Below are 72089 nucleotides of genomic sequence, written 5' to 3'. Positions count from 1 at the left end.
ACTGCTTTCTGGAAAAAAACTTTCCAGGATCATCTTGTACTTTCTCCACCTGAGAATGGGAAGCAGCCATTTCTCCAAGGAACCCTGGTTCCAAGGTCTGTAGGCAAGGGGTGCTGTTGTTCCCAGGCCTTCTCAGTGGACACACATGCACGTGCACGTACACACACGCACACAGATGCCTTCCTCTCAATTCTCCAGCGCCACCTCCCCATGTGGACATCCTCCCCATCCTGCCTGGAATGTAACGTCCCACACCAGGCCAGGCTGCTCCCCACCACACCCTCTTCACTCGGCACAAGCTCTGATACCCTGCACTGGCCCATTCCTCTGCCAGATGCCCTTGACCTCACTTAGGCTCTGACACCCCAGGCCAAGCCACTTCCCCCAAGCAGCAGCGACCCTACTTCTCCATCTGACTTCTGCTCTCACACTGTGTCAGGTCACCCCCCCGACCTGGGGTGGATGCCCTTTGCGTGCCACTGGTGCTCGGATTCCCCAGGCCAGGCTGTCCTCCATCCCGCGCGCCTCACCCATACGTTCTTCATTCGAAGGCTGATTCCCTACTTCTGGCTGCTTCTTCCCAGGAATGCCTTCCTCACAACTGCTGGGGCTCAGACACCTTTCTCTGAGCCACTGCAATGGGTCTACCTCTAATGGCTTCAGCACTGAAGTGTTCAGGAAGGGAAGGGAAAGAGTAAAAGCCCTTTTGAAGTTTCCAGAATGTTGCTTTGCTGGAGAAATTTCAAGTCCAGAAAAAATAAAGGCTTGTGATTGCTGAAGCCCTAGGCCAATTCTAAATTCCCCGGCCCCACCTCCATCCCTGTCCCGCCGTACAAGTGGCAAATGAGCTTTTAATGTGCACAGACCCCAGGAAGGAAAAGTCCTCTGATGCCCTTCCCAGATGAGGTCAAGGAGCAGAGTTGACAAGGGATAGCTTTCCAGGGGGTGTGACTGGGGGCTTGTTGAGGAATGTACTCCATTCCCCAGGAAGGGATGACGTCACATTCCCGAACTGCAAGGTGGGATATAGTGTATGGACCAGTGACCACAGTGGGGTCACACATCATCAATGAGGATTTTCAGTTGCAGTTATCCGATGACTTTCGGATCATTGTGACACACGAGGCACACAGGGTTGATGACATTTATTATTTAGCTACAGGTTGTGGGACCATGAGGACTCACACCTGGACCTGACCAAAGGGCGCACACATCACTCAGAGAGCCCTGACCTGGGGCTAAACCCAGAAGTAGATGGCTTTGGACCATCTTCCTTTGGGCAGAAGTGAATGAGTTGGTGTCTAGTGGTATAAGGGGGAGCATTTTTCAAATTACTACTTGGGAGGAAAGACGTGTAGAGTGCTGGGTAGACAAATGATGAACTCTAGTGGAATTGTTTTTCCTGCTCAGCATCTGTTTCCCTTTCTTATCATAACAACACCCTGGTTTCCTTTGGGGGAATTCACCCTTCCTCACTTTCTGTCTGTATGGATTGGGTGGGGCGGACCGTGGCTCTGGGGATGGCCATGTAACCCTGGCCTGGCCAGTCAGCATATTCCATTCCTGACCTCATGATTATTCAGGTGTGGACAAGTTACCCAATCAAGCCACTGAGAGACAATTCTGGGTTTTGTGTGTTGTTTTGTTTTTCTGGAATGATGGCAACAGAGAAAAGCAGGGCCAAAATGGGAACATAACCTAAGCCTTAATGATGTCATTTGAGACCTAGAATCTTACCATGACCAAAGACAGAGTTTTCATTTATGAGCCAGTAAATTCCTTATTTAATTTGAGTTCTAAATGGATTTCTGTTACTTTCATTAAGAGTCCTAAGGCAAATTCTTTGGGGAGCAATTTTTACAGTATTTTACAGATGAGGAAACTGACACCCAAAGAAGCTGAGTATTTGCCACAGGTCACATAGATGATGTGATGGTTAGTCTTATGTGTCAACTTGGCTGGGCCACAGTGTCCAGTTAACCTAATGCTAATCTAGGTGTGGCTGTGAAGGTATTTTGTAGATGTGGTTAATATCTATATTCAGTTGGCTTTTAGTAAAGGAGAGTCCCTTCATCTCATCAGTTGAAAGCCCTTTGAGCAAAAACAGAAGTTTCCTGAAGAAGAAAAAATTCTGCCCCAAAATGGCAGCATCCACTTCTACATGAATTTGCAGCCTGCCGGCCTGGACTTGGACTTGCAAACCCCAAGTTGTGTGAATCAATTCCTTAAAGCAATATCTATCTATCTATCTATCTATCTATCTATTATCTCTCATCTATCTATCTAATCTATAATCATATCTATATTTATATCTATATCTATCTCCTATTGGTTCTGTTTCTCTGGAGAGTCCTGATACAGATGGTAAATGGCAGAACTGGAACTTGAATCCAGATCCATCTGACTAATTCCAGTGCTCTTTACTTCTCACAATTAAAGCTGCTTAAGAAAAACAGTCATGTGGGAATGTAGATTGATACAGCCACTATGGAGAACAGTATGGAGGTTCTTTAAAAAACTAAAAATAGAATTACCATATGATCCAGCAATCCCACTACTGGGCATATATCCAGAGAAAACCATAATTCAAAAAGACACATGCACCCCAATGTTCACTGCAGCACTATTTACAAGAGCCAGGGCATGGAAGCAACCTAAATGCCCATCGACAGACGAATGGATAAAGAAGTTGTGGTACATATATACAATGGAATATTACTCAGCCATAAAAAGGAACGAAATGGAGTCATTTGTTGAGATGTGGATGGATCTAGAGACTGTCATACAGAGTGAAGTAAGTCAAAAAGAGAAAAACAGATATCGTATATTAACGCATATATGAAGAATCTAGAAAAATGGTACAGATGAACCAGAATGCAGGGCAGAAATAGAGACACAGATGTAGAGAACAAACATATGGACACCAAGGGGGGACAGTGGTGGGGGCAGGTGGTGTGATGAACTGGGAGATTGGGATTGACATATATACACTAATATGTATAAAATAGATAACTAGTAAGAACCTGCTGTATAAAAAATAAATAAATAAAATAAAATTCAAAAATTCAAAAAAAAAAAAGAAAAGCAGTCATGCATATGTATATGGATACCTACCTGTAACCTATTGATACTGGATGCTGAAAGTATGCTAATAATCTCGCATCTTTATCTCCATCCCAAACTTTTCTTCCAGAGCTCACATGTGAATAGACAACTCTTTTCCCCAGCACCCTGAACTCAGCCCATCAAAGCTCCTTATTATGCCTTCCTTCGTCTCTCCTCCTCCTCCTCTTCCTCTGTTCCCACTTGCAGAGGAGGACACAGTCATCCTCTCGCTTCCCTAAGTTCCGTCATCCCCAAATCCTTCCTCCTCTCCCTTCCTACTTCCAATGAGTCAATGTTTTCTACTGCTTTGCCCTACTAAACATCTCTTGTATGCATTTTCTCCTCTCCATCCATACAACCACAGACCTAGTTAAGCCCTCATCACCTCCCGAATATGCTTTTGCACTTGTACGTACTTCCTTCCCCACAAGCAAAGGCCTGGGGGCTCAGCACCGGCTGCAGGACTAAGTCGGGAGGTGAGAGTTGAGTAAAGGACATGAGTGTGCGTCTACAGAGTCATCTCCACAGGAAAGTGCCCAATCCGAGGCTCTGGATATGCTCTGAGGTAGCAAGGCAGAGAAGGACAGTGAGGGTGTGCAGGCCACGAGGCCCAGAGCCAGCCGGAGGACAGACTCAGGAGGAAGACCCCAGGGCCGAAGAGCCTGGGTCATTTCTCTGCCCACAGCGAGGGAGCCGCACGTTGGTCCGGTCCTTCCTACACAGTAACATCTATCTTTCTCCAGCGCAGAACCTGGGACTGACTTGCTCAGAACATGCCAGTTGTTCCCCTCCACCTACAGGATAAAAGCTAAGTCCTTAGACTGGCTGCATCTGACCTCCCTCTCTGCCTTCACAGAGAACAACCCACCCTTGCACTGCACGCTCCTGCAAGACTGAAGTGCTCGTGGTTTCCGGGTGATGCCACACTCTCACACGTCTGCCCTTCACGCCTGCTCTCCACTCTGCCCACAGTGCCTGGTTCACCTGGCACATTTCTGCTTCTCTTTCCTCCCCTGCGCTTGTGTTGCACGCTATGCAAATCTCCACTGAATCATCCGTCCCACTGCACCTTAACTGCCTACAGGTCTTGGAGGTTTGCACAAAAGACTGCAAGCTCCTGTCCTCTCATCATTGTCTTCACACCCCTGCCCGATCCCCATGCCAGAGAGGCTGTTCAGTGTGCGTTTGTTGAATGGATGAATGAATGGATGGGTGAGCTAGAAACTGGGAGGAGAGACTGGTTTGGGCTAGTTCTATAAATTAGATTTACAGAACAATTGCGAAGATAGTATAGAGAATTCCTGTAAACCAGAATAAGTTTACCAAAACTAGAGAATTAGCATTGGTACGATGTTACTAACTAAACTACAGGCTTCATTTTTGTTTGTTTGTTTTTTGTTTTGTTTTGTTTTGTTGGACAGCAAATTGGTAGTATTTAGTCAAATTATAAATACAGATATCAGTTCCACTCCTGGTTCTTAATCCCAAAGAATTCTCATATAAAGGCCCACAAATGAGGATGTACATTGAAACATTCTTTGTTATGCCAAGACAGAGACAGGCTTCATTTAGATTACACCGGTTTTTCTACCAACATCCTTTTTCAGCACTAGGATCTCATCCAGGGACCGTCTTACATTTAGCCATTATATCTCCTTAGTCTCCTCCAGTCTGGGGCAGTTTCTCAGTCTTTCCTTATTTTTCATAACCTTGACATTTGAAAAGTACCTTTTGGTTATTTTGTAGAATGTCCCTGAATTTGGGTTGTCTGTTGTTTCCTCACGGTTAGACCAGGGTTATGGATTTGGGGAGAAGAATGTCACAGAGGTAAAGTGACTTTCTCATCGCATCAGGAGTGCACAACATCTGACTTATCTACTGGTCGTGCTGACATTGGTCAGTTGGGTAAGGTGGTGTCTACAGGCTTCTCCACTGTGGAGTCACTATTTTCCCTTTCCTGGTGCTGTTCTTCAGAAGTGAATCACTTAGTCCAGTGGATACTCAAGGGGAAAGGAATTGAGTTCTATCCCTGGAGGGGTAGTATTTACATTTATTATTTGGAATTCTTCTATAATGAAGATTTGTAGAACAGGAATTTTAAACTTTATTTTTGCTATGACACCACTGTTAGTGAAGTGAAGCCTACAGACCCCTTCTCAGAATAGACTATCAAAATATTTTGTAAATGAATGTGTGGTATGTCAATAAATGTGTTTGTTTATTAACACATCAAAACACGAGTTCTAGCAGCATGTCTAATAACTAATTTCAAATTGTTGCTGAGCATAAATGATGACACAACTACTGCTAATACCACTGAGATTTGCTGCCTATATTAACAATGAAAGGGGTACTACTTCAGTGACAGATGTGTAAAAATAAAGGTATAATTATTTCCCAAACAAGTTCACAGGCCCCAGAATTCTATCCATGGACCCCGGACCCTAGGTTAAAAACTCCTGGTTTAGGAGGGCCCAAGACTACAGAGATTTCTTGGACTGTGCAAAACGAGGTAGAAAGTACCTGTGCAGGTGGTAAAAAGTAAAAGTGACTTCACCTTCTCTGATAATAATTGTCAGGCAAAACAATCCATTTATCACAGATTTATTTATCAAACCATTTATCATCTTTTAAAAAAATTAATTAATTAATTATTTTTAGCTGTGTTGGGTCTTCGTTTCTGTGCGAGGGCTTTCTCTAGTTGTGGCTAGCGGGGGCCCCTCTTCATCGCGGTGTGTGGGGCTCTCACTATCGCGGCCTCTCTTGTTGCGGAGCACAGGCTCCAGACGCGCAGGCTCAGTAATTGTGGCTCACGGGCCCAGTTGCTCCACGGCATGTGGGATCTTCCCAGACCAGGGCTCGAACCCATGTCCCCTGCATTGGCAGGCAGATTCTCAACCACTGCACCACCAGGGAAGCCCTTATCATCTATTAGATTGGAAAAAATTAACACTCAGTGCTGGTGGGGATGTTGCAAAACTGGCACTCTCCTACATTACCGACGGTAGGGCTAATGTGTACAAATTTGCCCAACCCCACTGAGAAGCAATTTGGAAATACCAACAAACATAAAAAGATTCAAAATCTTGATTGAGAAACCCACTTCTGAGAAGCTACCCTAAGAAATTCATCCTAGCTATGTAAAAAGATGATTTAGAGATGAATGTTGCAGCAAAGTTTACATCAACAAACAATATTAGCAGCAAGTAAAGATCTAAAATGATGGCAAGTAGATAGGCGAAATGCAGTGCATGGATAAGTGGAACGCACTGCAGAGATTAAATGATCGTTACTAAAACAATGCATAACATGAGACAGCCTTATGAGAGGCAAGAGCTATATGGATCCCCTCTGAGCCTCAGTTGTCTTTTCTATTAAAAGGGGGATAATAATACCATCTCTTAAGATTGTTATATGGGTTCATGAGATGACATTTAAAGCCCCTAATAAAGGGCTTAGGACATCATGGGTGATCAGAATGTATCAGCTATTATTATGATGATGATATTGTGTTATATCAATAAAGTGAAATACATAATCATATGCAAGCATGGTTACATCGATGCCAAAAAATGCAGAAAAAAATTAAAAAGGAAATATATCAAAATGTTAATAGTGATGGTGTCAGGATAAAGAGATCATGAATGATTTTCTGTTTTTCTCTGCTTTCTGTTTCTATGGTATGCTTTTAATATGCTATTAAACTGTTAAGACAGAAAGAAGCAAAGATGTTTGCTAGAAATACATATTCGCCTTTCATAACAATCAAGATAGAGTAAGTCACTCTGGAGCCCTATATTTCTCTGCATCCTTTTGTCTCCAAAACCTTGGAGGCAAAGAAAATCGCCCTGCACAAATCGGGTGTATCTATAATTTCTGAGTGGTGCAAATCAGCCCTAGATGAAAGTGCCCCAAATAAATGATGAATAAATGTTAAACATTCACTACAGCCTAAATCGTTGACATCATTTAATTTCCTACCCAGAGAAGGAACCTCCCCACGGCAGGAGCAGTAGCAGCAATAGAAGGAGCCTAGCCAAGTACGTGGCAATATTAGGTGCTCAACAAACATCAGATAAATGCCTGAACAGGGGCTGACTGCTCAGGAGTTCCCCTGCTTCTTCTACCACCGCGTTTGTCCAGGCGCAGCCAGTCTGTCCACACGGTGGCAGTGCCTCTCCACACTAGGTAGAGACGGGCGGACACTCTTTCCACCTGGCACTCAACTCCCCTTCCCTTTTCAGGCAGAGTTGTCCCACGAGCCACAGAAAAGGCTCCAAAGAAGGACACTGTTGGAGTCACCCTCTCTTTCTTAATGGAGTGGGAGACACGGCCCTCTGGCTACAGAAAAAATGCATCCATCACCTGTGGAGGGTTGGACCAGCCTGTGAAGCACCTGGAGCAACCTGTACTGAGGTTTATACATCCATGAGACAGAGCTAGGGCCTGAGGCTTCCGGGATGGTCCTTGATGATACAAGTTTAAAACAGCTCTCCAGGGACTTCCCTGGGGATCCAGTGGTTAGGACTCTGTGCTTCCACTGCTGGGGGTATGGGTTCGGTCCCTGGTCAGGGAACTAAGATCCTGCAAGAAGCATAGCGCCGCCAAAAACAACCCAAAGAAACAGCTCTCCAGGGAAGGCTGATACCTAGGAGGGTAGTGAGACAGGATAGTATGAGCTAGGGGGCCACTCAGACCAGGTTTCACATCTTGGCTCAGACTCTGGCAAACCACACAACCTCCCCGGCTGCATTTCTTGTCTGTGAAATGGAAATAGGAACTGTATGGCTATTGAGAGATTGAAGATCGATAACGCTTACAGAGGATTGAGTGAGATGCCTGGCACATTGCAGCTCAGCGAGTGTTAGTTACTATCGTCACTGTTGTAATTGCTGTTGTCAGTAACTGTGATGTCATTAATTGTGCATAGAAATTCCAAGGAAGACTCTTGCCCCCTATGGGCACACAGACTAAATCTGTGACTAGATCCTGAAATGATTTCTTCATCTATAATAAGGTGGGAAGTGAGAGAGCAAAGGGTGTCCAAGAGGCAAGAATTTTAGCTGTTTTCCAAATAAAGGACATAAGTTTGGGGGGAAAAAAATCAAATGTGATTTTTGAATTCTCTTTAGGGAGGGAAGAGACTACTGAATTCCTCCAGTTTCCCTCCCCTTCAAATCTTTTATTTATGTATGTATGTATGTATGTATGTATGGCTGTGTTGGGTCTTCGTTTCTGTGCGAGGGCTTTCTCTCGGGGGCCACTCTTCATCGCGGTGCGCGGGCCTCTCACTATCACGGCCTCTCTTGTTGCGGAGCACAGGCTCCAGACGCGCAGGCTCAGCAATTGTGGCTCACGGGCCTAGTCGCTCCGCGGCATGTGGGGTCTTCCCAGACCAGGGCTCGAACCCGTGTCCCCTGCATTGGCAGGCAGATTCTCAACCACTGCGCCACCAGGGAAGCCCTCCCCCTCAAATATTGAAGCCAAAGTAACCAAGTGAATTGTAGTCCCAGCACCCATGGTGATGGGGTTGCCCAACAGACATCTTTGTGGTCTGTCTGGCTCCTGGCTCCAGGCTGACCTTGTCTGCAACTTTTCCATCCAGCGGGCAAATGTACGATTCCTTTTATTCCTCACGCAATTGTCCTCAGGAAAAGAAAAAATTTTTTTCTTCCTTATTTCTCCTAAGTTTATAAAGTATGATTGATGAGAAAAGGCAAACAGCTAGAATTATTTACACAAAAGGAGAGCAGAGTAAAAGAGAGGAGAAACAGCTTAAATGATCTCCAAGTCCAGGTTTATTATACTGTGGAAAGTGACCAAATGTTCTCCAACTTTTTACTGAGGACATAAAGAAAAAGTAAAATTTAAGTACCGCACAAGGGATTTAGGTAGGATGAAAATAGCGGGTTCTCTAGGGGGAATATATTTGAAATGTGTCACACCCATTTTAAGTCTGTTTTCCTGAATATTGGCAGACACTGACACTTAAAATATAAGTCACAGTGATCATAATCTATGTACGTTCGTGCACAAGGTCCCTAGATTTTGTCATTGTAGCAAGTGAAGAACAATGGTCTGAGTGGGCATATTAGACATGAAGGACTATGTTATGCTGTGTAACAAGCAGGTCCAAAATGTTTGCTAATCACAAGAAAAGTCTATTGCTCACTTGAGCTGCATGTCCATCAAAGGTAGATGGGCAACTCTGGTCCATGTCCTTTCACTCAGGGACTCAGGCAGACACAGACTCCACCCTCTAGTTGCGGGGCAGGGGGAAGGGCTGGCTATGTATGGTGAGTCAGACTTTGGCCCCTAAAGGCTTCTGCCCATTTCATTTCTTCCCACCACGGCACTGAAAAAAGCAAGTCACCTGGCCAGGGAGGAGAGATCCTACTGTGTGCCCGAAAGGAGGAAAACTGGCATCTTCGTGGACAGTTTATCACCACCCAGGCTTACTAGGACTTCTGAATTTAAAGTGATCAATCTGTCAAGTATGAAATTTACCCTGAGATGTATTTTGTGACTGCCACAATGTTTGTCCTCTGGATGGACTTCTCTGGGAAGCCTGGGGTAGGGAAACTATAATCCACTTGTAATCCTTTTCCACCTAGAATAACTTAGATTTGAACCTTCCTCCATGCAGGGCTAGAGATTAACTCACTTCCACAACACATCTTTTCTTTTAGGCTCCAACTAAGTGCCAGGTGCTGGGGAAATTAAGACAAGATAAAACAAAATCCCTTCTCTCAAGAGATTCATAGTCTATAGTTATCCTGTTGGATTTATCAGGATGGGGCTTAGGGTGAAGTGTGGGCTTGACGGACATCCATGTAGGAGTCATCAGGATGGAAGTGACTTCGAAGATGCCACAAGCGTCTGTGCCTGCTGAGTTCTGTTATTCCAACCTGACCTTAGAGCACACACACCTGCCCTCTCTCTTGTATCCCTCCTGCTCAGGTATCTCACCCTGAGCCTGGGCTCTTCCCTTGTCTCTTCCCTGCTTCACACTCCTCCCGTGGCTTCCCTCCTTGATACCCTGTGGCTTCCCTCCTGGATACCCTGTGCCCTGCCCACATCTCTGGGCTCATCTCTTACCACTCCCGCCTTGAACTTTTCTGTTTTCTCACACACAGCACAATGTTTCCTGACTCTAAACTTCTGCTCAATCTGTTCCCTGTGCCCGGAGCACTCCGCACACTCTCAGCTTCCACATTAACTGTGTCAATTCCTATTTCTAAGGGAACTTGCCTGACACCGTTTCCTCCTCCTTCTTTCTTCCTTAAGCGCTAGACTGTCACTGTCCTTATCACATGGTTCTATAAGAATTTGTTTACGGATAAACAACAAGGTCCTACTGCATATCACAGAGAACTACATTCAATATCCTATGATAAACCATAATGGAAAAGAGTATATAAAAAAAGAATGTATATATGTGTAACTGAATCACTTTGCTGTGCGGCAGAAATTAACACAACATGGTAAATCAACTACACTTCAATTAAAAAAATATTGAAAAAAAAAGAATTTGTTTATGCATCTGTCTTCCTCATTGGGCTGTGTGAGGACTGGGGCTGGGCCCCTGACTTATAGTATGGTATCTTGTTAAAGCAAATACTCCAACAATATTTGTTGATATTACTGTGGCAGAGAATTATGATGAGATGATCAGCGAAAGACATTCAGGCATAAAAATATCCTATATTAGGACAGTATTCTGAGTGTGTGTGTGTGTGTGGGGGGGGGGCTATAAAATGGAAGTATGACTGAAGAGAAAAAAATAACTTCTAACTACAAAGATAACTTCTAACATAAAACATTATTCATGTGCTTTTTAATTGTGTAAACTCAGTGTCAAATTTCTCTGGTGTTTAGAGTCCTTCGGACAAAAGTTATTTACAATAGACATGTTTTTAAAAAAATATCAATATTTCTATTTTTATGCATAACATCATTTGGACTATTTGGAAGGACTTATCACAAAAAAAATTGATATCAACTTTAAAACAGTTAGTTGAATAAATGAATAGCGTCTTCCATATCAGCTAACGTTAGGTTTGGCTGGGAGTGACCGAAAACCCAACATAACAGTGACTCTAACAAGATAGAAGTCTTTAGATTCCCAGAACCTGACGTATTGTTGGGGTTAAACAGCTTTCCTATACAGAAATATGGAGTTAGATAGTCCAAAACCCAGTATGGTAACTCCATGATCATTAGAACACAGGTTCCTTCTACCTGTGGCTTTCCATCCTCAATATACTGCTTCTACATCATGGTCCAAAATGGCTGAGCCAGCTCCAGCCATTGTGTCCACATTCCAACCAACAAGAAGAAAAGGTAAGAAGAAGGGAATCCTTTTTTAGGACACTTCCTAGAAGTAGCACCCACCACTTCTGCTTATATTTAATTGGACTGTCATGTGTAAGGAAATAGTCATATGTAAGGAAAGTTGGGAAATACAGTCTATTCCAGGTGCCTGTGCTTTGCTAAAAATTGGAAAATCTGAAGAAGAGAAGAGTAACTATTAAAGAACAATTAATTTATTCAACATCTCCACTTGAATAACTCACAGGCATCTTGAACTGAATATAAATCTGAACTCATCATCTTTCTCCACACCTGATTCTCCTTGAATATTCTCCATCTCAGCCAACGGAGAGCCCTATTCTTGCTCAAGCCAGAAACCTAATGTCATTGTTAATATTTCCCTGCTGTCAATTCCCCCTCCAAAATACATGGCAAATTCATCTAATCCTCTCTATTCCCTCTACCAATACATGCTGTCGACAACCTCTAACTTGTCTCCCAGTGTCCCTCTGGCCTCGTTCCAGATCATTCTCCACATTGCAGGCAGAATGATTTTCTAAAAAGAAAAATCTGAGCATGTCACTCTCCTAAAACCCCTCAAAAGCTGCCTGTGGCACTTAGGAGAGAGACCCAGAACTTTTCAAAGGCCCTGTGTGATTTGGGCCTGGCTTCATCTTGCACTGCTTACTTTTGCTCTCTAGGCCGCAGCCAAGCTTGGCCTCCTGTTGGTTCCTTGTCCTTGCCAGGCTCCTTCCTGACTGCCCATCCTGCCCCCTCTGCGTCCACCTCCCTCTCCAGCTGGTCAGTGCCCACTCATCCCTTAAGTCTCAGTGTAAACGTCACGTCCTCAGGGAATATCTCCAAGGTTTGAGACTCAGCTTTCATGGTACCCTTTGCTACTTTTGTTTTTCACCCTTTACTTCTTATAGCACTTACCACAGTGAGAATTTAAGTGATTATTTGTTTATTGACCTTTAACCCCCTTACGTGACAAGCTCTTTGGGTCTGGTGACTGGATACTCGTGATGGTTAATTTTATGGATCACTGGCCCAAAGGGTGCTCAGATATTTGTTTAAATATTATTCTGGGTTTGTCTGTGAAGGTGTTTCTGGATGAGATTAACATTTGAATCCGTAGGCTGAGTAAAGCAGATCTCTCTCCCCACTGTGGGTGGGCCTCATCCAATCAGCTGAAGGTCTGAATAGAATTCTTTTTCTCTGCCTGACTGTAGTAGCTGGAACATTGGTCTTCTGCTTTTGCACTCAGACTTGGACTGGACCTTACACCATCGTCAGCTCTCCTGGTCCTCAGGCCCTTGGACTTGCACTGGAACTCACACTATGGGCTCCGTGGGTCTCCAGCTTGCCAGCTGCAGATGGTGCACTTCTCAGCCTCCATAATCATGTGAGCCCACTCCTTACAATAAATCTCTCTCTCTCTCTCTCTCTCTCTGTGAATGTGTCCATTGTCTCATTCTGCTCTAAATTCTATGATTCCCTAGATAATAACCATCACTTATCCCTACTGGCTAGGTGCCTGGCACCTTAACCGTAAATCTTAGGAGAAAGTGCCATTTCTCCATTTTTAAAAAAAAAATTATTTGTACTTTTTTTTTTTTTAAATAAATTTATTTATTTTTGGCTGCGTTGGGTCTTCATTTCTGTGCGAGGGCTTTCTCTAGTTGCGGCAAGCCGTGGCCACTCTTCATCGCGGTGCGCTGGTCTCTCATTGTCACGGCCTCTCGTTGCGGAGCACAGGCTCCAGACGCGCAGGCCCAGCAGCTGTGGCTCACGGGCCCAGTTGCTCCGCAGCATGTGGGATCCTCCCAGAGCAGGGCTCGAACCCGTGTTCCCTGCATTGGCAGGCAGATTCTCAACCACTGCACCACCAGGGAAGCCCCATTTTTTATATAAAGGAGAACTCTGAAGATCAGAGAGGTCACATAACTCTCCTCTCCGAAGGTCTCGCGTATACTAATAAGTAAAATCGGATTCACACCCAAGCCTGCCTCTCCCAAGTACGCTGCAGACCTTCCCTCTTTGGGGCCAGGGATATTAAGCTAACGCAAGTGACACACCCTCCAACCCCAGAAAACAAAGAAGCCAAAACCTGGCGCTGATTTAGGGATCAGCGCAGGTCACTCGGGCTTCTTTTGCTCCCCTCAGCTTCCCCGGTCCCCAGCGGGCTTCCCACACCCCAGCTCGGCCTTGAACTTGGCTGCGCGCTCCGGAACTAAAACGCAGGGCGCGTCAGAGCACGGGGCCACGTCCGCCCCTGGCCCTTTGGCACCGCCCCGCCTCAGCCTAGGTCGGTCACCGCCCGCCCACAGCCACCATTTCCTGTCCAGCTCTGGGCGCGTCAGGTCAGTGCAGCGGGGTGGCCCGGGGTCTGCCCTGGTCCTGGTCCTGCTCTGGCCGTCAGAGCCAAGCAGAGGACACTGGTTTGGGCCCCGGCGGATGGGACGGTATCAGCTGAGGGCCGCCGGAACCTCCACGGCGGGCACTGGGCCGGTGGACGCTCTGGAGCGGTTGCCGGGCAACGATGCCGCCGGCCCCGCCCCTCTGCGCCGGCCGGGGAGGGGCATTTGGGGCGAGCCGATCTCCTGGCTCCAGGCGGGGCGCAGGCTCCTTCCCAGTGAAGTGGATACCGTCGGACGCCTTGGACATCACCGTGCCCTGGCCTTCTCGTCCCGTCGTGGGTTCGCTGCCCAGGCATGGCGCGCCCTTAGACCCTGGCCTGGGCGCAGAGGGCTTGGCGCCTGCCCGCGGGAGTTCGGAGCCTGCCTTCTGCCTCTCCTAACCTTGGGCGAGTCAACTCACTTGACTAGGCCTCAGTTCCACGGGAGCCTGAATTGTTAAGAGCTGGAAAGAAACCTAGCGATCATTTAGTTAAGCCAGAGGTCCCCAGCCCTGTTTTATAGATAAGGATGTCTTGCAGTAACCACTCATTGCCTACCTGGTGCTTTAAATTAATCCCCAGATAGCCCTCTGTTTGTATTATAGTTTCCAGAGAATGAATGAGGCCTCTGAGGGTCAGAGAGGTTGTGACTTTAGCTGAGGTAGCACAGCTTATAACTGGTGGAGTCTCAGATCAAATAACTCACGGCTTGTTCCTGGCAGATTTCAAATTTCCAGTTAAAGATGCCTTATTTGGCTACACTGTTATTAAACCTTGCTGTAAATCAGAATCACCTGGAGAGTGTTTAAAACTACATTCCTGGGTACTCTCTCAGGCTTACTAACTGAGGGGCTCTGGGCTAAGGCTGAACCAGTTTTTGGATGATTCTTATGGTCTGTGGGTGGACCTTTGAGAACCACTGGCTACAGCGTGAGGCCTTTCACTCAAAAACAACTGACAGATGATCCAACTAAAGTACCTGGAGAGGAGAAGAGAGGCTGCCATGCAGGGCTGTCAAGTTCTAATCCCTCCATGCAATTTGTAGCTTCTCTTCACTCCTCAGAAATAAGCCAGAGGCTTACATTTTAAATAGTTGGGACATTTAGATGCAAATTGTCCCATTTTTGGTTACCTGTCACACAGCCAGGTCCAAAGCTTCTGGCTGGGCCAGCCTGTCATGATCAAAGTCAAGCGTTAGAGTGTCCTCCTCCATCTCTGGTGGCCTGTCAACTGCTCTCCACCTGGCCGCCTTCAAGCAAGGTCCCTGAATCACAGCAGCTGATGTTGGCTTTGTAGGGACATTTCGCAGAGCACTTTCCCCATTGGAGGGAGGCTGGCAGCTTTCCAGAAATATCGCCACACGTAATGAGGGTCCCTTGGCCTTAACAGCAGTCAGAGTGAAGTAGATCACCCTGCTTGTTATTCATGACTTTTCTAAACACAAATCCATCTTAAAAATAATTACCTGGCTCTTAGTTTTAGAAGGCTAATCAGCCTGACAAATTCTGTTTAGAGTTTTATTTTTATTAATTTTCATCATTTATGCTGCCTCCCTCAGGGATTCTGGTTCACAATGGCTGACTATCAAGAGGAAGACTTGCAGAAATTTCTTAAAAATGTAGACGAAATCAGTAAGTACCAGTAAATCATATACAAATTAAATTTTACTTTAGGGAGGTGGAGTGATTAAAGAGAGATGATTACTCTAAGTTAGTTCCTGGGTTGCCTGACAGGTTTATGACTCTTAAGGAAAAAAACGTTCTTGAGGTTAAACAGAAGGGGTATTGAGAAGCAAGTAATATTGGAGCCTGGGGGTAATATTTTTTGGCTGTTAATCGGTATCAGAGAAGCTGCTGACATTCTGATTGAATTCAGGCTGACAGCTCTTCCTTGTATTTTCTCCCCTTCTGTGTAGAATCAGGTCAAAAGGAGCTTCTATTTCCCCATCACCAATGAGCCCACTGTTCCCTTGGAGAAGATCACTCAGGAACCTCACTGATGAATCTGAAATCCCTCTTGTTTTAGGGGAGAGCAGTTTCTGGTTTTGAGCTGCACAGGCAAAGTCAAAAGGCTTTCCCTCAGGGTCCATCACATTACATAGATGGCTCCTGGGTCCATCACATTACATAGATGGCTCCTGGGTCCATCACATTACATAGATGGCTCCTTGTCATACTCCTGTCTCTCCTCCTCGAGGCAGGAAGACCCTTCCCCACCTTAGACAGGTGGGATCTCAAAGGACATACTCTGACCACACAGATCACATACAGGAGATTCCAGAGCACTCAGTCCCTGCTCAGACTTCAGGGAGCTTGTTTGAGGATAGAGACAAGAAAACCAACAGTGAAACAAACCTTACATATCAAATAGAAATATATTGAAGTTGCTGCTTCTCACAGGCCGTATGGGTCCAAAGAATAAAATGGTTTTAAAAATAGTTCAGGCAACTTCATAGATGGTACATGCTTAGGGTGTTCTTTGGGTTTGTCATGGGCCTCTTCTCCTCGGCCCATCCCCCAAATGTTGTTCTGGCCTGGCCCACTGCTCACCTTTCTCTTCAGGTGATCTAGCCCAAGCACGTGGTTTTAGCTACCACCCTTGTGATGACCCCACATCTCAGTTGCTACCAGCCACCTTTTTTGAGCCTCAGCATCTATGCCAACTGTCACACCCATTGTATCCCTCAAGCACCATGAACTTAATGTGTCCAAAGTTTAGTTGATCGTCTCTTTCTCTGTCCCCCCCACTGCCAAATAAAACCTGCTTCTCCTACCCTCCCATTCGTTCTAGTCTCACTTGGTGGCACTGCTGTCCCCAGATTTACAAGTCACATTGGCCTCCTCTCACCTCTCAGCCCTTAATTTAATCAGCCCTCAGGTTTGCCTTCTCCCTCCAGCTCCAACCTCTCCAACCTCCCTTTGTTCTCATTCTCTTATCCAGACGATTTCAACAACCCCCTGATTGTTTTTCCCGCCCCCAGGCTTACACTCCCCACAGGGTAATGTATCTAAAATGCAAATCTGACCCAGCCACTTCTCTGCTTGCATTCTCCCCGCAGTCCCAATAAATTTCATGCTCTCATCAGGACCTAAGTCCTCCCGTGACCTTGGCCTTACCTCTCGCCTCCCACTACCTCACACTTGAGCTACAGACTGCTTCCGGTTCCCCTGACTGTTCATCCTCTGCTTGCTGCCTTTGTCCTTCCCTCTGCCTCCCAGTCTTTCTTTACCTGGCTAACATTCATTCGTACCCCAAGTTCATTTCCATATTATTTGTATCAGTGCCGTCCGATAGAACTTTCTGTGATGATAGAAATGTTCTATAATTTGCACTGTCCACTGTGGTAACCAGTGACCACAAGTGGCTATTGAGGGTTTGAAATGTGGCTAGTGCTACTAAAGAAGTGAATTTCTCTATTTCATTTATAAGTAATTTAAATTTATATAGCCACATGTGTATAGATTCTATACATTCATTTCTTGGGCTCTTGCTGTGTACTGAGCATTGCTAGACCCTGGAGAGTACAGTAACAATGAATAAGAATTACTTTCCTTCATGGTACCTACAATCCAGTGGGAAAAACAGATATTAAACAAGTAATTTCAAGGGTGATGTATGCTACAAAGAGAGATTGGTAAAATGCAAGAGACTCTAACTCAGATTAGGGAGTTGTCTGATGGGCTGCTGTAACAAAATATCACAGACTGGGGGGCTTAGGCAACAGAAATTAATTTTTGTCACAGTTCTGGAGATCAGAAGTCCAAGATCAAGGTGTTAGGTTTAGTTTCTCCTGAGCCCTCTCTCCCTGGCTTGCAGACAACCCCCTTCTTATTGTGTCCTCACATGGTCTTTTCTCTGTGTGTGCACATCCCTGGTATCTCTTCCTCCTCTTATACGGACACCAATCCAATTGGTTTAGGGCCCCACCCTTACGACCTTATTTATCCTTCATGACCTCTTTAAAATCCCTGTCTCCAAATACAGTCACACTGAGGGGATTAGGGCTCCAACATATGAATTGGGGCAGAGGGGCACAATTCAGCCCACAAATAAAGGCTTCCCTAAAGGATGAGATTTAAGCACAAATCTGAAGTCTGAGTAGGAGTTGGCCACTGGGGAGAGGGTAGGGGAGTATTCTAAATGGAGAGAAAGTACGTAGGAAAGATGGAAGTTAAGAGCAAGTGTGGTACTTTTGAGAAACTGAAAGATTAAAAAGCTCAGTATAGCTGGAGAGAATAGATCAAGGAGAGAAGGGTCCCATCTGAGTCCAGAAAGGCCAGATCAGGAACGACCTTGGAAGCCACAGAAGGAATTCATGTTTATCCTGAGAGCAATGGGAATCCTTTGGAGGGTATACTCGGAGCAGAAACGTGGTCAGATTTACACCTTAGAAAAGTCACTCTGGCAGTGGTAGGCTGGAGGGGAGAAGCAAACAGGTGCTGAGAGCCAGCTAGGAGGCTGTTACAGTGCTCCAGGGAGAAGAGACTGTGGCTGGAATGGACACAAGTAGACAGATTGGAGAGATAATTCAGAGCTTACTTGACAGGCTTTAGTGTTGATGGCTCTGAAGGTGGAGGGAGAACAAAGGCTTAAGGATGAGCCTGAGAGTCTTGATTGAATGACAAGTGGATGGTTGGACCATCTGCTGAGATAGGGGCATTTGAAGGAGGAACAGTCTGGGGAGAAAGAGGGTAGGCAGATGAGTAAGGCACCCCAGTGAAGATGTTCAGAAGGCAGTTGGCTTTGTGAGTCTGAGCCTAAGAGAGAGAGTAGCTGGGGAGGTCAACTTAGGAGACACTGGCATCTGCATGGTATTTGGAGCCATAGGAGGGAACAGGAATTCCTGGGAAAGGTGTAGAAAAAGAGAAGAGGGCTCGGGCAGAGAGTCTACAGAGAAAAATTCAAAAAAAACTATAAATAAATTATTAAAGTAAAGAAGGAAATCGAGCAAGGTTTTTGAATACAAGGTTAGTGTATAAAATTCAGTTGCATTCTTATATACTTCCTATATACCAGCAACACTTCATTTACAATACCAAAATAAATCCATCAAAATATATGCAAGACTTTTATGGGGAAGGTTATAAAATTTAATTGAAAGAGCTCCCAGTGTTCAAAACTAGAACAATTTGAGCAAGAAAGCAAACACAGTATTGGATTATAGCCCAAAGTATAAAATAAATATCCATGAGTCTATGTGGATATAAATAAACGATGAATAATAAACAAGTAAATAAATATGTAAGGCAAATCTCCCATACAGAAGAATTTCAAACAATTTATGTAGATATTCCCGCCTCTAGAAGGTAGAGCATAACTCTTCACCCCTGAAAGTGAGATAACATTTACTGACTTGCTTCCAAAGAGTACAGTACAGGAAAAGAAGGGAAAAAGTAACTTTAAGATGGAAAAAGCTGGCAAACTCTGCCTTAGGTGGTCAAAGTTAACATCATGATAAATCATATTGATAACATGTACCCTTAGTATGTGCTATGGTCTTCCTCCCAAAATCTTGATAACCTCAGTCTAACTGTGACAATAACATCAGGTAAACCTAAACTGAAAACTATTCTACAAAAAATACCTGACCAGTAGTTCTCAAAACTGTCAAGGAAAACAAGGAAGGTCTGAGAAATTGTCATAGCCCAGAGAATTATAAGGAGACATGATTAAATGTAATGTGATATCCTAGATGGTATCCTGGAATGGAAAAAGGATATTACGCAGAGATTAATGAAATTATAATAAAGTTCAGAGTTTAGTGAATAAAAATTTTAATTAAAAGACATAAAATATCTAAATAAGTGGAGACATATTTTATCATGGATGGGAAGACACATTTGATAAGGAAATCTGTTCTTCTCAAATTATTCTCTACATTCAACACAATTTAGATCAAAATCCCAAAAATGTTTTGTTTAGAATTAAACAAGCTGATTCCAGAGTTCACACAGAAGAGCAAAGGGCCAAGAATTAATCCAGAAAATTTTACAGAAAAATAAGAAGGTGGGATCTCCCTATCAGATGTTCAAGACTCATTATAAAGCTGTAGTAATTATGCACGGAAGTTTTGGTGCTGAAAAAGATGTCATCCAGTAGACTGGAATAAAGAGCCTCGAGCAGGTTCACGCATGTAACAGGGATGGCACAACACATCGGTGGGAAGTCAGGGACTCTTCAACAAATGGTGCTCGTGCCCTATGCAAAGTCAGCTCCAGGGGACTTCCCTGGTGGTCCAGTGGTTAAGACTCTGCACTTCCACTGCAGGGGGCACGGTTGCAATCCCTGGTCTGGGAATTAAGATCCCGCATGCCAAGCGGTGCGGCAAAAAAAAAAAAAAAAAGTCAGCTCCAGGTGGATTAAATACCCTAATGAGAAAAACAGAACGTTAAAACATGTAGAAGACATGCAAGAATATATTTGTAAACCTAATATACACAAAAGGCATAAAGCATAACGGGAAATACTGGTACATTTAACACATAGAAAAATCTCTTCAACAAAAGCTTCCATAAAAACAGATAAAAAGACAAACCATACTCAAGGAGATGTTCACAAACACATATCAGTCTGGAATACATAAAGAAATCATAATAAGAAAAAGACAAACAACCCAATAGAAAATCGGCCAAGGATAGGAGCAGGCAGTTGACAGAAAAGGAAATCCAAATGGCCTACAAACCAATGAAAAGATGCTCGATCCCAATCATGTTCAGGAAAATGCAAATGAAAACACTAAGGAGATAAATGCATTATAGTGGCAACAACTTGAAAGTTTGACAACAAACATTAACTAGGATGTGGAGGCATGGGAACTCTTGTACACAGCTTATAGTAATAAAACTTGATACAGCCGTAACCTGAGGAATATGTCACGTGTGCATGGGGAAATATGTACACAGATATTCGATTCGTCATTTATTCACTAGCAAAAAATTTAAAAACACCTGGGTGTCCATCAATAAGAGAATGGATTACCTATGGTATATACAGTGATTAAAATAAATCAACTGCAACTATTAGTATCAAGAACAAATCTCTAAAGCATATTAGGAGAAAAAACTAGGTTGCAAAAGAATGCACGTTTTGTAAAAACCATTTATTTAAGATGTTTAAATACACACATATACACAAATTCTCTAGTAGGTGAATAGGTTCTGGGGATCTAATATACAGCATGGTGACTATTGTTAACAATACTGTACTATACACTTCAAAGTTGCTGAGAGTAGATCTTAAATGTTCTCACCACACACACAAAAAATGAAATTATATGAGGATATGGGTGTGTTAACTAACCTTGGTGTGGGAGTCATTTCTCAGTGTATACGTGTATCAAATCACCATGTTGTACACCTTAAACTTACACAATGTCATGTGTCAACAATATCTCAATAAAGCTGGAAAAATAAAAGTCCTTCCCCATGGAATTTTCTACACCATCTTTTTAGTGAATGGAGTCTTTCTTTTTGAAGACCTTGCTTGAATGATTCACCTCTGATTTCTCCTCTAGCCAATTTAATTCAGGAGATGAATTCTGATGACCCAGTCATACGAGAGAAAGCTGTCCTTGAGACAGAAAAGAGACTGCAGTTTACAGAGGAAGACCAAGAGGAGGACGAGTGCAGGACCACCGTGGACAAGACCATGATCAGTCCTCCACAAGCTCCCACAAAGGTGCCCTTTCCCTATGGTGGAGTTATCTAAGTAGACAGAGTGAGGAGGTCTGCATAAAGCAGGGGAAGTAGTGGTTTAATCTCAACCGCCTGGTGAGGCTGAAATAGCCTTTTGTTTTGTAGATTCACTAGATTTATTTTCCACAAGGAAGTATAAACTCTGATTTCTTTTCTTGATCTTTCTGGGTCATCCTTAAACAGCCCTTTGGGTTTGTTTTAATGAAAATTTGGCCTCTCTACCCACTGAGCTTGTGACCATTTTTAAGCTGTTTTTTTTTTTTTTTAACATCTTTATTGGAGTATAATTGCTTTACAATGGTGTGTTAGTTTCTGCTTTATAACAAAGTGAATCAGTTATACATATACATATGTTCCCATACCTCTTCCCTCTTGCATCTCCCTCCCTCCCACCCTCCCCATCCCACCCCTCTAGGTGGTCACAAAGCACAGAGCTGATCTCCCTTTGCTATGCGGTTGCTTCCCACTGGCTATCTATTTTACGTTTGGTAGTGTATATATGTCCATGCCATTCTCTCACTTTGTCACATCTTGCCCTTCCCCCTCCCCATATCCTCAACTCCATTCCCTAGTAAGTCTGTGTCTTTATTCCCGTCTTGCCACTAGGTTCTTCATGACCTTTTTTTTTTTCCCTTAGATTCCATATATATGTGTTAGCATACTGTATTTGTTTTTCTCCTTCTGACTTACTTCACTCTGTATGACAGACTCTAACTCCATCCACCTCACTACAAATAACTCCATTTCGTTTCTTTTTATGGCTGAGTAATATTCCATTGTATATATGTGCCACATCTTCTTTATCCATTCATCCGATGATGGACACTTAGGTTGCTTCCATGTCCTGGCTATTGTAAATAGAGCTGCAATGAACATTTTGGTACATGACTCTTTTTGAATTATGGTTTTCTCAGGGTATATGCCAGGTAGTGGGATTGCTGGGTCGTATGGTAGTTCTATTTTTAGTTTTTTAAGGAACCTCCAAGCTGTTAAGGTAATATATTCTACTAACTCATATTTCCAACTCATACAGCCACAGCGGTGGTCCCTTGACCTGCTTGCCCTTGTTTCTGCAGATGTAGCCCCATAATAATTGTGCCCATAACTCGATCTCCTGATTTACAGCAAGCCCCCTGAATTTTGAGCCTTTCAGTATCGATGGTTAAAGGAAATGACCCTACTCCCCACTTGTAATTGATCTGCCTTCTTGCTTTGTATATGTATAAATGAGGGAGTGGTTTTGAAATTTGTGTCTTTGTTTTTATGATAACCTGTGCCCTGCAGAACACAGATGAAATAAACACAGGTAAGGACAGCATCTCTCTTTCCAATGTGTGTTATTCTTTTAGGATCAGTGTTTATTGATTGTAGCTTCCAGACCCTTAAACTATAGCCTCTGGGCTTACAAACAACCCATGAACAAAAACCTACTGATGACTCACTTCTGTTACTAGTAGTCAGAGGGGATGGTACTCAGAGGGTTTTTCCTATGTTCTCCTGGCCAGTCTTTTGTAAACTGAATTCAGTTATTCTGTTTCATCCAATTTACTCTTAGCTGCTTAAAGGGATCCAGAGAGTTTCTCAGTTGCTCAGCTCAGAAGCTCATTATGCTAAGTGGAACAAAAAAGTCTGTCTTCAAAGAAAAACTCTTTTAAAAGGCATAATTCAAATTTGAAGCACAGACATAGTCACCGTGTATAATAATACATCACACAGATTACCATTTAATGTCAAATTAAGAAAATGTCATTTTAGTTGTCTCCGAATCTGTGTGTGTGTGTGTGTGTGTGTGTGTGTGCACGCGTACATGTGCCTACATGTGAATGCATGAAAGGTGTGGCTCTAAAACTCTAAAGTAGCTTTTTTCTGAATTTGAGCTAAAGAACTGATTATAGTATTTGGATTTTTCTTTTTAATATTTGAAATTATGCTGTTGTCAGAGGCCTTCTTGGCATCTATGGAGAAGGATGCAAAAGAACGTGCCAAAAGAAGAAGGGAAAACAAAGTCTTAGCAGATGGTAATTGTCAGTCTTTTCACTTTTCAAGAGCCAGGGTGATTTGTGCTAGAAAGAGCAAGGAAGTCTCTATGCTAATGTCTGAGGATATCAAGATTCCCAGTGGGTGGGTTCATGATGGGCCTGAGGCAGTGGGACCTGGCCAGACAGAAACTAGTCTGTTTCCTGTTCCCACAGCAACAATCAGGGAGTCAAGACACAGCCCTGAGTCAGCCTCCACAGTCAGACCTTTCTAAAGCACATGGATGGATTTAGCAGCACTAAGTGATGCTTGGAAAGTAGGGAGGGATGGGAGTGAGGTACTACTGTCCAGCCTGAGGCACAGATGAAGAAATGAAAAAGAAAAATGAAACAAGCAAACAAAGCTGGGAGAAGGGAGAGGGGAAATAAAGGAAAAGAAAGAACTAGGGTTGTGTGTGTGGTGAGGAAGATACACATGACAGAAGAATGCTTTCAGCACTTATTTTATACCACTCAGTGGTATGTGTGCTGCAGATCTGAACGATTCCATATTTGCTAGAAAATTAGTTGTTTGACTCTCTTTATGAGACGTTTGAATGTGTAGACTTGCTCTTTGTGGCAAGTTTGGGGTGTTCTGAGCCTTAGAGGCAGAAACATTTACTTTTTCTGAGAAGCTGCTTAGAGGACTTGGGGTAGATTGAGAGAACAGAAACCTACCTGGAATTATCTGCAGAGAGAAGTAAGTGACAGGCCCCCTTTGGATGCATGGAAGCTCTGACCTTCAAAGTAGAGTTGGAAAATCAGGGCAATGAAGTCTGAAAGAATTTTCCAGTGTGTGGGGAGAGCTCACCTGTATAACTTCTATTCTCACAGCCCTAAAAGAAAAGGGGAATGAAGCATTTGTCAAAGGTGATTATGAAACAGCCATCCTGTGCTACAGTGAGGGTTTGGAGAAGCTGAAGGACATGAAAGTACTGTACACCAACCGAGCCCAGGTGAGTGATCCAAGGATGTATCCACAGGCTTTCCTCAGGGAACAGTAGCCACTAACCTTGTGAAAGCAGAGAAAGATGAGACCAGATGGCGCCAGTGTTGTGCTCGTAACTGTGTAACAGCTGGCTCTGGTCCGGTTGGGGGTGGGGGCTGATTTGTATGGAGCATTTGCCAATTTCCATGGTGTAAATACTTTCACTGTGGTTCAATTTCAAGCTACCAGCTTGGAATCATTGAAGGAGAACTTGGGAACAGCTACACGTAATCAGTTCTCTCCATAGTAGAAGTCCGCTCCAGCACATCACTGATGGTACCCAGGCACTTTCCCTCGTGTATAGACAAGAAAGCTAGTGGAATGAGACCGTCTATGAGACCTTGGAATTCTGCCACCACTGAAATTGTTCAGCTTCTTTCTTTGATGCCAGTCTACACTCCTAAGGGTTATTCTCCTGTTAATTTCTTACCCATCGTATCAATCCCTCCTTGATTAAGCTTCTGTGACTGGGGTATACTGGAGAGCTAATGGGCCTAGAGCCAATTTCTCAGAAATTTTGTGTTTCTGAAATACCTCGTACCTCCGTTTTATATCACAGACGAGCTCAGATTCCTGGAACACCAGGTAAAAACCATCACCCAGATATTTATTATCTACTACTTAATGAAGGGCAAAATTAATAGTTCTCAGTTGAAACAAAGATGTCACCTGTGACCTTATCTTTGAAAAGTACTTGAGTTTGTGTATGGAAGAGCTCTCTGCTGCTCAGGCCTGAAAAATTGGCAGATTCGTGGACATGATTATCCAATGATCAGGATATGTCAGCAGGACCTGGGTGAGATGAACTTGACGCCATGTCACTTACAAGAGGGAGAGATTCATCATCTCCAATTTCTATAACTCAAGATTAAGAAGGTCCTGCTGTGGTATGTTGAGGAGGAGTGCAAGAAACAGGACGTTAGCAGTCCAGAAAGTCTGGGCAGTGACAGTGATTTAATGATAAATAAATCCAAGCACAACATAAGCTCATTAGTTCAGCAGTTTGGATAAATCAGACTCGAGTTGAGGTGTCATTTACCTAGCCCCATTTGTGGAGAAAGATTGTAATAAAGAAGAGAATCAGTAAATAAAATGGCCAGAGGTTGATTTTGCCATGTACTTCTTATCCCCCTAACAAGATTATAAACTTTTTGAAGGTAAAAACTGCCATATACTTTTCCACCTAATGCTTTACTTACAACAGATGTTCAGTAAATCCTTGTTAAGTTACATAACTCTGGGTGGAGGCATAATAAGTCCATTTAAGGGAATGGCGTTTCTGTTGACACATCAAAAGAAACATTTAAATGCAAACAATTAATAGAATAATCATAGTTCCTTTTTATTTATCACCAAATTTGGTCTCCAGAACATTTACCTACTGATGGTTATTCAGTCTTGTTACTCTGAAGTTATTTGAAAGCTGTAAAATTGAATTGCCTTTAAAATGTTATGTAATTCAGACTTATACTAATTCAGATGGTCTATACCCTGATTCATCTAAATTAGTTACATTTTTACTGTACTCAAGTTTAAGCAGCACTTTGATTAGTTCTGGAGAATCATATTAAGAATGACTGTGGATAAAAATAAGTAAATGCAATGAAAAAGCTTTGAGAAGGCAATTCCTCCCACTTTTCCCAAAGAGAAAGCTTATTCAGAGACAAATAAATGCAAAATGTGCTGCCTGGTGTTAAGAATCATTTGAACCGTTGACTATTTTTAAAATGCCTCCCTGTTTGCTCGCAGTGTTAGAAAACACTTAATAAGGACCCTGTGAATTGAGAGTCGCTGCTTGCTGGAGAGAAAACCTACCCTTTCATCGCCGTGTTTTTCTCCTGGAGCTAATGTTATGATCAATAAATTGCTGACGTAATTTAGATAAATCAGGAGTTTAATTGCCATTTGGAAAAGTCGTTCTTTTTAAAATGTGGAAAAACAAAAGAGAACAGGGAATTTATAGGGTGTTGGGTCCAAGCTTTAAAAGAAGAAAAAGAAAGAAAGTGAAAGGCTGTGTAGAGAAATTGTTGAAGCCCACATAGACTTTTTCAGAGTCTGTATCCTGAATAACAGTGTCGTGAAATTATGACTACAGTTGTCTAGAAGGATGTTAGTTTCTTCCTCACATCCTCTGACTTTCTGATGAAACCCCACACCCGGAGGAAAGGATGGTGCTTTATAAACAGAGGACTCAAAGAGTCGTCGTCTTCAATTAGTACTGAAGCCCTGTTAATGAAAGCACTGCATAGCAGCTTCCTATCTATTGGTGCGAAGAGCTGCCCGGCAGAAATCCCATTAGCTGGCTATTGCCTGCTCACTCCTCACTTTGGTTGAATGCTTAGATTTCTCATGAATTATAACACTAACCTCATATTTGGCCTGTCCATGTAAATATCTCATCAGATTTATTGTTCAGAATGTCACAGTTGCCCTGGTACAGTTTTGATCATGGGCAAACCTCCATGGAGTATTGGGTCTATTATTGGTGACTGATGGGACCTTGGTGCCTGGTTTTCCTTTCTTCCAACAGGGTGATCACTGCTGCTTCTTAGGGAACTTTCCAAAAGAAGAGCCCTTAAAGTCTACTTTGTGCAACTTGATAAGAATTTATTAAGCACCTTTCATGTCCAGTAATTAAATACAGAGGGTATAGTAGCCATGGTGCTTGCTGTTAAATGACTTTCATTTGCTTATATATCACACCTCTTGGAAACTATAAATGAACTAAATTCTTAATTCGGTTTAGTTTGAATGGATCACAGAATTCTGAGTTAATTCTTGATTTTCAAGATTTTCCCCAATTCTAGGAGATCCCAGAAGAGAGCCCCAAGGCATTTGAAATCGAGGGCTCCTGGTGATGGTCTGACCCTTAAATGTCAGCTCATTTCCTGTATCTCTTCCTTCTTGCTGCACTCATGAGGAAAGAAGGGGAACTTTTTCTTAAGCATATTTCCATAACAGCTTTATTGAGATACAATTGATATAACCTACAATCACCCATTGAAAATGTACAATTCAGTGGTTTTTAGCATATTCACAGGGTTGTGCCACCCTCGTCACAGCCAACTTTAGAACAGTTTCATTATCCCCCAAAGAACCCCGTACCCTTTAAGCAGTCACTCCCCAGTCCTCCTCCCCTCCCCCACCCCAGCCCTAGGCCACCACTAATCTACTTTCTGTCTCTATACATCTGCCTATTCAGGACTTTTCATATAAATGACATCATATAATATTTATCCTTATGTGTCTGGCTTCTTCCACTTACCAGTGTTTTCAAGGTCCATCCATGTTGTATGTAGTATGCATCAGTACTTCATTCCTGTTTATTGCCAAATAATATTTCATTGCCTGGATCTACCACATTTTGTCTATCCATTCAAAAATTGCTGGACATTTGAGTCATTTCTGCTTTTTTGGCTCTTATAAATAATTCTGCTATGAACACTGGTGTGCACCTTCTTGCGTGGACACATGTTTATAGTCCTCTTGGCTATATACCCAGGAGTGAAATTGCTGGATCATATGGTACCTCTGGGTTTTACCTTTTCAGGAAATGTCAGACTGTCTTTCAAAATCGCTGCACCATTTTACCTTCCCACCAGCAGTGTATGAGTGTTCTGATTTCCTACCTTCTCACCAACACTTGTTATATTATCTGTCTTTTTGATTCCCTTTCTCATTTGGTTTCCTTCTGGAACATTCACAGCAGGGTAGACTCCAGAAGCTAGCTCTTCCTTTGTAGGGGTGGTCAGTGTGCTGGGTATTTTCTATTTGCCCCTCCAGGTCCTTCTCTGCCCTGCTCTGTGCCCTGGGGGATTGACCTCTGTGGACTGCCCTCTTGGCTTCCCAGCTTTCTAACTTCCATTTGGGTTCAGCCAACGAGATGAGAAGGAAGGAGGAAAGTGAGCTGCGGCTTTATTCTCCCAGCTTCTGCTCTACTAAAGGCCTCAGCTCCCTGTTAAGCAGCGCTCTTCACAAAGAGACCCTCTCCCGTTTTGTTCATTGCTTCTCCTTCTGCCTCTTCAGGTCTGGCAGCGGTGATGGCTGTCCACTGTTGGTCTCCCTCCACCCTGCCCTCACCCTGTAAATAGTCCCTTTATTAAACTCTCCCCGGTTACCCTGTGTGAGTGGCGTCTGCTTCCTGCTGGGACCCTGACTGGTACAGGTAGGGACGAGTTACTTCTCATCACCACTCTCCTGCCCGACTGCTCTTTCTGTGTTGACGGAAGACTGCTGGCTACAGAGCTGTGTGTGAATAGCAGCTGTTTGTGTCCTTACAGGCTTATATCAAACTTGGGGACTACCGGAAGGCACTGGTGGATTGTGAGTGGGCTCTGAAGGTAAGAAGACTGTTTCCTCTTCCACATGCTGGAGCTGGCCTTGCTGGGGCCAGATGTCTCAGTCCTGAAGTGAATAGAGGGGAGCTGCCAGTGTATCATGGCAGGAAAGGGTGTAGGCTCTGCAGTCAGAGTCTCAGTTTCCTCATCTGTAAAATGGGAACGAATAGAATTGTCGTGAGGGTTATGATAATGCACGCGGTGCCTTGCCCGTGGGAAGTACTCTGAAGGAGCTGCTGTTAGTATTGGTTTTTCAGGGTTTTATCGCAATGGCTCACCCTTCACTGTTGTGTTATCAGGTGCTTTGCTCCACGTGGTGGAAACGCCGCCTTCTCTTTCCAGAGCTGACCTCGGGGGCTTGTTTCCACAGTGTTGCCATTCTTCCTCATCAGTTCGTGCTTTTCCTCTCCGGCTCTGATAATTTGGAAGTGTATCATAGCACCCCCTCTTTGTAGAGGAATAATCAGAGGAAAGAATTCCTGTCGTTCAGCTTGGATACTAGTCAGGCCTCAGGCTGATAGCCTAATACTGTGCATGGTATTTCCTCTGAAACCTGACAGAATAGATAATCAAAGGTGGAGAGAAGGAAGGACTGTTGGTAGAAATATTAGAAGGGTTTTAAAAGAGAAATGTCATGATCACTTCATAGGAACATTATTTCAGATGACTAAATATTTAAATAACCCTTAATCCACATTCCCCCAAGTTACTCTGTCACAGGGGCTTAACTAAATAACCAAAACCAGCGCTTCTCAGCCTTCCTTGCTGAAGTGCTAACAGAACAAACATGAGCCCCTGGAGGGTCTAGAAGCAGAGAACATGAAATTTCTTTTTAGACACGTGTTTTATCTTAAAAATCCTTGCAAATTTTGCATTGCATGCCATAAAATGTATCTATTTGTCCTAATATAGCCATGTTATTTTAAATAATTTATAATCAAGTAAAATTGAAGTGCCAGGAGAACGTGCCAGGTTTATCCTATGGCATAGATTCCCCTGGTCCAGCACTGCCTACCCCAGCTTAATGAGCGTGGCCACCAGACAAGAGCACATCTCAACAGGAGCACATTGGCCACACCTACTTCCTTACTTTTTATTGAAAGGGTGAGCAAGAAAACAGGTGAATTTGAAACTTACCTTTACTAACAACGGTTTATAAAACACAAGCATCCCACCAAAATGGGTATCTGGAGTGCCTGCTTTCTTTACCCCCTAGAAGATACGATGTGGGGGACACCTTGTCCCATTGCATCGTGACGGTCTTTAAGTGATGAGAACTGCCCCAAACTGGTGCCATTAGGTTCTTCACAGCTCCGGTGGAGATCCATTAGCCTGCTTTGTCACCTTATATGATCATGACTTTTTTCTTCTATCATCTGTAAGAGAAGAAAGAGGCAAGGGCGTTTTCCTCTGGTGTTTCAACAATAACAGCAAAAGCTGCCGTTTGCTGCACGCTGGCCGTGAGCTGTCTCATTGGAGCCTCACAGCCTTCTTTTCTGGTCAATACCACAGTTATCCTCATCTTTCTGACAAGGAAACAGAGCCTCAGAGATTAACTAAGTAAACTGTGTGGGATCACATAGCTAACATTGGCCTAACTGTAGGCTGGTGCCCTGAACTGTTGACTATAAACAGCTTCTCCACAGAATCCAGGAAACCCCATCCTCCCTGGGTGTGGCTTTCATTCCTTCTGTGGCAGAAACAAGATCTCCTTGTGGGGCTTCCAGGAGCATCTTTTCCGATATGAAAAGGACCAAAGAGGTAGTCACAGCCTCGTGCTGATTCAGGACGACACACTGGCCCATTCCCAAATGTTCACTGAAGCACCATGTTATTAATGGTGAAACTGAGGCAAAGCAGGCCCAGCACAGCTGACATTAAAAAATGCTGACCCCCAGCAGCCAGCCTTGTTAAATGCCCAGCGAGGCTCCCATTGAAGACGATTGCGTAAACACTTGGAAGGATGGGAAAAAAATGTATAAGGAATTCTAAAAACTAACAATCATTGGCTCTACGTGGAAGCTGTGAATTAAAAAGCTTCACTCTTTTTAAATATCAGCAGTGAATGTCAGCGGCACTCCATTATTCGTAGTATTAGTACTTTCATGCCAGTTTAATATTTTTGACACTTGTGAATTGGCAGAGACAAGCCCATGTGATGACATTTCAAAACTGATGTTCCTGGTCAGGGAAGATAAGGCAGCGAAGCTGGTTTTAATTAGGATCAGAATCATTTCTTTCTTGGCATAACTCTTCCTGCACAATAAACTGCATCTTCCTCTGAAGGCAGGATTCCTTTTGAGGGGACCTGGGATTCAACTGAGAGAATCCTGGTGAGGGTTGATACCTCATCAAAGGAGAAAGGGCCTATTAGTGAGAAAATCCATTAGTGGCCCTTTGTGTTAGTGTCTGAGGAAGTGTGGTCACGATGCACCCCTCGCGATGGCACAGTGGGACGTGGACGCGATCTGGGGCTCCTTTTCCCCTGTTGCAACCCTGACGCCCTGCCGGTGAAGGTGCTGTGAACAGGTGGCTTCTGTGAGCTGCAGTGCCGGAGTTTCCGTTCCCTTTGACGGTTCCCTTCCCGCTTCCTCAGTTCCATCCTCTGTGAGTTCTCCAGGGTTCACTCCACAGCTCCCTGCCTGTCTTCCTCCTACAGTTTCTCCCTCCAAGCTCTCGTCTCCTCTGGTGGGTTCAACTGTCACTCTTGCCAATGGCTCTCACATCTGTATTTCAGCTGCCCCCCACCCCGCAGGTTTCCGTGTGATTGTCTTTGCATCCTCTGAAACACAGTATGTCTTTGTTAGACTATATGTCTTTGGAGTGGATTTCCTTCTACTCAACTGCTATAGCACTTTTCTGAAGGAGATCTGGTGTAATTTTTAAGCCTTTGGGTCCTGGAGCAAATGGCTAGATTTTAATCCCAGCTCTTCCACTTAGTATCTATGTGACCTTGAACCTCTCCAACCCCTAGCTTCCTCATATGTGAAATGGGGTTAATAATTATCTCTACTTCGTAGAGTTGTTATAAGGTTTACATGAGATAATTCATATGAACCATATGGTCAGGACTGAACAATAATGCACTAATATTATTACTGTCATTCACTTAGCAACGAATCAGGAAACGATATTCATGAAAATGCATCTATAAAGCCCTCTCCAAATATAACAATTATTGTTACCCCTTCTATTATTCTTTAGCTTTTCTTTAAATTTTCCTTTTTGCCCTGAAATGGAGTGCTTTTGCTGTAACTGCAACAACAGCAGCTAATCCTCTATTACCTGGTACCACAGTGTTTTACACACGTTCCCTCCTCACAATAGCCCAAGAGAGACACTATTATGATCTCCACTTTGCAGATGAGGAAAATGAGCCTCAGAAAAGCTGGGTGGCCTGGCCAGCGTGCCACTTCTGGTGAGAGGCAGACAGGGCTTCACCCAGGACTTTCTAGACGCCTGAGCTTGGACCCTTAACCTCTTTACATCTGCACCCCTGATGGCATCCAACCAGGCACAATGCCTGGCACATAAAAGGGATTCAATGAATTAACTGGATGCTTTAAATTATAGTTTATGTCTTTGTACCACATCATTCCCTCCGGAGTTATAATAATTAGAAGCAGGCAGGGGCAGGACCTCCCGTGCAAGTGGTATCGTTTCAGCTATAAGTTTCATAAATTTTGAAGGGGGCATCCCTCCTGATCGTAAGTGATAGGAACGCAAGTTCTTAGTATATATGTTGTGGTTTATTTCAAGGAAGGCACTTAAATATATAATAGTAACCTCAGCTGTTTACCCAGAGTAAATTTTCCTACCTTTTAATATACCAGTGGTTCTCAAACTTGGTTGCACATTTGTATCACCTGGAGAGTTTAAAAAATTATTGATGCCTCGGTCCTACCCACTAGTATAATTTAATTGGTGTGAGTTTCAGCTGGGCCATCAGGATTTTTACAAGCACCCTGGGTGATTCTAATGTTCAGCCAAGGTCAAGAGCTCTTCTAAACTAAGGGTTTCTGGTTTGTTTCCTGGTTGTCTCATTAAATGGAAATGAAAACTGGCAAGTATCATGAATTAATTTAATAGAGAGCTTACTTGTGCATCCAGGCTCCTTGCAGGCGTCAATTAGTTTGGTTACAGATGCACAGAAAAGTCTTAATTGTCAACTCTGGTGGCTGTCCTGAGAATCAAAGCACTGCCCTAACCCTATTAGCTGGGCAGTTGGGAGAGGGGCTGGTGACTTCAAATCTTCCGGAACATCTGATCAGTGATTCTCTTTTATGCAGTGTGATGAAAAATGCACAAAAGCATATTTCCACATGGGAAAAGCCCACCTGGCCCTAAAGAACTACAGTGTGGTAAGTGCTAGAAGAACCTTAAGTGGCATGTTTGATCTCGGAGCAGTGCTTCAGATTGTCTCAGAGGAGAACCACATTCCTCCAAGTTGATGAGAAATTAATCCACTTCTTAGTATTTTCCAGGGTAAATCTTAAGATCTTAGAGCTGGGAAGGATGTTGAGTGTCATCTGATAACAGCCCCACCTACTGTAGGAATCTCTTCTACAGTATCTTCTACCAGTGTCCGTTCAGTCCTGGGAGGAGCATCTCTGGAGAGAAAAGACATAAGCAAAAAGATGAAAAAACAAAATTCACTTGTAATCTCATCACCTGAAAGTAACCATGCAGATAGATATACACACTAAGATATTGTATATTGTTAATAGCAGCTTTATTGAGATATAGTTGACGTATCAAACAATTCCCCTATGGAAAGTATACAATTCCGTGGTTTTTAGCGTATTCACAGAGTTGCACAACCATCACCACAATCAACTTTAGAACATTTTTGTCACTTCCTCAAAAACACCTATACCTGTTCGCAGTCACTCCCCTCCCCTCCACCCCCCCCAACCCTAGACAACTACTGATCTACTTCTGTCTCTATACATTCACCTATTCTATACCATTCATATAAATAGAATTATACAATATGTGGTCTTTAGTGACTGGCTTCATTCACTTAGCATAGTGTTTGCAAGTTTCATCCATGTTGTAATATGTACATTACTTCATTTTTTTTTTTATTGCTGAACAATATTCTATTGTATGGATATACCACATTTTATTTATCCACTTGTCAGTTGATGAATTCAAGTTGTTTCCACTTTTGGTTATTATGAACATCCACGTACAAGTTTTTGTGTGGACACATGTTTACAGTCCACTGGGCTATACACCTAGGAGTGGAACTGCTGAGTCGTGATAACTCTATGTTTAACCTTTGGAAGAACTGCCATCTTGTTTTCCAAAGTGGCTGCTCCATTTGACATTCCTGCCAGTAGTGTATGGTTCCAATTTCTCCACATCGTGAACAATACTGGTTATTTATTTTTCTTTTCTATTATACCCATCCTGATGAGTATAAAGTGGTATTTCATAATTTTGACTTGCATTTCTCTGATGGCTAATAATGTTGAGCATCTTTTCATGTGCTTATTGGCCATTTGTGTATCTTCTTTGGAGAAATGTCTCTTCAGATCCTTTGTCCATTTGTTCATTAGGTTATTTGTCTTTTTATATTGAGTATAAATATATTCAATATAATATAAATTGAATATTTATATAAATATTCAATATAAAGTAATATAAATATTATATATAGTCATATAATATTCAATATAAATTCTGGATACAAGTCCCTTATCAAATAAATGATTTGAAAATATTTTCTCCCATTCTCTGTTGTCTTTTCACATCATAGCACAAAAGTTTTTAATTTTGATGAAGTCTAAATTACCTATTTTTTTCTTTGGTCGCTTATGCTTTTGATATCAAATCTAAGAAACCATTGCCTAATCCAAGATTTAAGAGTTTTATGGCTTTAGCTCTTTGATTTAGATCTCTGATCCACTTTGAGTTAATTTTTGTATATAGTGTGAGGAAGGGATCCAGCTTCATTCTTTTGCATGTAGATATCCAGTTGTCCCAGCACCATTTGTTGAGAAGACTGTCTTGTCTCCCATTGAATGATTTTGGCACCCTTGTCAAAGATCAATTGATCATAAATGCATAGGTTTATTTCTGGACTCTCAATTTTATTCCATTTGTTTATGTCTACTCTTATACCTATGCCACGTTGTCTTGATTCTTACAGCTTTGTAGTAAATTTTGAAATTGGGAAGTGTGAGTCTTCTTACTTTGTTCTGCTTTTTCAGGATTGTTTTGGCTATTCAGGGTTACTGGAATTACCATACAGATTTCAGGATCTGCTTTGTCAATTTCTGCAAAGAAGCCAGATGGAATTTTTTTTAATTGAAGTCTAGTCGATTTACAATGTTGTGTTAGTTTCAGGTGTACAGCTAAGTGATTCAGTTATACATATATATACCTATTTTTTCAGATTCTTTTCCCTTATAGGTTGTTACAAAATATTGAGTAGTTCCCTGTGCTATACAGTAGGTCCTTGTTGGTTATCCATTTTATATATAGTAGTGAGTATATGTTAATCCCAAACTCCTAATGTATCCCTCTTCCCCGTTTCCCCTTTGGTAACCATAAGTTTGTTTTCTGTGTCTTTGGATCTATTTCTGTTTTGTATATAAGTTCATTTGTATCATTTTTTTAAGATTCTACATATAAGCAACATCATATGATATTTGTCTTTCTCTGTCTGGCTTACTTCACTTAGTATGATAATCTCTAGGTCCATCCATGTTGCTGCAAATGGAATTATTTCATTCTTTTTTATGGCTGAGTAATATAAATAATAAATGCTGGAGAGGGTGTGGAGAAAAAAGGAACCATTCTACACTGTTGGATGTAAATTGGACAACAGTATGGAGGCTCCTTAAAAAAACTAAAAATAGAGCTACCATATAATCCTGCAATCCCACTGCTGGGTATATATCCAGAGAAAACTCTAATTCAAAAAGATACATGCACCCCAATGTTCATTGCAGCACTATTTACCATAGCCAAGACATGGAAGCAACCTAAATGTCCACTGACAGATGAATGGATAAAGAAGATGTGGTATATTTATACAATGGAATATTACTCAGCCAGATGGAATCTTGATGGAGATTGCATTGAATCTGTAGATCAACCTGGGGATTATTGCCATCTTAACAATATTAAGGTTTACGGCCCATGAACATGAGATATCTTTCCATTTACAAGATATATTATTTTTAAAAAGAAATTGCCCCCATTGTACATTTTTAAAAATTATTCTTTGTTGGATTTTAATTCTAAAAGTAATACAGACTTACTGTAATAAGGTCAAATAATAGAGAAGTAAAAAGGAAAATATTAATCTCCCCCCCTCCACCAAGTTCCATTTACTTATTCATTCATTCAGTTAATTAATTCACTCAGCACATATTTAATGCATGCTCTCTATGTTCCAAGCACTGTCCTAGGCAACAGGAATACAGCAGCAAACAAGACAAAATCCTTGACTTAAGGGAACTCACATTCTTGTGGTAGGGGCGACTTGTCCCAAGATAGAAACCAAATAAGTAGATGTGTAGTATGTTAGGTAGCAATAAGTGTTACTAAGAAAACTAAATCAGGAAGTGGTGAAGGTGAGATTGGTTTTACAGAGAGTGGTCAGGGAGGGCTTCTCTGGAAGAAGGGAAGGAGGGAAGTGAGCAAGCCATGTGGATATATTATACAGTGGAGGAGTGGTCCAGAGAGAGGGATAGCTAGAATGGAGCAAGCAAGGAGGGGAGTGAGAGGAGATGAGGTGAGCAGGTTGGGGGGGGATACGTGGGGGACTGATCCCCTAGGGCCCTACAGGTTTTTGGAAGGACCTTGGCTTTTATTTTGAGTGAGCTGGGAGCCATCAGAGGGTTTTGAGTAAAGGAGAGAAATGATCTGACTCATGTTTTAAAGGATCACTCTGCTGTATTGAGAATATATCTTGACATGTAAGAAAAGAAGAGAGAACCAGTCAGAAGGCTATTGCAGCAAATTATCCAAGTGAGGGATGATGATGGCTTGGACCAGGTTGGTCATGATGAAGGTGGTGAGAAGTGCTGGGGTTCTGCTTATATACTGACAGTGAAGCCAACAAGAATTGCTGATAGATTAGAGCTAGGGTTAAAAAGAAGTTGGATACAGGGTTACTGTCTTAGACCTTTTGGGCTGCTATAACATAATACCGTAGATCGGGTGGTTTATACAACAAAGGTTTATTTCTCCCAGTTCTGGAGGCTAGGAAATCCAAGATCAAGATGCCGGCAAATTCAGTGTCTGGTGAGGACCTGCTTCCTAGTTCATAGACAGCCAGCAGGGGTGAGGGAGCTCTCTGGGGTCTCTTTAATAGGGCACGAATCAACTCATGAGGGCTCTACCCTCATGACTTCATCACCTCCCAAAGGCCCCACCTCCAGATACATCACATTGGGGGTTAGCTTTCAACATCTGAATTTTGGGGGGACGCAAACATTCAGTCTATTACAGTTACCATGTTTGATATCCTGCAACACTATTCTCTGTTTTAATGTGATGCTTTTTCTTCAGTTCATTTCTTAATCCTAATCTTCTAGATGAGCCTTGAGCTTTTAAGATATCTTAGAACGTTTCTTTGTTTTTTGTTTTCTGCTTTTTTTTTTTTTTAACATCTTTATTGGAGTACAATTGCTTTACAATGGTGTGTTAGTTTCTGCTTTATACAAAGTGAATCAGCTATACATATACATATATCCCGATATCTCTTCCCTCTTGCATCTCCCTCCCTCCCACCCTCCCCATCCCACCCCTCTAGGTGGTCACAAAGCACCAAGCTGATCTCCCTGTGCTATGCAGCTGCTTCCCACTAGCTATTGGTTTTACATTTGGTAGTGTATATATGTACATGCCACTCTCTCACTTTGTCCCAGTTTACCCTTCCCCCTCCCCGTTATCTCAAGTCCATTCTCTAGTAGGTCTGCATCTTTATTTCCGTCCTGCCCCTAGGTTCTTCATGACCTTTTTTTAGATTCCATATATATGTGTTAGCATACAGTATTTGTTTTTCTCTTTCTGACTTACTTCACTCTGTATGACAGACTCTAGGTCCCTCCACCTCACTACAAATAACTCAATTCCGTTCTTTTTTATGGCTGAGTAATATTCCATTGTATGTATGTGCCACATCTTCTTTATCCATTCATCTGTCTTTGGGTTTTTTTTCTGAGCTTTTTCTTTCAGTGACTGGTCGCATTGACTGCCCTGAGGACTGTACTGCCCTAAACCCATCATCATGCCCCATTAACAAGAATCTTTCTTTTCCAGAAACTTTCTATCTAACAGTGTCGTCAGTGAGCCTCTCGCTCTCAAGTGTTCTAGTTGACTCTTCTGTGGCCAGTGAACAGACCCCTTACCAGCTCTTTGCATCCTGTACGTTTAAATAGGCAGTTCTCGCTTCCTGTTCCCAAGTCTCTGTCAACAGTGTTTCTAGCTTCATTTATTTCCTTATTCCCTGTGAGCATATCTGACAGGTATCCTCCTGTTCTTTCTCAGTGCAAATATCATATCTGAATTTTGCATTTACCTTATGATTATTCCTATCCCAGCCAGACCTGAGCCACGAGAATTTAGGACTGGATATTTTCCATCACAGGCTGTATCTGACAACACTATTTTTTAAAATAAAATTTGAAATAATACCTGTTGCCCCACAGAACCAAAGAAGCCTAAACAAAATGTCAAATGCATGCTGCGTTCCCCATGCCCGCCTCCGACGCGGGTAGCGGGGGAGACTGGGAGGAGATAATGATACCCTGTGCATTTCTTGTAATCACCGTTCCCCCCTAACCACTCTTCAAGGCCTTGTTTCTTTCTTCCAGTCTAGAGAGTGTTATCAGAAGATCTTAGAAATAAACCCCCAGCTGCAGACACAGGTGAAAGGTGAGACTTCCTGCTGACGTCCTTGTTCAAGTTGCACCTCCCCTCTGTGCTCCGGTCCTGGGGTGCCCTCCATGCCTTCTCTGCACTTGGCCACAAGCACAGCCATGCCCAGCCCTGCACAATCAAATCCTCTCATTAACAGCCCTGCCTTGCTCCTCTTCCTCTGTTCTGGGCCTTCCTCCTTTTCTCCACCATCCTCCCTCCAAGCCTTCTAGACAAGGAACAATGTTGTCCTTGAATAATTCCCAAGATGTTTTAAGATTCCTGGTAGAAACTATACACGCCTCCTAAAATTTTCCTTGCTGAAGATGAGTCTGAATTATTTTCATGCTTTCTGCCTTTCAGCCTCCCATCCTCAAAAAAAGGTTGCTCCATGTGTGGACATGTTGATTGTTAGGGTTTTGTTGTGTTTTCCTTCTTGTTTTGCTAGGTTACCTGAATCAGGTAGATCTTCGGGAGAAAGCAGACCTTCAAGAGAAGGAAGCCCAGGAAGCACTGGATTCAGGAACGAACACAGCCGTGACGACCAAGAATCTTCTGGAGATTCTTTCCAAGCCTGATCAGATCCCCTCATTCTATGCAGGGGGGATTGAAATCCTGACTGACATGATGAAGGATTGTAAGCCGGTGATGTGTGTGATCTCATGAATATTGTCAGTATAAAGGGACAGAGTTTAGAGGTCTGTCCTCACGAGGCAAAGAATCCGTTCCTCCCTTCCTTCCACCGATATTGATTGAAGGTCTACTATAATGTAGGTGCTAGAGGGGGTGCTTAAGAAACATACCCCATCCCAGCTCCATCCTCTCCTCTGAGCATGCTGACACATGGCACACATGCTGTAAACACCACACACACAATATGACACAAAACACACAGACGGCATGCACTGCATATATACTCACAAGACACACACACACACACACACACACACCACGCATGTGGGACAAATATACCATGTATGCTTATATCACGTACAAGCACACCACACACATTCACCCCTTGTGGGTGTTCCCCACGTGCTGCACATACCCACACACCCTTTGCATACCCCACACAGACCCCATATACACCCCCAACACCCTGTACCAACCCCACAAATTTCCCCCCAACTGTAGAGGAATGGAAGACAGAATTTTGTAGGGTAAACTGTAACGTTCATCCCAGTTACACTTAATGGCTGCTTAGGATGTGGAAATAGTTTCAGAGCAAACATCAGCTGCTGTCCTCCTGCTGATGAGAGCCACAGCGCTCTGTTTTAGGAGTTTCTGTAATTACTGATCCCAGGGCTGAAACCGGTGTTGTTACTCAGTGACAGAATGATGTTTGTACAAATGGACGGAGTCTGATTTCCTTTAGTGTATGGTGGAGGGTGCTCAAACACCCCTGCAGTAGTTTCTTGGAGATTATAGGTTCCTCTCTAGAGCCTGGAAACAGCTTTGAAATAAACATTTATTAAGAACAGATGGATATGCCAGTTCTTCTAGGAGGTTAAGCGGCTCCTGGAGACTCTCTAAAGATTACAGAATGATGAGTTGTCAGATCACTCGTGGGACGCCCTGGGCTCAGCTCTCCTTCTCTGAACAGGGCGTCCCTCTCACGGTGGCACCAAGTGGCTGATGACAGCCTTAGGTTTCAGAATCGGAGTTATTTGTTTCTGCCTAAACTGTGGATTTGGTGATCTAGACATTCCATATTGGGTTTCTGTTATCATCTGGCTCTGTGACAGCTAGACATCAGCCAGACAGTTCAGGAGTCTGACGACACGGTTTTCTCTGAACTTGTTTCAGGCACGGAACGAACTTTATTCAGAACACACAATGGATTCAGTATCATCAGTGAGAATGAGGTCATAAGAAGGTAGGGATGTTTGTAAAGACAGCCTGGCATCAAAGCAAGGAAAGACAACCATTTCTCATGAAATCAGACACTCATCACACAGGCAGCGTGATCCCTGGATGGTACTACCTTCAGTCAATACTGGGTTAGGAAAACTTCCCAGGGTTCCTCCGAGCACTTCAAAGTCAGAGAAATGGCCACTCTTGCTGGTTTCCCACCAGTTTTTGCAAGATGGCTCTTTCTTTTTGTCCTCTTTTGGAATTTGCTGATCGTAGCAGGAAATGAGATCAGCTGGTTCCTGGCTGATCTCATTTATCATCGTATCTGAAGAAAGACCCATATGGCAGGAGGTAGTTTGCTGAATTTATTTTATTTTGTATTTCAATTGTTCTGGTGCAGTTTCCATGGCTTAGGACACTGGTGTGGGTTGGAGTCACCAGCACACGTTTGTGTGTGGGATGAGACTCACGAACCCTAAGTGGTCTGCTGGCCCACCGCAGTTCATTGGTCCTGCTGCAGCCGACACCCTGGCCCCTGGCTCACCGCCCTCCCTCTGCGCAGACCCAGCTTCCTCAGCTGCATCCTTGTCCTGGAGCTCTCAGTTGAGGTCCTAGCAGTCCCTTGGTCCTGGTGACCTGCAGCTCTGGATTAAGAAGTGACTTTCTTAAACCCACATTTGAGGAGTCTGGAGGTGAAATAAAACCAACTGAAAGGAAGATCAAGACTGATTAGCAGTTTTAATATTGCTCTCCCTTGCCCATCGTAGGTGCTTTTCCACAGCAGGAAAAGATGCAGTGGAAGAGACAGTATGCATGTCTGTTCTCAGGCTCTGGCAAGCGGTGTGCAGTGAGAACGGTAAGCCAGGGAATAACCATCGATCATCGTTAATGCTCTGGTAATGGGAGGGCTACGGGGCGGGGGTGTGGGCAGGCAGGATTGTTCCTCTAGGACAGGCCCTGGAGATGGCGGTCTAGACCCTCCCCGGGAAAAACATGTGGGTCAGAAGCAAGAGCTGCGCTGCAGTCGTGTCTCCGGCACCCTCGCAGCCGCCTCCACGGTGGGCAAGGTCACGGTCAGCATCATGCGTGGTCTCATCACCTGGGCACTCGCCCTGGCTCTTTGCAGACTAGTGATTTCAGCTCGTGCACTGGCAGTGAGGCGGGCAGAGTTTTTCCTTTACTGTCTGCTGAAAAATAGTGCTCCTTTTTTGCTGACCACAGTACCGGTTTCAGCATCATGAGATTTACAACCATCCCTGCCGGCCTCTTGTGACACTGATTAATTAGTGCATAATATTGGGACAGTAACATGCTATGGGGAGTTATTTACCGTAACTCTTCCCTTTTTGCATATTAGCCTCTTCTGGGGTTCACTAAGTTTTTGTACAGTCTTATCACTTTAGTGACCTCAATAAAATTTTAGGTATTTCCCTCATTTTTTTAAAACAATTGTGTTTTTTTTTTTTAATGAGGGGGAAATGTTTGACTTTGGACACAAAACAGTGAAAATGGGAATAGTGATAGCTGTGTATGCCGTGCACAGGCTTCTGTGGGGAGCTGTCGAGAGAGCTTGTAAATGCAGCTTGTAAACGATTAAATGCTGAATATGAGGTAATATGATTTTTTTTCCTGATTTAGTAGGGTGGAGGAATCATGTTAAATTCTAGAGTTCTTTTTTTTTTCTTAACATCTTTATTGGAGTATAATTGCTTTACAATGGTGTGTTAGTTTCTGCTTTATAACAAAGTGAATCAGTTATACATATACATATATCCCCATATCTCTTCCCTCTTGCGTCTCCCTCCCTCCCACCCTCCCTAACCCACCCCTCTAGGTGGTCACAAAGCACTGAGCTGATCTCCCTGTGCTATGCGGCTGCTTCCCACTAGCTATCTAGTTTACGTTTGGTAGTGTATATATGTACATGCCACTCTCTCACTTTGTCCCAGCTTACCTTTCCCCCTCCCCATATCCTCAAGTCCATTCTCTAGTAGGTCTGTGTCTTTATTCCCATCTTACCACTAGGTTCTTCATGACTTTTTTTTTTTTTTCCTTAGAGTCCGTATATATGTGTTAGCATACTGTATTTGTTTTTCTCTTTCTGACTTACTTCACTCTGTATGACAGACTCTAACTCCATCCACCTCACTACAAATAACTCCATTTCGTATCTTTTCATGGCTGAGTAATATTCCATTGTATATATGTGCCACATCTTCTTTATCCATTCATCCGATGATGGACACTTAGGTTGCTAAGCTCTAGAGAATCAGGGGGACTCTTCCCTGCAGGGAATTACGTTCAGACTAATATCCTTATCAAGGTGCCCTGCTACTTGTAGAACACTGCACTGGCTCTGAGCAGTGTTTTTGCAAATCGCCCTGCCCAAGGGTTAGGGAGGCAGGCTTGGTGACTGGCTGTTTCCTCAGTATGAATTGGACATGATTCCCTCCCTGCAGCCCAACTTCCTCACCCTGCAGCCCACTTTGGTTTCTGTGAACCTTGGGGTCACATCTTTCTTTAATATCTGGAAAAATACTGTCGGACACAGCCTGTGACGTACATGCTGTGTCTCAGATCAATGAAATCTTGGTATATCCAATTCAATAAATACAGAGCAGTTTTTAAAAAGGACAAAGGAATGCTTAAAAGTAAAGACGTGGAAAATGTCTGTGATATAGTGCTGACTGAGAGAGAAAAGCCAGTTTCAGGGTAGGATGTATCATATTTTAACATTGTTCATAAGAAGGGTGAATACTAGCCCCCTTAGGGAAATGGCTTACCGGGAGGGGATATGGACGAAAGAAGGGGACTTTCATTTTCAGCTGTATACATGTTGTGTTATTTGAATTGTTTACACTGAGCTACTTTTCATTTTTATGTAAACTAAACAAACTCTGCTCTGTTTCATAGCTTAGCCTCATACCCCAGCCTGTACCTCTGCCTGCTCTCAAATTCACGTACCTCGTTAGAAAACGCACCAGGCGAAAGCGGGCTGCGGGCACATCTGATGTCACCACGCTGGAAATAGCTCATGGTCTAGGAAGGGGAGCATGCTTTATTCATTAACGTTCTCATGTGATCGTTCTAGTTTTCTAGAAAAAACTCAAATAGTTGCTCTGGCCATTGTATGAAACTAGATGGTCTAAAGCTCTTCCACCTTAGGCTGATTTCTTTTCCTTTCGTCACGTTTCTGAATCCCGGACACCGAGAGGCCTCCGGCCAGAATAGTGATAATTGCTAATGTACGTGTGCCGGCCCCTGTTCTCCGCACCATCACGTATTGACTCATTTGATCCTCACGACAACTCTGGTATGTTGGTTGCCTTCCTCGTTCCACTGATGAGGAAGCTGAGGAGCTCAGGGGTTGACAACTCGGCTGAGGTCGTTTCTTGGTCATTCAGACCCAGCAGTCTGGTTCTAGAATCCATGCTCGTACCCTTCATTATCCTGCCTCTCAAATGCGTGGGGAAGAGCTGGGTTTCCCGTTGAGATGTGGGGAGACAGAACTGGTGTGACTGCTGTCATGGTCTGCACCAGACAGACGTGCCCTGTGTCTTGCAGAGGAGAACCAACGCCTACTTGTGCTGCGCCCCGACACGGGCCAGCTGCTGCCCTCCCTCTTGGCCTCCAGGGTCCCGAACATCCGGCAGCAGACCCTGGCCCTGCTGCTGCAGCTCGCCCAGACGGAGAATGGACGGAGCCTCATCATGGGGCACCTTGACCTGACTGGGTAAGGCTCTGCGCTGTGGGTGGGAGCTTCCCGGCAGCATCTCAGACCTTACCTGCCACATTAACACCTGCTTGGCCCCTGTCTCACATCTCTGACGTGAGAGGTGCCAGCCTACCAGATTAAGGATCAAAAACAGAAAGAGCCTTTGAGAAGAACACTCCCTCATGAGGACCTTCAGGACACTCCTGTCGGAACTTAGTACCACGGACAGTGTCACTTCTCCTGAGCCTGTTTCCATCTCACAGACATTGCAGACCTTGTAAATATGGCAGCACTTCCAAAACCAGCAATTGGGAACCCAACTGTAAAATAGGCCATTTGTTTCTGCCCTTTTAGCCTCAGTCCTGGCTTTACCCTGTTCCTGTCCTTACTTTTCTTCATTTATTCCTGTTTCAGGTAATACTATCTGATTTTGCATATCCTTAAACCCTTTCTGGAGCAAGGTAGGGTACAAGTAAATAAAACACATTTCAAATACTGTTACATGTAGGTCTTTCCTAGGCTTAAGGTGATAGGAATGGAATGCTCCTCTTTCCTAAGTAAACTTTTTTAAAAAATGACTGAAGCAGAGTGATTCTGCCCAGTGCTTTTCCTTCTAAAGATTATTAGATTGAATATGTGAAATTGCCACTTTTTATGTCAAAAAAGGCTGCATGTTGGCAGTTTCATGTGGTTCAACCTAAAAGAAATAGTAGCAATGATTTTACCTTTGCTTTATAAATGCTTCCTATGTAATCTGAAAACAGAAGTTGGCTTCCGATTCTGTTCACTATCATCTCATTGGGAGGGAGGCAAGATAAGTGTCATTACCCCATTTCACAGATGGGGCAGGAGAAAGTGCAGCTAGTGACTCGGGGCATCTCAGCCAGCTGTCTCCCAGGCCTTGGAGCCTCTCTCCTAGTCTCTGTTCCCCAAAAGGAAAGCAGTCAAATCTGAAGCTGTGTCAGACCTTCTTGGACCACAGCGAGACCTCTGGGGCTGGTCCCATGTCAGTGAGGAAGTCCATGTGTGCTGAGGACAGGATAAGCCTTGGCTGTGACTCTCCCCTTCTCAGCCCAGCTCAGCGGCCCCATGGCTCACAGAAAAGGCCTTGGCAGCCCCCGAAGCTCAACCTACACAGGCAAACGGATCGTTAGCAGAGTTAAATCCTCAAAAGCGCATTTCACATTTCAAATGACTCTGCAGTCATTTCCTCAATACCTTCATCATATGTTTTTTCATTTGGTTTTGGTCTCTTTGAGTAAATGTAACTATAGTTATCATAAGCTTTCTCCCCAGCTATCTTTGAATTGCTTGAGTTTCATTTGAATTTTTCCAGTGTCTTGGCATTTGTGATCACCTTGTGCAGTCCTGCCTACTTTCCTTAGACAGTCAAAGAAACCTCAGTTTGTTACCTGTGTGCCCACTCTTCTCATTAATGTCCATCTCCAGTTAAACCGGAAAGAGATGGAACATGTTCTCTGGAATGAAGTGAGATAGTCTGAAACAGGACAGGGCTGCACGCAGGTTCCATGACCCTCACATTCCTCCCCAAATGAGAAAGTGAAGGGACAAATGTGCATGGACAGGAGCCGAGCGAGGGCCAGTATCCCTTTGTGAAAAGCTCTGGGGTTTTAGATTCAAGCAGTCAGGAGCCCAAATCCTCTGCTTGTCTCTTTCTACTTGTGTGACCCAGGAAAGCTGCTTAGCCTTGATGTGCCTGGTATCTCATCTGTATCACAGACTTATGGTGAAGCTTCAGAGACATGATACCCGTATGCTAGGTAAAATTTTTTCTGCTGCATTTGACAGATGACTTGGCCAAGAGAACTGGTCTCGTTTTTCTCACATAACAAAAAGACTAAAGATGGTAACAGCTGGTTTGGTGGTTTAACGATGGCAGGGTCAAGGTCTCTGTCCTTCCCTTGACCTTTCCCTCATGGTCACATAGGCTGCTGCAACTCCAAGCATCACATCCCTCTTTAAGACAGGTTAGCACCAACTAGGTCTGTCCCTTTTATCAAGAGGAGCTACTGCTTTTGTTTCTCTTTGGTCAGAATTGTGTCACATGCCACCCTGGTGGGGGGAAGATGGTTCCAGCTTCTGTGGTAGAGGCAGGCAGGATAGAATGCAACTCTCCCGCATCCCAGTGTTTGACGTGTCTGAAGACATTGGTGTTTTCCAGGTCAAGCATCCTAGTTTCCTCAACCACTCCTCAGGTGGTTCGACTTCCAGACCCATCCCAGAACAAGCTGCTGAATAAACGTAGTACCATAAATATGGGTGACTGGAGGCCGTACTCCTGAATATAAGAGCCCAGTTTGATGGGCTCTTTTCAGTCTTTATCTCCTGTTACAGCCTGATGGCATCTGGTCCTACTGACATCATTCTTCCTGGCCCTCCTCCTACTCCCTGCTATTCCTTCTCGGCTCCCTTTGCAAGCCCCCTGCATTCCGTCATCTTTCCAAGTCAGGGACCGCAAGATCCTACCCTTGGCCCTCTTCTTGTCCATGGCCCTAATTATCATGTCTAAGTCTCTCTCTCAGATGTTACAAGGAAACATCCTTCTGCAACTGGGCACCTTCATCGCAATGTCACAAGTATCATAAACTTAGTACTTCAAAAGAGCGGTTCTTCAAACCAGACCCTCTAGCTGAATTTTCTGTCTTCATAGATAGCGTTTCCATCCGCCCCGTTGCCGAGGCCAGAATCCTGAGGGCTTCCTGGTTGGCTCCTCCCCACATCCCTGAGAAACTGGTACTTGTCAGTCCTATCTCCTCCGCATCTCCTGGATTCATTTCCTCTGGCTCTCCTGCAACGTCTCCCATCATCACTTCTAGGTCATTGTGAGGCCTCTTTCTTCTCAACTGTACGTCTTACTCTGCCCCGTCTCAGCTCAGTCCCTTAACCTTTATTGTCTGGAAAATCCCAGTTCTCCCCCTGTTGGGTTCCCTGGCTCCTGTACTACTTGCCCTGATCCACCTGCAGCACACCACCAAAGGGATTTGTCCCAAATGCACATCTGTCCTGTTACTTTCCTGCTTAAAATGCCGAAATTACTCTACTGCCTCTAAGACTAGTTCTTGAATTTCTGAGAAATACCGTGCTTAGGAATCACCTGGGGGCTTTATTACAATACAGCTTCCTGGAGCCTTCTCTAGCTCAGAGACTGAGAGGAGCTCAAGAGCCTGCAGCCCTCCCCATACACCCCCACCAAGCAAGTCATCCACTGCCCACACTCAGGACACAGGCTAACAGGGGAAAGTACAGACATTCCAGAAGGCCCACGCGACCCAGGCTGGCTCTGCCCAGCTCCCCAGCCTCGCTGCTCCCTGCCCTCCCCACACCCTAAGCACTAGCTGTGAGGAACCGCCAGCAGTCCCCAAGTGTGCCTCTGCGATTTTATGCCTCATCACCTTTGTGACTGCTGTGTGCTCTGCCTCCGATGCTCTGCTCCTGTCCCCACGTGCCTGACACTGGCCTACAAGCTCCTTGGAGCTGGGGCCTTGTCTTGTTTCATCCCTGTGGCTCCAGAACCTACCGCATCACCTGGCACGTAGTGCCAGTAAGTGCTATTGACTGAACGGACAAAGGTCCAAGTAGCCAACGCTCCACTTTCAAGTGATGCGGAAATGTCATCCTCATCTCCATCCTCCCACAGCTCTTGCCAGGTGGGCTCTGTGCCCACTTGACATGTGTCTGTTTCTCACCTATCATCTGACATGCGTCCCTGTACGAGACAGGAGCTCAGTACTGGTTCCCAGCACTGAGCATGACACTCAGCACGCTGTAGGTGCTTGGTGTGGGTTTGCTGGATGGACAAATGACTTCTACTCTCATTGTCCTGGTGCCGGTCAGTCTGTTAAGGCAGCCTGAGACTGCATTAGCTTTTCGGCAGCTGCACCAGACTGTTTGCTCATATACCAGGTTTGCCACTGGCTAAAAATTTGTAAGTTTTTTTCACATGAGTCAGGTATAAACCAGGTCTCCCAATTCTGTTACTTAAACAGAATTTCCAGCTCTAAGTGAAAGACTTTGAGTTTAACTCTCTGAAATTTCATCTGATATATTCAGCAACCTGTCAAAATCTTGTTAAATCTTGATTCCATCCCCCACTTCATTAGGGGGCCTTCCCACTTAGTCATCAGCAGATTAGTAAGCGTGCCATTTAGATGTCATTTGTGTGATTCAACTTGGCCAAGCCAGAGTCCCAGGGCAGAGGCACCAGAGATTCCTTCCAAGTCAGCATCTGATAATCAGTGAACTTTGGTTAAAACTGTTAATTCCCCTGGGCCCTCACGTTAAGTGGTAGAGGCATTCCCACGGGAGAGTGTCTGCCTCATTGGGGCGGGCAGGGGCTGGGCTTCCTGGTGAGCATGGCAAGGCCCTTTCAGCTTATTTCACTCAGGTGCTGACTCCTTCCTGGCCTCCACGCGAAGCCTCCTTGTTGGGGACGCTGTCAGCTGGAGGTCAGCCCACCCTGAGGGTGTTATGGATTTTTGCAGGTTGTTGGAAGCCCTCGTGTCGTTTCTTGATTTCTCAGATAAAAAGGCCAACTCAGCCATGGGACTGCTCACAGACTTGGCTCTGGAAGAAAGGTAATTTTTATTTCCAGAAACTGACATTTCTTCTGCAACCTTTGTTGAACTGTCTGATCTTCTAAAGCGTGCGGCACACGGGAGGCTGGACCAACTGAGCATCGCAAGATTCACTGCGTAGGAGAGCTGATGTCTTCAGGGGCTGTGGTCAGCCACTCCCGTTCCAGTCCCTCTAGGTGCGGGGGGCGACCTGGCCCTCAGTGAGCTTGGAAGCAGTAACATACTTAGAAGAGTAACTCTCCCAGCAAGCAAATCTGCTATGCAGTGAGGCTTCTTCCCCTAATCAGTGCCTAATAGGAACTGCCTGGCAGACATGTGTTGATTAAATGAGAGAGAAAGAGAGGGAGAGAAGGAGGGGGAGGGAGGAGAAACACGGTGACAAAGTAGAGCCCTCCCGGGCCGCCAGTGGCAGTATGGGTAACCATCCCCCCTGCGCTTTTTTTTCTTTGTTTAGCTGCTGCTGGGGAAGACGGTAAAGGTCTTAGATTTTCATAACTTTTCAGTTTTTTAAAAACTGCATCTTGTTTTTAATTTCCTCATGAACTTTAGGGCGTCTTACTTAGGAACGGTCATATGATGCGAGAGAGCTGCTTGTGCTGGAAGCCGGCCATCAGCACGCGCTGGGAGGGTGCACTCGCCTCCCTAGCTGGTGGACGTGTGTGTGCCTCGGGGCCCTCCTCACGGCTGTGACACGTGAACATGCTTACACCGTGTCTCCTGTTTGCACGGCACACAGCGTGTAGACTCAAAGCAAGGGGAGGGCAGGGGTGGTGCTAAGTCAGTTCGGCAGAAACCTAGGGATTCCAGCAGCTTCTGCATAAGAGAGCTGCCCTCTGAGATCTGTTGTTTAACATCAAAGGCAAGTCTCCAGGCTTAGAAAAAGTAAAGCCACATTACCTGCCCAGTGATGACCATTTTTGGTTCCGAATGAATCATCCATGCAGGGGCAAGTCACACGGGCCCAGGGCTGGACGGTCTGCTGCATCACCCAAGATGCTCTATTTATGTTTTAGTTTGCACGGGGTAGAAATAAATCATGGCTGATGTTCTCTCGACAGATTCCAAGTCTGGTTCCAGGCCAGCCTTCCGGATGTTCTCCTGGCACTGACGGGCGTGCTGGTGAGTAAGCCCTCATTTTATCACCTGTGACAGACCCTTTTGGGAGCATGAGCAGGACTGTTTCAACACAGTTTACCCCCCAGAACTCCTGTTGCCTCTCAGGTTGATTAATCATTTATTCACAGCTGGAATTTATGCAAGTCTTGGTTGTTGAAACAGCTGCAGTGGGGGCAGGTGGAGATGGCATACGGGCAGAGCTGGTTACAGGGGAGGAAAGCCTGCCTGGGGGCCGCAGTAGGTGAAGGCGGAGAGTCTGTCGGTCTCCATCAGTCTTCTTCTGAGCCAAGTCCCGTCATAAGTACCACCTGCAACCCTGTCCCCTGAATGGCAGTCATCTCGGTCAGGAGGGCAGGTGTGGTGGTTGGAGCTGATGAGGGAGAAAATTGCCAGGCGGGGAGTCCTCCAGGAGAGCATGCTGTGACTAGACCTGTCCCCAGGGAACCATAGAAGTTTCAGGGGACCTTAGAGGGCATACTGACACCCCAGTATTTCACAGATGTGGAAATGGAAGGTCTGAGAAGGGACAGGACTTGTCCCAGTGCCCCCAGCTGGTTGATGGAGTGACTGGGATTAAGCCCTAGGCCTCCCTATTCCAGGCCAAGGTGATTTGGGGTCTCCCCCTCTGTGTGCCTTCTTCCTTTCTGCCAGCGTGACCCCACCGATGTCCCCACGTGGCATAATGCTATCTGGTTCCCAGACATTTTGGTGAGTGAGGGATGCCCCTAGAGATTATTTTGGCATCATTTGCCTGCTCTCTGCAGATTCGCTTTCTCTTCATCCCCTTTTAGAAGAGAGATCCCAAGGTCACCAACACCTCAGCTCTCTGCCAGTGTATTGCCATTATGGGAAACCTCAGCGCTGAGGCTGCCACCCGAAGACAGATGTCTGCCTCTGAAGAATTCAGGGATGCCTGCTTGGCCCTCATGGTATTTCAGCTTTTCTAGTCAAAGTTGGTCTTTTACCTGCTTTGAGGGCATTGGCTTCTTCTTCGTTATCTGGCTTTGCCAAAAATTCTGTTTGAGGGTGCTGGGGCCAGTGGCTTACCCCTTCTGTAACAGTAGGTTTGATGGGCAGCTGGCCTTACAGAGTCCTCCAGATCAAGTCTCTTCCACCCCGGAGATGTTTGAAGGGTTTTCTGTGGAGCTGCCTTGAGCACCCATTTCAGCAGCTCCATCTGCAGTTTGAACCCAGGGCATACAACGTATGACATACGACATGAGGCGCCACACACTCTGTGCTGTAAACCGGTCTCAGATCTTCCCACATCACTTAGGTTCATGACACTGACAATTTTAGGGAGTGTGAGTGATACCGAGACCATCACCAGGGGGAACAGATGACCATGACAAGCTGCAGGAAGATCATTGATCACCTTGTTTTGTTTCCAAAGGCCAAGTGTGAGGAGGATGTGGACCTGTTCAGAGAGGTCATGTATACCCTCCTGGGACTCATGATGAACTTGTGTCTTCAGTCCCCCTTTGTCTCTGAGGTACCACATTCTTTTCTCCCTACCTTAACCCATTCTGTTGCATAGAACTGTTCTCATTTCTGCAAAGAGGATAGAAGCACTATCCTGCAGTGCTCCTACACTGGCAGTGGGAATGGGGAAAGCTGGGCGGACACTCTGTCCCTGCGCTGCCAAGGGATGGATGAGTCGCTCTGTCAGGTATTGATTCTGAAAACCAGTTGAGTATCCAGGGCACTGAGCACGGTGCTAGGTTCTGCATTTACAAAGTCAAATACGACGTGGTTCCTGCTCTCAAGGTGTCACCCTGTAGTCAGGGGAGTTGGATGTGGGAAGAAATGAGAGCAATAGAAGAAGATGTTGTGAAGGAAACATGGACAGACATGGTGGTGGCGAGAGGGAGGGAGTGGAGAGTGTTCGGTTCTACTTGAGCGCTCAGAAGGAAGAGGCAGAGGACCATGACCAGGACAGGCAAACTCCTTCTCCCGCTCCCTGTTGTTGTAGGTTTGGGCCATGGAGGTGAGCAGGAAGTGCCTGTCTCTACTGAACAGCCAGGATGGAGGAATCCTCACAGTAAGCTTCTCCCAGGGAAATCCAGAAACAGCTTCCTTTGTTGTTCTCCTTTTGTTTTGTTTTGTTTTGAAGTCACCACACCTTTCAGATTCTACTGATTCTCTGAGATATGGGGCAGATTATATACTCCTCAAAATGATGCCCATAGCACATAAATACCGAATTTGCCTATGGTTTCAGGGGATTTGGTGACACCCCCCACCAGTGCCCATCTGTGGAGGCCCTAGAGTCCAGGAACCCCAGTTAAGAATCCCTTTTCTGTAAACTGTGGCACTTAACAACTTATCCAAGGTAATCTATCTGATTTGTCCTATATCAAGCCATCTCTGTGCAAATTGGACAGGCCAAATGATTTTATTTGGAATCTTTCTTCCATAGTCAAAAAAGCCAGACACATAATTTGAAGCCACTGATTCTGGAGGCTGTTTATGCATAATGGTTTTAGCCCCCTTAGAGATATATGCTGGAATGGCTTTCTTCTGTTTCTGACATTTGGCTAAGAAAATTAAGAAGGCCTATGGTTAGCATAGTGTATCAGGAGGAGAATGTTGATATGATTCAAGAGGCTGTTTGCCGTTATCATGGGATGTGTTCTTCACTCACATTAGGAATCACCCCAACTTTTATGCCTATTAGGTCAGGGCCCTAAACCTAGAGAAACAATTGGCGTCACATCCAGGGCAGGTCTGGGAAACCAGCCCTTCAAGGATCACAGCCTGGGCACAAGCCTCTTAGATAGCCTCATCCACCAGAGGGCAGACAGCAGAAGCAAGAAGACCTATGATTCTGCAGCCTGTGGAATGAAAACCACATTCACAGAAAGGTAGACAAAATGAAAAGGCAGAGGACTATGTACCAGATGAAGGAACGAGATGAAACCCCAGAAAAACAACTAAATGAAGTGGAGATAGGCAACCTTCCAGGAAATGAAATCAGAATAATGATAGTGAGGATGATCCAGGACCTTGCAAAAAGAATGGAGGCAAAGATCAAGAAGATGCAAGAAATGTTTAACAAAGACCTAGAAGAATTAAGGAAGAAACACTAGAAGAATTAAAGAACAAACAGAGATGAACAATACAATAACTGAAATGAAAAATACACTAGAAGGAATCAATAGCAGAATAACTGAGGCAGAAGAACGGTTAAGTGACCTGGAAGACAGAATGGTGGAATTCACTGCCACGGAACAAAATAAAGAAAAAGAATGAAAAAAAATGAAGACATCCTAAGAGACCTCTGGGACAACATTCGACGCACCAACATTCGCATTATAGGGGTCCCAGAAGGAGAAGAGAGGACCTGAGAAAATATTTGAAGGGATTATAGTCGAAAACTTCCCTAACGTGGGAAAGGAAATAGCCACCCAAGTCCAGGAAACGCAGAGAGTCCCAGGTAGGATAAACCCAAGGAGAAACACGTCAAGACACATAGTAATCAAATTGACAAAAATTAAAGACAAAGAAAAACTATTGAAAGCAACAAGGGAAAAACGACAAATAACATACAAGGGAACTCCCATAAGATTAACAGCTGATTTCTCAGCAGAAACTCTACAAGCCAGAAGGGAGTGGCATGATATATTTAAAGTGATGAAAGGGAAGAACCTACAACCAAGATTACTCTACCCAGCCAGGATCTCATTCAGATTTGATGGAGAAATCAAAAGCTTTACAGACAAGCAAAAGCTAAGAGAATTCAGCACCACCAAACCAGCTCTACAACAAATGCTAAAGGAACTTCTCTAAGTGGGAAACACAAGAGAAGAAAAGGACCTACGAAAAAACCCCATAACAATTAAAAAAATGGTAATAGGAACATACATATCGATAATTACCTTAGACGTGAATGGATTAAATGCTCCAACCAAGAGACACAAGCTCGCTGAATGGATACAAAAAGACCCATATATATGCTGTCTACAGGAGACCCACTTCAGACCTAGGGACACATACAGACTGAAAGTGAGGGGATAGAAAAAGATATTCCATGCAAATGGAAATCAAAAGAAAGCTGCAGTAACAATACTCATATCAGATAAAATAGACTTTAAAATAAAGAATGTTACAAGAGACAAGGAAGGACACTACATAATGATCAAGGGATCAATCCAAGAAGAAGATGTAACAATTATAAATATATATGCACCCAACATAGGAGCACCTCAATACATAAGGCAACTGCTAACAGCTATAAAAGAGGAAATCGACAGTAACACAGTAATAGTGGGGGACATTAACACCCTACTTAAACCAATGGACAGATCATCCAGACAGAAAATTAATAAGGAAACACAAGTTTTAAATGACACAATAGACCAGATACATTTAATTAATATTTATAGGACATTCCATCCAAAAACAGTAGATTACAGTTTCTTCTCAAGTGCACACAGAAAATTCTTCAGGATAAATCACATCTTGGGTCACAAATCAAGCCTCGGTAAATTTAAGAAAATTGAAATTGTATCAAGTATCTTCTCTGACCACAATGCTATGAAACTAGATATCAATTACAGGAAAAAATCTGTAAAAAATACAAACACATGGAGGCTAAACAATACACTACTAAATAACCAAGAGGTCACTGAAGAAATCAAGGAGGAAATCAAAAAATACCTAGAGACAAATTACAATGAAAACACAACACTCCAAAACCTATGCAATGTAGCAAAAGCAGTTCTAAGAGGGAATTTTATAGCAATACAATCCTACCTCAAGAAACATCTCAAATAAACAATCTAACCTTACACCTAAAGGAACTAGAGAAAGACAAACAAACAAAACCCAAAGTTAGCAGAAGGAAAGAAATCATAAAGATCAGAGCAGAAATAAATGAAATAGAAACAAAACAATAGCAAAGATCAATAAAACTAAAAGCTGGTTCTTTGAGAAGATAAACAAAATTGATAAACCATTAGCCAGACTCATCAAGAAAAAGAGGGAGAGGACTCAAATCAATAAAATTAGAAATGAAAAAGGAGAAGTTACAACAGACACTGCAGAAATACAAAGCATCCTAAGAGACTACTACGAGCAAGTCTATGCCAATAAAATGGACAACCACGAAGAAATGGACAAATTCTTAGAAAGGTATAACCTTCCAAGACTGAACCAGGAAGAAATAGAAAATATGAAGAGACCAATCACAAGTAATGAAATTGAAACTGTGATTAAAAATCTTCCAACAAAGAAAAGTCCAGGACCAGATGGCTTCACAGGTGAATTCTATCAAACATTTCGAGAAGAGCTAACACCCATCCTTCTCAAACTCTTCCGAAAAATTGTAGAGGAAGGAACACTCCCAAACTCATTTATGAGGCCACCATCACCCTGATACCAAAACCAGACAGAGATACTACAAAAAAAAGTTACAGACCAATATCAGTGATGAATATAGATGCAAAAATCCTCAACAAAATGCTAGCAAACAGAATCCAACAACACATTAAAAGGATCATACACCATGATCAAGAGGGATTTATCCCAGGGATGCAAGGTTTCTTCAGTATACGCAAATCAATCAATGTGATACACCATATTAACAAACTGAAGAATAAAAACCATATGATCATCTCAATAGATACAGAAAAAGCTTTTGACAAAATTCAACACCCATTTATGATAGAGACTCTCCAGAAAGTGGGCATAGAGGGAATCTACCTCAACATAATAAAGGCCATATATGTCAAACCCACAGCAGACATCATTCTCAATGGTGAAAAAGTGAAAGCATTTCCTCTAAGATCACGAACAAGACAAGGATGTCCACTCTTGCCACTATTATTCAACATAGTTTTGGAAGTCTTAGCGACAGCAATCAGAGAAGAAAAAGAAAAGGAATACAAATTGGAAAACAAGAAGAAAAACTGTCACTGTTTGCAGATGACATGATACTATACATAAAGAATCCTAAATATGCCACCACAAAACTACTAGAGCTAATCAATGAATTTGGTAAAGTTGCAGGATACAAAATTAATGCACAGAAATCTCTTGCATTCCTATACACTGACATGAAAGATCAGAAAGAGAAATTAAGGAAACAATCCCATTCACCATTGCAACAAAAAGAATAAAATACCTAGCAATAAACCTACCTAAGGAGGTAAAAGACCTGTACTGAGAACACTATAAAACACTGATGAAATAAATCAAAGATGACACAAACAGATGGAGAGATATACCATGTTCTTGGATTGGAAGACTCAATATATTGAAAATGACTATACTATGCAAAGCAGTCTAGAGATTCAATGCAATCCCTATCAAATTACCAGTGGCATTTTTTACAGAACTAGAACAAAAAATCTTAAAATTTGTATGGAGACACAAAAGACCCTGAATAGCCAAAGCAGTGTTGGGGGGAAAAACGGAGCTGGAGGAATCAGACTCCCTGACTTCAGATTATACTACAGAGCTACAGTAGTCAAGACAATATGGTACCGGTACAGAAACAGAAATATAGATCAATGGAACAGGATAGAAAGTCCAGAGATAAACCCATGTACCTATGGTCACCTAATTTATGACGAAGGAGGCAAGAATATACAGTGGAAAAAAGACAGTCTCTTCAGTAAGTGGTGCTGGCAAAACTGGACAGCTACATGTAAAAGAAGGAAATTAGAACACTCCCTAACACCCTACACAAAAATAAACTCAAAATGGATTAAATACCTAAATGTAAGACCGGACACTATAAAACTCTTAGAGGAAAACATAGGAAGAACACTCTTTGACATAAATCACAGCAAGATCTTTTTTGACCCACCTCCTAGAGTAATAGAAATAAAAACAAAAATAAATTGGACCTAATAGGACCTAATAAAATCTTTTGCACATCAAAGGAAACTATAAACAAAACGAAAAGACAACCCTCTGAATGGGAGAAAATATTTGCAAACGAATCAACGGACAAAGGATTAATCTCAAAAAAAAATATCAACAGCTCATGCAGCTCAATATGAAAAAAACAAACAACCCAATCAATAAATGGGCAGAAGACCTGAATAGACATCTCTCCAAAGAAGACGTACAGATGGCCAAGAGGCACATGAAAAGCTGCTCAACATCACTAATTATTAGAAAAATGCAAATCAAAACTACAATGAGGCATCACCTCACACCAGTTAGAATGGGCATCATCAGAAAATCTACAAACAACAAATGCTGGAGAGGGTGTGGAGAAAAGGGAACCCTCTTGCACTGTTGGTGGGAATGTAAATTGATACAGCTACTATGGAGAACAGTATGGAGGTTCCTTAAAAAACTAAAAATAGAATTACCGTATGACCCAGCAATCCCACTACTGGGCATATACCCTTAGAAAACCATAATTCAAAAAGACACATGCACCCCAAAGTTCATTGCAGCATTATTTACAATAGTCAGGTCATGGAAGCAACCTAAATGCCCATCGACAGATGAATGGATAAAGAAGATGTGGTACATATATACAATGGAACATTACTCAGCCATAAAAAGGAACGAAATTGGGTCATTTGTAGAGACGTGGATGGATCTAGAGACTGTCATGCAGATTGAAGTAAGTCAGAAAGAGAAAAACAAATATCGTGTATTGACACATATATGTGGAATCTAGAAAAATGGTACAGGAGAACCGGTTTGCAAGGCAGAAATAGAGACACAGATGTAGAGAACAAATGTATGGACACCAAGGGGGGGACGTGAAGGGGGGATGGTGGTGGGTTGAATTGGGAGATTGGGATTGACGTATATACACTAATATGTATAAAATAGATAACTAATGAGAACCTGCTGTATTAAAAAAAGTTTTTTTGAAAAAAAAAAAAAGGATCACAGCGGGGGGACTGGTTTCAGGGTTGTAAAAACCTTCCAAGTAGATCCAGCATATCCTGTTTGTGGCCAGCAAGCCCACAGCTTCCCTGAAGTCAATCCAGACTTACAGGGCAAAGCTGCTTAACCTGAGCTCCAGGAAGATGTGGTAGGTCTTCAGGTTCCCTGGAACCCCCAGCAATTGTACAGAAAATTCTGAGTGTATGTGCATTTTCATGGGACTGGAGGCCACCACAGCTTTCATCAGATCCTCAAAAATGATACACGACCCCAAAAGTGGTAAGCACCACTGTTCTTGGGTACTTGGGGTTTTCTGGCTGGTGGGTCTAAAGCTGGGCCTGCACTAGTTCCACACTGGCCCTTCAAGGACTCTGGGCCAGATGTCCCCAGGACTCTGCTTGGCTACAGCTAGGTGGGTGCTGACCAGCTTGTTGAGCAGGGCAGTAGCCTTAGCAGGGAACCCGGTCCTTTAATACGGTGCTCTCTCTACCGCCTTGGGCCTGAAAAGAGAGCTGTACTGTCAACTGTAGTCACATCCTAGCCCCTGCAGGAAGCAGATTAGGGAAACAAGATAGGTAATATGATAATACACAAGCTTGTCCATTCTTGCTCTGGAGACTTCATTAAAATGAGACTAAAGACATTAGGGGGAAAAAAAGGCAGAAACCCACACTGACAAAGTGAACAGGCAAGAGGTCGCCAAAGGGTAAGTTATTGTAGCTAGTTTCTGGAAGATGGAGAACAGCTGCCAGATTGGTAATTAATGAGGCAGGGCTAAAGAAGCCTTCGTGTAGAGGACAGATGAGGGGAGCCCAGCTGGGAGGTAGCAGGTCTGTCTTGCAGTTCCATGGAGAAGATCGAGAATTCAGACTGCCAGCTACAGCAGAGGACAGAAGTAAGAGATGGGGGGACTGCATTTGGCAGCCAGGCATCTATTCCTCAGGCATAAAATGAGCCTTTTTTTCCTAAAGGAATTGAAAGACCAGAGAAAAAATTTTTGCTTTCTGGTATTTGAGAGTGCCACCTCTCCACCTGTCAGTGGACAAACTTCCCATAAACATAGTGTACCCAAACATACTGCTTTTTTCATAAATGTGACTGGAGAGCTAAGGGTAGCTCTCACCAGGCATATCAGGAAAGCCATGCAAATAAATAGACAAAGCAAGGTAAGCAGAAAATTTGACTCTCAAAAAATAGAGATGAAGTAGAAAACAGAAGAAAAAATTAATAACTATCACTCGTATCTTCAGAAAGATTCAAGATAGTGTTATGGCCATAAAATAGTAACAGAACTATGTTTTTAAAAATCAGAACTGACAAATAAAATCAATGAAGTCTCCCAGAAAATAGAATAAAAAGACAAAGATTTAGAAAAGAGAAAGGAAAAGCTGAAAGTCCCAGAGGATCCATCCAGGAAGTCCACCATCTAATAAGGGCCCTGTTGGTATCAGAGCCCCACGGGTGATACAGGGCAGGACTTTCTTGCCAAGGGTTGAACGCTGGTCCTGTGTGAAGCTGGAATAAGCTGGGCCTCTGTGCACCCGGGGGCAATGTTGGCAGCCCTTAGAATTGCCTACCCAGCAGCTTTATTACAAAGAACAGTACTTGACTTGCTATCAATTCCTTGGCCACTGTATTTTTAAAGTCAAGGTATTATTTTGCATCTAATACTAATGATTGTTTTTGCCTCATCAAACTGCTTGTTGACTTTAAAAGGTCATCAACATTTTAAGAAAAAAATTTCTATTGAGGTATAGTGGGTGTACAATATTATATGTTTCAGGTGTACAACACAGTGATTCACAATTTTTAAAGGTTCTGCTCCATTTATAATTATGATAAAATATTGGCTATATTCCCTGTGCTGTACGATATACCCTTGTGGCTTATTTATTTTATGCATCGTAGTTTGTAGCCTTAACCCCCTACCCCTTTCTTGCCCCTCCCCACTTAGGAACGTTTAATCAGCCTTTCTTTCTGCTTCACTCAGAGAGCTGCTGGCATTCTTAGCCGCACCCTTTCTTCCTCTCTGAAAATTGTTGAGGAGGCCCTCAGAGCAGGAGTGGTGAAGAAAATGATTAAATTCCTGAAGGTAAAATAACTTCATTGGTTACAACCTCCTGAATTTCCGGGAGTGTCATATTTTATTTGGGGAACAGAATTAAGGAGGGCTTTGTTCAGTTAAGGTTCTTCTATTTCCCCCCCTGCTAGCTTCTAACCTTCTCGAATGGAGATTCCCTTCTGCCTGTCCCCCCAGACTCTGCTCTGACCAGCAATGTAAGATTGTTGAACAAATAATTGTTCATTAGATAACATCCATAAAAACTGCTTACCACTTAAACCTAACTTTAAAAATGTATGGCCTCTGTCCTCGAAAAAGATGGTCTGAGTGGCTTCAACAAGGTTTCTCGGGTCCTGGTTTTGTTCATGGTTTCCTGCTCGTGACGCTTTATCCAGTTACCTGGAGAAGGTTGGAGATAACTCCATTTATGAGATATGTAGGCTGCAGAGTAACCGTGTGGCTTTTAAAAGGATGTTCAGATTTTCCCCGCAATATGAGTGCAGTGAATCTGTGTGAGTCAGTACAAGAGTTAACTAGATTCTCCTGAAGTGGGAGGTGAGTTACTAGGTTGCATCTCTGGGTCCCGCCAGCGATGCATGTACCCAGTGAGGGTCACGCCCCCATGTTACTGTGGTGACCCCATGGGAGACTTACTCATAAAACCCAGGCTGAGTGGCACCAGGAAGCGTGCTCTGTCGGGGGGCTGCTTCTGGGGCAGGGGCGATATTGAGGGGGCAGGGTGGTGGGTCTGAGTTTAGGCAGCCACGCGGATGATGACCGTCATTCACTCTGTATAACTCTTGCACACCCACCGGAGCCTGCTGGTTGCATGTACACGCATGTGCATTATGCATGCCTTCATACACACATGCATTTTAAAGACCCCACATAGGGTGATTTTAAGGGTTATGATTCGACAGTTGTCACCTCTTAAAATGATCTAGGTTCGTAATGTTCTCCATGCAGGCCTGTCAGCCTGACAGCCTTCTCAAGTCAACCCTCATTCTCAAATGGCGAAATGACATGGGAGGGCCTTTTCCTCCCTTTTTTGGTAGATCTGCCAGTCGACAACACCATTCTCTTCTCAGCCACTCACTCCTAAGCCTTCCACAGGTAATTACTCAGGTGTACATGACAGGCCTACATTCATAGCGGGGGTGAGGGCCACGTTAGGGAGGATGTGAGTGACACTGCATCCCAGCAGGGACCAGGCCCACTCGCCAGGAAGCACACGCTATTGTCAGCAGAGCTCTGTCTCAGAAGTCTAGGAAGCCACGAGCACAATCACAGCTGCTGACTGTAGTTTCTGGCCGAGAACAACCATGGCATTGATTTTCTTTTCCTAATTTCACTCTGAAATCTAGGCAGGAGGCCAGACTGCGTCACGTTATGCGGTAAAGATACTCGCCATCTGCACTAATAGTTATCACGAAGCGCGAGAAGAGCTGATAAGGCTGGATAAAAGTAAGTGACAGTTTCTTTAAGTGGAGCCCACATTAACCCAGAGGTTAATCAAGCCGGGAAGCTGCAAAGGGAACTGCCGGTGACGAGGGAGGAAAGACTGAGGATGATGGCGTCACCCGCTCCCCGGACTCAGGCAGTGTGTATGAAGATGACGTCACCTCACCTCCAGCTCTGAAAGCTCTTAATTAGCATTCGGCCCGCGCACAGGTACCACATCCTTGCTGGAAGACTCAGCTGGGAAGCAGCTCAAAGATAACAGAATCAAAGCTGGGAGCTACCTCCCCACTCCAAGTGAATTGAGCTTGTTTGTAAAGCATTCTGCTTAGACTGACCTAACACGGGTCCTCTTCCTTCCCACGAGAAACACCTTAGTGACCAAGGAGAATGAGAGAGGCTGAGCCTGGCTTTAGTCCAGTCACTGCCCTGTCATGCGGGGCAGGGGTCCTGCTAACGCTCTCTTTCCCACCTCCTCTGGGGCCGCACAGGCGTGAACTGAGGGGATCCCCACTGAGTGGGGAGCAGGAACCTTTCCTGTGGAACCTGTTCCTGGCCCCACAGGTACAGGGTGCCAGCCCATGGCCTGCCACTCAGGCGGGGGCTGTCAGGTAGAGCTGAGAGGTTCAGATTGGGGATGTAGAGAGAATGGACCTGTCCAATGCATAGCCTGCATTCCCGGGACAACTGAGTCCTGCCAGGCTCTGCCCTGGGCTCCTGAAGTCCCTCAGAGACACAGCCAGGAGCCAGAGAGCTTCAGAGCACTCAATAGGGATTTGCCGAGCAGGTGACATGTCCATCCGCTGCCACCTCCCTGTGCCCCCCGTGTTCCACTGCCAGCCTCCCGCTTGTTCTCCACCCTGTAGAGCTCGGCGTCCTGATGCAGCTGCTGGGCTCGGAGGATGAGATTCTGGTGGGCAACGCCACCCTCTGCCTGGGGAACTGCGTGGAGGTGCCACACGTGGCCTCGTCCCTGCTGACCACGGACATCGTGCCGGTTTTGCTGAAGCTCGCGGGCGGCGACGCGCAGAAGACGGCCGTGCAGCTGAACGCGGGCATCGCCCTGGGGAAGCTGTGCACGGCCGAGCCCAGGTGCACGGCGCGGCAGGGAGCCCAGCTGCTTCTCTGGAGGAAGCCCCCCCACCCCCAGGGCACTGGGGAGAGCTCAGGCTGCAGCCGGAGAGGGAACACGGTTATGGGACAGGGATCTTTCTGGGCACCGACGGCCGTCGTCTTCTCTCTGTTCCATTCCCGCAGTCTCCTCCAGCCTCTCCTCTTTCTACCCCTCCTCCCTCTCCCTCTCACACCCTCTCCCCTTCTCTCTGTCTCCTTTCTCTCTCCTCTGCTTTTCCAGAAACAGACCTCCCCCGCTTCATTTTTTTTTTTTTTTTCTGCTTGGGACCTAAGCGTATGGGAGAATGTCCCGTAGGGTAAGCTCTTGCGCTGGAGAAAACAGGCGAGGTTGGGGAGCGGCATGATTAAGGCCACCCAACAAGCTCAGACAGGAGCCTGCACTTGACCTGGGTATCGTGCCTCTCTCAGCTCAGGCTTCCACCCCGCTCTGCCCCGATCTGAGGCGCTGGAACGCCTGGCCCTCGTGTTCCTGGAAGGTGCCCACCTGTGGCTGAGCGTGGTGCCCTGGCACAGGAGGGGGTGCCTTCCATGGTGGGGAGGGCCTGTGGCCTGCCTGCTTCCTTCTCGCACAGCCTCCCCCTCCCACCCCTCCTCTGGAGAATGAGAGGGTGGGCCTGGATGACGTCTACGGCCTTTTCGAGTTCTGTCTGATTGTTCAAATGGAAAGAATGGATAAAATCTTTCTTCTACAGAAAGCAAAGCACATCAGCTAGGATGGGCTCGCTGTGGCAACCTGCTGGGGAGCTCCCGAGAGCAGGTCCCGCAGGTCCCTGTCACATCTGCCACTCACACGGCGAGTGTTGCCGTGTTTTGTGGGCCTCCTGAGGGTCTCCCCGCTTTGATCTTTAGGGCTCCCCAGGGCAGCAGCAGCTGCCCTGTCCTGCCTTCCCAGCCGGCTTCTGCCTGAGGTGGGGGGATGCCTCTGGGGGCCAGGTGTCTGCACCCTGGCATTTATGTCCCGGAGTTTGTGTTCTGATTATGACAGGTTTGCTGCTCTACTGAGAGAGCTTCACGGGATGGAGATTCTCAACTCTACCATGAAGTACATGGACAATTCTTGAGAGACGTGGCGTCCGTGTGAGCTCTGGCTCGTTCCTGTGCCAATAAAGACTTTCTGAATATCCACTCCAGACCTGAATACTGATCTTCAGAGTGTTCGCCTGTTGGTTTTCACTGGTCACAAGACTTTCCCAGACTCTCTGGTAAGCAGCGGTTCTAGATAGGAACTGGATTCCGCCTAACACCCCACCTGCCCCTCTTGCTGTTTTCTGCGGGCAACACGCTAGAACCATCAGGTTTTTCAGGAGTGGCGTTTTGGCCTCTGTTTTCCAGCTCTGAAGTGCCAAGACACAGCTGCAGCGGCGTCTGCATGGTCTCAGACCTGGCTGTGGCGCACGGTCTTGAATTCAGTGGGTTGAGTGGTGGGTGTGGCTCCCCAGCAGGGAGTTCTGTAAGGTCCAGGGGAGTCAGTCCTGGAAACACCACCCACTGCCTTCCTCCGCCCCATGCAAGGATGCTGTGACACCCCCTTCCCTTAAATTGTCTTCTGCTCCCAGTGCCAGAGCAGGGGGGGGGGGGGATCTGTTTCTCTCCTGAACTCTCACAAAGCCAGACATAATCTATTTCTCTAACCCACCTTGCTCTCCCACCCCATCCCCAAAAGGCGCTGCTCCCTTACAGTTGCCCTCAGTCCACTCTGAAACTGACAGGGTTACCTTTGGACCCCAAGTCCCTAAGCAAAAAGTCCAATAAGTGCCACCACTCTTCCACTTCTCAGTACCATCACTTGACTGTTTTAGGGTAGGAGGCGGGACCTGCACGGTAGAGTGAATGCCAAGTGTCCCAGACCAAAGTTCCAAAGGCCTGTGGTCCTACTTACCCTGCTGCCTGGCAGCTGTGTGACTTTGGGCAAGACACTCAACCTCTCTGAGCTTTGGTTGCCGCTTTTGGAAAAGCTAGAGTAATACCTGTCCAACCTATCTCCAACATTACTGTGAAGATTGAATGAAGTTTTGGAGGCAAAGCCACGAGGAATTGCAAAATGCTACACAAATATAAGCGATTTCTAGGCTCCATCTTGAGATTGAGGGGGTTGACTTTGATGTCATCTGAGTTAAATTTAAGGGGGCTGGGCAAAGGTAAGCACACGTCCTTTAAGGAATCAGAACTGAATGTTTTTGGACCACGTAAGAAAGGAAACCCTCCTCCTGAGAGATTTTTTTCAACACACCCGAACAAATGGGTCTTTGCAAGTGAGATAGCCCTTGGAAACCAAGAGAGATCATTGTCACTTTGGGGGGCTGGAAGGAAATCAATAGCCCTGAGAGTCTCACTCTGGGATCAAGCTCACTGGAGTTCTCTGTGTTGGTGCCCTACTGTCCCTGGGTGGCAGGCAAGTGACAGGCCACATTAGAGAGGCTGGGACTTGCCCACTCAGTCCCATCATGCAAACAAACACACTTCAAGAGGCTACTGAATTGCAGAGGGAGATGGCTTGGTGCTAAATAGAGCACAGAGAAGAAAATTAGAGGCTGCAAAATTTGCTGGTTTTGGAGAGAATTCAGTGGAGCTTTAGAAATGGAAAAGCCTGCCTGTGTACGTAACCAGCAGGCTTGTCTCCTCCGATTTGAAGTTCAGACCCCCTCCTACTCCCTCTCTTTGGCTGCACTCCTCCTCCCCGGCTCATGAAAATGGCTATTATACGTGTAATCTCTTCCCCGAAGAGTGCGGAAAGTCAAATTATATTATTATCTTTGCCTCGGAGAGCCTGCCAAGCGCAGCCATCCCTCTGCTTTGGAGGAGGGTCTGGCCGCACCTGAGGATCGCCCTCCTCTCGCAGGTGGAGAGAGATGTTTTACACACCGGTGTCTCCGTCTCCCTGCGGAGCCAACCCGCCCTAGCCTCGTCACCTCTAACACGTGCTACCATACCGGGCTCCCAGGAAGCCCGGAAGAAACTACCTACGTGTTGAAGAAGGGGCTCCTCTCCTCGTGACTGGAGCCCCTGGCACCGTCCTAACCACCCTCAGGATGGTGGCTTATTCCGAGAAGGCAGTCTGTTGGTTCCACGGGCAGTGGGATTGTCCATCCTAAAGAGATGTGACCGAGATGGAACTTAATAACCATCCTGAAGCCACAGCAGAGGTGTCAGGTCACAGATGGTGAACACCTGTCCTAGATTAGGTGACACCGGCTCTTCTACAGGGCAGCAAGGCAGGATTGAGGTTAGATACTGGGAGGAAATGATAGGAAAGGGTAGGACATGCTACTGTAGGCACTTTCCTGAGGATCTGTTGGGACAAGACCTTCCTGGCTTGGAGACCCGAAGGAAGAGAGTACCACCTGAAGTATCCTGAGGCCAGGTGACGTTTACTCCTCCATGACTTTTTTCAGCAAAAGTTCTCATTTTCTAAATGCCTTGAAAATACGGGCTCTTCAGAGGGCCCAGTAAGCGGAGAGAGTATTTGGAGGTGAGGAAAACATTTACAAGTCACTCCCTTTCCCAAGGCGAGAGGCTCTTGGTCCTCCTGGGCGGCGACCGGCCAGCCTGCTCTGCACCAGGCACCGTAACAAGTGCCTGAAGATCCAGCCCATATAAGCCTCACAAAGACCCAGTGAGGTGGGCATTAGCTCCACTTTGTGGGTAAAGAAAGTAAAATGTGAAGACAGTAAGTACTTCTTACCCAGGATCACCTAGCAGGTAGGTTAGGGAGTCAGAATTTGACCCCAGCCTGGATTTTAACACCTTCTACGTTAAAAATACACCTCCACTTACTCAACGTGGTTTGAAGGAAAATGATCTAGTTTCTCCAAACCTCAGTTTCCTCTCTGTAAAATGGGAGGAACGGTCCCTACTTACAGCGTTCTTGGGTTTGGATATAACATATATGCAGTGCCTGGCACAGGTGACTGGAAAAGAGAAGGCATTTCCTTAAGAGTGACTATTATTTTGAAGCCGGAAACTACCGTGATCACATTATCTGCCCCCTTCCACCCTCACCAACCTGCTCGTCCTCCTAGGTACTCATCTCAAGGCAGGCAAGCAGCTGTGTGGCCCTTATGTTTGCTTTTCTCTCCCTCCTACGCCTGACGGCAAACATGAGGATCCCTCAAGACTCGGCTGCCGACCTGCCTTCTTATACTACCTCGGAGGCAGGGAGGTCTGAAAGCCCCAGGCCTGGGCAGGGTGGGGTTCTGAGTAGAGATCACCGCAGCTCAACAGTGCTCCTTGCCAGCAGCAGTGTGACTGGGGCCTTCCAAGACCTGGGGCCTTCCAAGACCTAGGGCCGGGCTGCATTTACACCAGCAGGACCCAGTGTGCAGTGGGCTGGGAGCCCTATGCAGGAAGGGCCATAGGTGCTGGGATCAGTGCCCCCAAAGTCCCCTCCCCAAACAGATGCTCCCTGTCACTTGCTATTTGACCTCAGTTTAGAATCAAGAAAACCTATTGATTCCAAGGACTGTGCCTCCAGCAGCCACTCATCAGGATATTGATAGTTCTTTTTCCCTCAAGCCCAAGCCCTGAGTGCCCTGGAAAGGAGGTGTGGGTCACAGAAGGACCCACAGGGGACAGCTCCCACTCCTGTTGCTGCTGCCATGTGCCAGTGAAGAGCTGGGCTTCTGTGATCTGAAGCCTGCTGGATGACCTTCTATTTTAACAAGACCTCAAATTTGATCTCCATTTCAAAAAGGCAAAATGAAGAATGGATTCTCCCTGGAGCCAGTCTGCCCCTTGGTCTGATTTGGCCCTGAGGCCAGGATCCCATTTCTCTGGCAGCTCTCTGGTCTCAGCTCTGGCAGGGGGTGGGGAGAGGGCCTTGGGCGCCAGCTGAGTGTGGGAGCGGTGACTGCTGATGCGCCCTGACGGCCACCCCAGCCTCAGGTCGGCCCGGTTCCGGAGATGGACTCCCATCCCCGCGTGAGCGGGGCCGTCTGCCAGCTGTGCCTGATTGCGCTCGGCCTGAATGTCCCTCCCCCGTCACATGTCGGTCTCCAGCTTCACATTTGCACTTTTAATCTTCAGCAGCTCTATCTGCTCATTTAGATCCCTCACGTCCCCTCAAGCCACAAGTCCACCCAGACACACGCACGCACAGGCAGACTTCATCTCTCTGCAGCCGAGAGATGAATTTCCATGTAAAAATGGATGAGTTCACATGCAATGGGGATTTAGGCTAGATCAAAGGCACGGCAAGAGAGTGAGAAATGTTGGAATGAGTGATGAGGACAAAGGCTCCTAGAATGTCCAAGCTGAAAATAATTCAGGGACCATCTACTCCACTATCAGCTTTATTGGAAGCCATCTGATTTCAATTGGTAAATACAATTCCCTGCTCAAAAATGTGTCACCCACGCCACGCTCCCCCATTTTACAAATAAGGAAATCAAGATTCCAAAAGGCCACGTGAGCCGTCCTCCATGTATGAGAAGCCTCTGAATCAAGGTGCAGAAAAGGGCAGGGACCCAAGGGGGCCGCTGGGAAGCAGTAAATGCAGTGGCTGGAGTGCAAGTGCCCCGCATCCTGATGCCTGGGTTCAAAGCCCAGCTTCACCTCTTACAATTTCATACCTTCAATTGCCTTGTCTGTAAAAATGGGGGAGGTATGACAGCTATTTCATGGGTTTATGGTAAGGATTAAATGAGATGATTTCTGTAAAGTTCTCAGCATCATGCTGGGCACACAGTAAGCCCTTGGGAAATGGTAGCTACTACTGTTGTCATTATACTGGAGTCAGCTGCCTCTGTAGATGCCCCCTGTCTGTGCATGTGTGTATATGAATAAAGGGGGAAGAAGAATGCTTTTTCAATTTTCTGAAATTTTGCTGATAAAGCACTCACATTATTTCACTTAAACTACTGTAAGATTTGTATATATTCCTTATACTGGATATGAGTAAGAGCCATGATTCATAAGTTTTAGGTACAATTTAAAATAAGCATATCTATTATTACCCCTTAAATATTACCAAAATTACACATGGCCTTAGCACATGACCCATCCAGTGTGATCTCACTGAGTCTTGGAGTTGGCTTAGTTTTAGGGTCATATTCTGGTATTGTTACCAAACCAAACTTGGGTCCACTTGCCTGCGCACAGTAAAGCCAATCTACTGACACTGGGTTGTGGTGAAGGAAAGTGTAGCATTTACTGCGGGTGTCAAGCAAGGAGTCCAGGCTGCTCATGCTCAAAAGACCCAAACTCCCCAGTGGTTTTCAGGGAAAGGTTTTTAAAGACAGGGTGGGGGGGGGTGGGTTGTGAGGTTCATGATCAGCTCATGGACATTCTTCTGATTGGTTAGTGGTGAGGTAATCGGAATCAACATCATCAACCTTCTGGTTCCAACCAGTCTGGGGTCTACCTGCTTGTGGTCAGCATGCAGTTAACTTCTTCCACCCGGAAGGGATTTCAGTCTCTGTAAAACAGCTCAAAGGATATGGCTCAGAATATGCCTCAGAGGAGGAACTAAAGGTCCTTGACTTTGTTTAATGGCTAAACTATTATTATTTTGTCTTGCTTGACTGTTTCCTTTTCTGCATTTTCTCACTTTTCTGATTAAATTTATTCTTTGGAAATCAGGGAAGGCCTAGGAGGCTAAAGTTTTTCTGCAGACAAGAGGCAGGTAGAGGACATGGGTGGGGGGAGGTCTTTCCCAGGAAGGTCCCATAGGGTCCTGCTGGGTTACAGTACTGACCCTGGCTCCCACATCTTTGTGGTTCATCGTGGTGCTCCAGCACCTCAAGGAAGCCTGAGGAAGATTTGCTGAGTGGCAGTGCCCCACCATGCCCTCTTTTCTCTTAGGCCAGCTCCGCAATGTGTTTTGTCTGCATATATTCTGCTTATTCCCATCCTCTTGATTCTGCTTCTACTGTTCCCCCAACTCAAAAGACCTTCTTCCCTTTCCTTAAATCTTACACATCCTCAAAGCCCTGACGTAATAAAAATGGCAGGTACCTTTCATTAAATACTTACTAGGTTTCAGATCCTGACTAATGAGGTGGGTACTATAATTATTCTCTCTTTACAGGGAGGAAACTAAGGCATGGAGGGATGAAGCAACTTGTGGAAGATCGGTCCCTGAAACTGAGTGCCCCTAAATCTGAGTTCCTCTGCTGAGTTTATGATTAACCTTTCTATCCAGAACTTTACTCCCTTTCTTTTCCTGAATCTGTTCCCCTCAAGATTGAGGAGTGTCAAAGAAAAGGGGGGATTGAAACCTATACAAACCCCTGTGTCCCTGTCCTTTGAAGTTAAAGGCTTTTGCTTTAGTCTGCCAGGCCTCCCTTGAGTCTCAAAAGGCTGGCTCAAGAGTTAATGATTAGGAAATGTGAAGATGTAGAAACAAAGGGCAGCTGTTGGGCTGGGAAAGTGGTAACAATTTAGACTATAAATCCACCACACAGTAGAACCACTGAACTCCCAGTTCCCTGAAAGATGCAGACAAAGGCCTGACACACGTTCCTAAGTTGTTTTTACAGGAAGCAGACCCCACCAGCTGGAAACTGCTGACTGCAAGCACATAGACACCAGACTGGTTGAAACCAGAAGGTTGATGATGCTTGAAACTTCACCTTGATGCCAACCAATCCGGGAATTGTGCACAAGCTGATCGCTCACCCTGCAGCCTCCTCCCTCACACTGCCTTTAAAACCCCTTCTCTGAAAGCCATCGGGGAGTTTGGGTTTTTGAGCATGAGCTGCCCATTCTCCTTGCTTGGCGCCCTGCAATAAACTCTGTACTTTTCCTTCACTACAACCCAATTGTCAGTAGATTCACACTCAGGTGAGTGGACCCAGGTTTGTTTTGGTAACACCCTGGGTCCTTCCAGGCACTCATACATTTGCACCAAGCCCTTTCCAGCCCACACTTTTTTGTCCTTCCTCTGAATTCCTGTCTCAGTGTGCTGCACTTTTAAATACTTCGATGTGAAATTCTTTTCTGTGTCTTTATTTTTTCTTTACAACTACAATGTAAATTCTAGTTGGAGGACCTGGAAGATTTCTCCCATGACAAGTCTTGTGAACAAGAAAAAGAGAGTTAGGCATAAACAGAAGGAGTTTAATAACCTTATTCAAAGGCTATGTCATCTGGAGGGCACATCCTTGAGTATGTGCTTGGCTCTGTCCTCAAGAGCATGTGGGTGAGTCACCAGTAGTGACAGTGGCTTCCCTCTCGGTCATGACATTATCTTGTCTGGATCCCAAGCCACTGGGTCCGCCACTCCTCAGAGGAGTATGTGGCTGCTGCACATTTCTTCGTCATAATATCCACACGACATGGAATGAGATGGTCCCCCTTTGTGTTTCCTCTTGTTACCAAGTCCAAGCTCATACTCCTGTCCACATGACAGGCCAATAAATTGAGAGACGAGGTGTTGGGGCAAGGAATAGGGACTTTATTTGGAAAGCCAGCAGACTGAGAAGATGGTGGACTAGTGTCCCAAAGAACCATTTTGCCCAGCTTTGGATGTTAGTTTCTTTTATGGAACAAAGAGGAGGAGGTGAGAAAGTAAAGTTTAAAAGGCAATAAGTTGTTGCCATTATTTCCTGGTTCCAGTCAGACTCCGGTGGGGATGTGTTAATTTCTTCTTTCCTGCAGCCATTCCTGGGTGGGCCTGGTCAGGATGTTTCCTGTGAACTAAACAAAGGTATTTTAGCTCAATGCTCGGGCATGGGAGGCAGGGTTCCCAGAGATTATGTATATTTTAAGCTTTTGGCAACATCCCTTTAGTGGTTAACTTGTCTCAAAAGCAATAGAATACAAAGGTTAAACCAAAAGGAACAGATCCAATATGGAGTCAGATATGTTCTTCCCTGTTACACTCTGGGCAAATGTAAGCCAAAGAGCCTTATTCAAAAGTCCCACCCAACAGTCCTGGTGTCTCAAGCAGAGGCTTCAGCCCTGCAGTCTGTTTCCTGTGGCAGGAAAATAATAGCCTCACACAGGGAAGTACTTTTAACTTCTTTAAAGGGCTTTCATGTCACTGCTCTCATTTCATGTGTACAATACTCGTGTCAGGTAGGTATTATTATTTCCCATTTGAAGCTAAGGAAAGAGAAGCCCAGAGATTCAATGTCTTGTCCAGAATTTCCCGAGGAAACCATGGCTGGGCCGGAACCAGAATCTGGCCTTTCCCTTGAACCTTGTTGCCCACCGCCCAGCCCTGACTCCCCTCTCATTCATTGTCGGTCCCAAACTACAGCAACAGTGAAGCAGGAGTTCTTCCCCCTGAGCATGGGGGAAAAATGAAACTCTAACCCCTTTAAGGTTTTATCTGAAAGCCTTGCTAATCCATCAGCAGTCTGTTAGATAGCAGCTTAAATCTCCCCACCACTAAGGAGTACCCTCCCAACGGATTCCCAAACACGTTAGAGGAGGTGTGAGGTGGCATGAGCGCGGAAGCTGGGGCACTTTCTCTGAGAAATGGAGGTGCTCAGATTTCCCGACACTGCTGTCCCCCCTCAGATGGGGTGGGGGAGCCCAGGGTCTGTCCAAGCAACTCCTCAGCCAAGGTCACTTAAATGACAGATTGATCCTGAAAAGCTCCTCATTGATCCTGAATAAGTTCCTTA

The 72089-nt window shown here is 44.8% G+C and overlaps 1 protein-coding gene across 7 annotated transcripts; it reads left to right on the top strand.

Moving 5' to 3' along the window:
- The first annotated feature begins 13748 nt into the window (after nucleotides 1-13748).
- On the top strand, nucleotides 13749-63631 carry TTC12 (tetratricopeptide repeat domain 12). 7 transcript variants are annotated; one of them, XM_036862605.1, is made up of 22 exons: nucleotides 13808-14130; nucleotides 15375-15447; nucleotides 21330-21493; nucleotides 22795-22816; nucleotides 23451-23528; nucleotides 24360-24481; nucleotides 28794-28853; nucleotides 33140-33211; nucleotides 38687-38747; nucleotides 39178-39366; nucleotides 40536-40605; nucleotides 41351-41439; nucleotides 44148-44316; nucleotides 48801-48893; nucleotides 49952-50012; nucleotides 50801-50938; nucleotides 51403-51501; nucleotides 51982-52050; nucleotides 59857-59958; nucleotides 61293-61392; nucleotides 62253-62478; nucleotides 63506-63631. In XM_036862605.1, the coding sequence occupies exons 1-22, from the start codon at nucleotides 13876-13878 to the stop codon at nucleotides 63579-63581; spliced, it is 2388 nt and encodes a 795-aa protein (XP_036718500.1). In that variant the 5' UTR covers nucleotides 13808-13875; the 3' UTR covers nucleotides 63582-63631. The 7 variants fall into 7 exon arrangements, with proteins under 7 accessions (XP_036718501.1, XP_036718500.1, XP_036718496.1 ...); XM_036862606.1 differs by lacking the exon at nucleotides 13808-14130 and adding an exon at nucleotides 13749-13781 and having other exon boundaries at nucleotides 62253-63596; XM_036862601.1 differs by having other exon boundaries at nucleotides 62253-63596.
- The last annotated feature ends 8458 nt before the right edge of the window (nucleotides 63632-72089 follow it).

This window comes from Balaenoptera musculus, chromosome 8 (assembly GCF_009873245.2).
Source record: "Balaenoptera musculus isolate JJ_BM4_2016_0621 chromosome 8, mBalMus1.pri.v3, whole genome shotgun sequence".
Taxonomy (NCBI): Eukaryota; Metazoa; Chordata; class Mammalia; order Artiodactyla; family Balaenopteridae; genus Balaenoptera; species Balaenoptera musculus.
This window is presented reverse-complemented; position numbering and strand designations above follow the sequence as displayed.

Excerpts from the sequence above, each read along its gene's own strand:
- TTC12 (XM_036862601.1), top strand. The coding sequence starts at position 13,876 with ATGGGACGGTATCAGCTGAGGGCCGCCGGAACCTCCACGGCGGGCACT. Across the intron at positions 38,748-39,177 it reads GCTGCAGACACAGGTGAAAG|GTTACCTGAATCAGGTAGAT; the intron begins GTGAGACTTCCT and ends TTGTTTTGCTAG. Across the intron at positions 50,013-50,800 it reads TGGCACTGACGGGCGTGCTG|AAGAGAGATCCCAAGGTCAC; the intron begins GTGAGTAAGCCC and ends ATCCCCTTTTAG.